This window comes from Embiotoca jacksoni, unplaced genomic scaffold (assembly GCF_022577435.1).
Source record: "Embiotoca jacksoni isolate LCO1_2020_lvr unplaced genomic scaffold, fEmbJac1.0.p SCAF_30, whole genome shotgun sequence".
Lineage (NCBI taxonomy): Eukaryota > Metazoa > Chordata > Actinopteri > Embiotocidae > Embiotoca > Embiotoca jacksoni.
Window position 1 is genome coordinate 3,329,959 of NW_027185382.1, and position 54,204 is coordinate 3,384,162.

At 42.4% G+C, this 54,204-nt stretch overlaps 9 protein-coding genes and 1 non-coding gene across 11 annotated transcripts; 6 read left to right on the forward strand and 4 right to left on the reverse strand.

The window, feature by feature from the left end:
• Window positions 1-8,319: 8,319 nt before the first annotated feature.
• On the reverse strand, window positions 8,320-11,781 carry LOC138207139 (coiled-coil domain-containing protein 122). The gene is made up of 6 exons (XM_069164175.1): window positions 11,696-11,781; window positions 11,309-11,406; window positions 10,650-11,048; window positions 10,440-10,556; window positions 10,117-10,190; window positions 8,320-10,016 (listed from the first exon to the last, which is right to left on the reverse strand). Exons 1-6 carry the CDS (start codon window positions 11,721-11,723, stop codon window positions 9,920-9,922), a joined length of 813 nt encoding a protein of 270 aa, XP_069020276.1. The 5' UTR covers window positions 11,724-11,781; the 3' UTR covers window positions 8,320-9,919.
• Window positions 11,782-11,966: 185 nt separating this feature from the next.
• Window positions 11,967-14,557, forward strand: mtrf1 (mitochondrial translational release factor 1). Its single transcript, XM_069164174.1, has 9 exons — window positions 11,967-12,415; window positions 12,499-12,596; window positions 12,684-12,765; window positions 12,845-12,952; window positions 13,115-13,287; window positions 13,366-13,483; window positions 13,619-13,755; window positions 13,832-13,930; window positions 14,022-14,557. The coding sequence occupies exons 1-9, from the start codon at window positions 12,085-12,087 to the stop codon at window positions 14,157-14,159; spliced, it is 1,284 nt and encodes a 427-aa protein (XP_069020275.1). The 5' UTR covers window positions 11,967-12,084; the 3' UTR covers window positions 14,160-14,557.
• A 20-nt stretch (window positions 14,558-14,577) lies between these two features.
• wbp4 (WW domain binding protein 4) lies at window positions 14,578-18,153 on the reverse strand. Its single transcript, XM_069164173.1, has 10 exons — window positions 18,059-18,153; window positions 17,795-17,867; window positions 17,625-17,687; window positions 17,047-17,173; window positions 16,748-16,948; window positions 16,587-16,657; window positions 16,414-16,489; window positions 16,022-16,287; window positions 15,673-15,911; window positions 14,578-15,576 (listed from the first exon to the last, which is right to left on the reverse strand). Coding segments are annotated over exons 1-10 (1,320 nt in total). The 5' UTR covers window positions 18,061-18,153; the 3' UTR covers window positions 14,578-15,374.
• Window positions 18,154-18,414: 261 nt separating this feature from the next.
• Window positions 18,415-18,486, forward strand: trnae-uuc (transfer RNA glutamic acid (anticodon UUC)). The gene has a single exon. It is a non-coding gene; the product is annotated as a tRNA-Glu (tRNA).
• Window positions 18,487-18,693: 207 nt separating this feature from the next.
• On the forward strand, window positions 18,694-24,787 carry LOC138207141 (glycerol kinase). Of its 2 annotated transcripts, none has more exons than XM_069164177.1 (21): window positions 18,694-18,875; window positions 19,252-19,325; window positions 19,424-19,530; window positions 19,628-19,705; window positions 19,782-19,861; window positions 19,948-20,085; window positions 20,181-20,290; window positions 20,393-20,459; window positions 20,708-20,725; window positions 21,703-21,738; window positions 21,824-21,891; window positions 21,973-22,015; window positions 22,097-22,177; window positions 22,299-22,377; window positions 22,531-22,627; window positions 22,708-22,792; window positions 22,933-23,053; window positions 23,320-23,463; window positions 23,554-23,643; window positions 23,871-23,957; window positions 24,111-24,787. In XM_069164177.1, the coding sequence occupies exons 1-21, from the start codon at window positions 18,783-18,785 to the stop codon at window positions 24,122-24,124; spliced, it is 1,710 nt and encodes a 569-aa protein (XP_069020278.1). In that variant the 5' UTR covers window positions 18,694-18,782; the 3' UTR covers window positions 24,125-24,787. The 2 variants fall into 2 exon arrangements, with proteins under 2 accessions (XP_069020278.1, XP_069020280.1); XM_069164179.1 differs by having other exon boundaries at window positions 23,557-23,643.
• Window positions 24,788-25,936: 1,149 nt separating this feature from the next.
• On the reverse strand, window positions 25,937-30,527 carry LOC138207140 (insulin receptor substrate 2-like). The gene is made up of 7 exons (XM_069164176.1): window positions 30,438-30,527; window positions 29,627-29,704; window positions 28,364-28,871; window positions 27,682-27,931; window positions 27,300-27,549; window positions 26,628-27,201; window positions 25,937-26,537 (listed from the first exon to the last, which is right to left on the reverse strand). Exons 3-7 carry the CDS (start codon window positions 28,846-28,848, stop codon window positions 26,141-26,143), a joined length of 1,956 nt encoding a protein of 651 aa, XP_069020277.1. The 5' UTR covers window positions 28,849-28,871; window positions 29,627-29,704; window positions 30,438-30,527; the 3' UTR covers window positions 25,937-26,140.
• cyp4f3 (cytochrome P450, family 4, subfamily F, polypeptide 3) lies at window positions 30,478-34,531 on the forward strand. The gene is made up of 13 exons (XM_069164180.1): window positions 30,478-30,681; window positions 30,886-31,030; window positions 31,123-31,176; window positions 31,339-31,466; window positions 31,856-31,977; window positions 32,049-32,195; window positions 32,515-32,626; window positions 32,791-32,857; window positions 33,158-33,287; window positions 33,448-33,581; window positions 33,674-33,738; window positions 33,829-33,911; window positions 33,989-34,531. The coding sequence occupies exons 1-13, from the start codon at window positions 30,478-30,480 to the stop codon at window positions 34,194-34,196; spliced, it is 1,599 nt and encodes a 532-aa protein (XP_069020281.1). The 3' UTR covers window positions 34,197-34,531.
• A 430-nt stretch (window positions 34,532-34,961) lies between these two features.
• LOC138207143 (lymphocyte function-associated antigen 3-like) lies at window positions 34,962-39,981 on the forward strand. Its single transcript, XM_069164181.1, has 11 exons — window positions 34,962-35,215; window positions 36,074-36,223; window positions 36,309-36,434; window positions 36,520-36,686; window positions 36,990-37,089; window positions 37,171-37,272; window positions 37,453-37,473; window positions 37,787-37,807; window positions 37,952-37,978; window positions 38,055-38,105; window positions 38,209-39,981. The coding sequence occupies exons 1-11, from the start codon at window positions 35,137-35,139 to the stop codon at window positions 38,226-38,228; spliced, it is 864 nt and encodes a 287-aa protein (XP_069020282.1). The 5' UTR covers window positions 34,962-35,136; the 3' UTR covers window positions 38,229-39,981.
• Window positions 39,982-40,740: 759 nt separating this feature from the next.
• slc19a1 (solute carrier family 19 member 1) lies at window positions 40,741-47,408 on the forward strand. The gene is made up of 6 exons (XM_069164097.1): window positions 40,741-40,782; window positions 41,809-42,366; window positions 43,057-43,840; window positions 45,068-45,260; window positions 45,659-45,800; window positions 46,087-47,408. The coding sequence occupies exons 2-6, from the start codon at window positions 42,085-42,087 to the stop codon at window positions 46,285-46,287; spliced, it is 1,602 nt and encodes a 533-aa protein (XP_069020198.1). The 5' UTR covers window positions 40,741-40,782; window positions 41,809-42,084; the 3' UTR covers window positions 46,288-47,408.
• A 1,507-nt stretch (window positions 47,409-48,915) lies between these two features.
• Window positions 48,916-50,508, reverse strand: LOC138207025 (C-X-C chemokine receptor type 2-like). Its single transcript, XM_069164006.1, has one exon. It carries the CDS (start codon window positions 50,463-50,465, stop codon window positions 49,404-49,406), a length of 1,062 nt encoding a protein of 353 aa, XP_069020107.1. The 5' UTR covers window positions 50,466-50,508; the 3' UTR covers window positions 48,916-49,403.
• Between the last annotated feature and the right edge of the window lie 3,696 nt (window positions 50,509-54,204).

Genomic DNA, 54,204 nt, shown 5'->3' on the forward strand with positions numbered 1-54,204 from the left:
TTCAAAACAAGCCGCAGACGGAAGCTCGGAGGAAAGCGGCACGTAGCTCACCGGGGGAGAGAAGGGGATTATGGGGGATTAGGGCCCTCTGTTATCCTCCACTTTTCCTCCCCTCAGCACCTTCCCCGGCTCCTTTTGAAGTTGTCAAAACAGGAAAAGTTTGTGTCCTGAAATCTCTGTCCCCATTGCTGCGACCCGGTGATGTGTTAACTTTATTTCCTTTGGAAATACAATTTTAGACACACAGCATGAGTGAATTTGATTTCCAGTAAACAGGTAACGGCATTTCCTCACTCAGCTGTCTGTCTGAAATATTTCTAATATGTTGATCTGGTTCGACTGGTTTCCTACATGTCTGCATCATTATTTTTTTAAGCCGTTTCCCTGTGAGAAAGCAGCTGTATTCCTGCTGTGAGTGTTAAGCATCTGATTTGTCCAAAAAAATCACCACACACAGGCTTTGTTTGGATTACAAAATGTCATAAACAGAGATTTATGCCTGGATTTATGGGGGTTTTTTTGGCCTTCGGATTTGTTATTTCAAACTTTTTTTTTAAACAAAAGGAAGATGTGTGGTTAATTGATGTCTGCTTTACTAAACTAGACAGACAGCAGCAAATGTGCTGCAGCTCTAAATGACACTTGGTTTCTCCTTAAGTGCACTTTGCTTACATCATGTGTTTGTTTTGGTTGATGTACTCGGAGAGTTGTGTGTCGTGTGCATGCAGCCAGACAGTCATTAGAGCAGGAGAGACAACAACACACCCAATAATACTACATTCACTTAAAGAGCTTCCCTCCTAATCAGGCTGTTTATGGCGCACACTGCTCCCGTTTCATCAGAAGGACGTTTGAAGGACTTTTAGTTCGGGGGGCCGTGAAGCAGCGTGTTGAGAATCAAGTGTCCAGTGTGTTCACTTGCATCAAAACAAGTAGTTTAAAAAAAATTATAAACGTGTTTGCCACAAAAATTTGATATACTGCAATCATATAATGAATCAGAGACTCAGTAGCACATCAGTCACCCTTAAAAACACAATTCAACAACCATAACATCCCATTGGTGTCAGAACTGTGTCTGACCTACTTTGGTCTCCAAAGACGTCACAAAACCTAAAACCCTACGTCAGCGACCCCTCCATGTGGATATATTTCAATAATAGGTCTGACGGTTTCTTTGATACTGCAGCACATTGGCAGGTTTTTATTCGTCAATTTTTCTGACGACCACAATTCTTCTCTTCGCTGCCAATTTATAAAAGCTATTCGAATCAGGCACGGCCGGCTCATCACGCTTCGACGCTTTGCAAATGTAAAAGAGGTGAAATCAGAGCGGCAGTTCACAAACCGACGGATGACGTCAGTGTTACTTGGAGGATGCTGACTGAGCCTCGGACCTGTTCACTTTATCTTTAGTCTTTTAGCACAAAAACATGTATGTAGTCATGAAGTGCTTATGAAGGAATCTTTTACATCTGATGTACAGCCTTACAAACACACTGTGATGTTATTGATAATTGCTCCACACTGTGGTATCAATAGCAATTGATTTCCAGCCTTGTGCAGACTGACATCAACTGTTTGATGAAGTGCAGACGTTCTGCCCTCCGGCCGCTGAAGTGCTGAGCTGCCACAATTAGAGGGCACGCACGGCTGTCACGATGCCAGCGTGAGCATTAAACGTGTCCTTCCTCGGCCTCCACACGGACACTCGGCACTCAGACTTCAGACCACAGGAAACCCAAGACTCGACCTCCTGTGACACAGCGGCGACCTACAACCACAGCAATCTCAAAAATAGCTGCGACACCGAGCCGGAGTCGATGATGATTCTCGCTCAAAGCCACCAAGTGAATATTATCGTGTGTGCTCGACTTTTTTCCTCCATGCAAATTCCCCGCCGTGGGTGTGTTTGGGCAGGTGTGCGCCAAATGGTGAACAAAGCCTGGGGCCTCTTAACGAACCTGGAGCACAGATCCGGTTAAAACAACGCAGACCTGACCCCAGATCAGCCTAGGTAATATGGAAGCTCTGAGCAAATGGGAAAACAAGAAGCTGCAGGCATCATCTGGTTGATATCGGCCTGCAAGAACGTGCCCTTCACAGGAAATCCTACGTTCTGTTTGTACAGCGAGGGCGTGATCAGACGGCAGGCAAAGTGACTTTCCCCAAAAGCATATTTGTTCTGAGATCGTCTTTCAATAGAGCTTCCTTTGCATCTAGTTTTATGGTTGTAGCACTTTCATAGGGTAATATCCCCCCCCCACCCACCCACCCACACACACTCCTGCAGCTCCTCTTTAAACAGCAGTTAAACTGAGATAGATGCAGCTGATGTGGGTCAGTCAGTCAGTCACGCAAGCACAGAAACCGCCTGCATTCGTTTTCAGGCTGTCTGACGCTCCATTTCCGTGCATCCTGCATGTCCTCAAAACCCTCATTCAGCCCGTGTCTGGTACAAAGTGTTCAACCGCACACGCACACACCCTCGACATGAAGACACAGTCTGAGGTCAGCTTCTATCACTGCACCACTTCCTGCTTGCTTGCTTCCTCATTTTGAAGACAGGAAGAGAAATCAGCAGCCCCCTCTTTCTTCCTCACGCCATCCTTCACTTCTCACCTCACACCATTTCCATATCCATCTTCTGTTGTTTTTAAAGAGCCTTTGGGACAGACATGCGATATCTCTTCTCCACACTAATACTAATCCAATCTTTATTCTTCTCTCAAGCTCAATTAGAAAGTTAAATCCTGTTAGTTTCATTATGTCACTCGCTGTATTGTAGGGCCTATTTGACGGCGTCTAAATAGATAATGTATTTTTAAATTGTTCCCTCCTTAAATGTGCGTCCCTGTCACGTTTTCAGAGCGGCTGCGGGCAGCGGCGGGTGACACGTGGAGCTGACATCAGCAGGAAGAAAATACAAGCCGAGGCAAGAAAGGAGGCGAGCACTAAACACAGTGGAGAGGAGAGGGAGAGGCATGCTGTCCAAGTAGGGATGACAGTAAGCACAAATTATTTCTGTTCATACACACTCACTGCTGCACTGGAGAACCGTGTGTCCTGACAGTCAGACATATAACACCGCCACGTTTTAAATTATACAACATGATTGAACGATGATGACGATGGCAGCTAGCTGGAAGACAAATCAAGGTCTGATCCGGACGAGGGAAAAAGTACGTCGTCGTCTCGATGTTTGTTGGAGGAGTTTACATCTTCCCTGTTTAAAGAAATAGAAGCAAAATGCATTAAGTTCGTCAACTCAATTAAACTTGGAGGGAAGGAAACAACGAGTCAGAGAGGCACTGATCGTGGTTTTGTGAAAGAACAAATTAGATCTGTGATTACAAATCTATACAAGAGATATAATAGACACACACAGTATATACTGAGTTTATATATCGGTCAGCTCTGCTGTGGCCAGTGTGCTATAGTGACCCCCCCCCACCACCACACACATCACGACCATCATCCCTCCTCCTTTTAGCTGAGGGTTTTTTAGGCTTTGAGAAGTACAGGGTGTTCCAGCACAGTCTGTACATGCAGTATACAGCAAACCAGCTCGTATCCACACACACACACACACACATATGCATCCACCTGCTCAGCCTGTGTGCACACGGACAAACCAACATTTCCATTCTTTGCATTGTTTTTAATATTTCCATCCAGACTGCAGAACATCGTGTCCTCCTCCGAAAGAACAGGTGCAGAGTTGCATTAAATATGAGCGTCTGGCACGGGACACGAACGCCCGCAGCACGATGCATACACAACATACACAGTGTCATATGGTGTGAGTTAAAGGTGAAATACAGGTCAGAAGTTGGGAAGTTTGTGGGGAAACTTTGGGGATAAGGTTTTCTAGGATTTATGAGTCATCGTGTATCTGATTCCATCTTTACTTTTCAATCATAAAACCATTTCTGGAAGAAAAAGCTAATTTATTAAATAATTCAAAACTAATTATAAGGAAAATAGAGATAAATACTTGAACATAAATTGAATAAGGACAGTATGTTCCAATGCACCGGTGTGTATTGTCATTTGTTGTCATTGATTTAATGTGGAGCAGCCTGCAGTTTATATCTCATCGCCTGCATCTTCAAAATCTTCTCACAACATATCTTCTTTCGCTCCTTCATCCAAAACTCACACTAACTCTGTATTTGTAACTTTAGAAATGTGGGAATTGAAGCTCGGTGCAACTCACACAAACTCGGCCAAATGAAGGTGCACAAAGTAACACACACACTCACGCGCTGTCAGCGGCAAGTGAAAGCAGAGGAAGGGTCAGTGTTTCAGCTAAAGTCACGAAGCAGGCAGCAGAGCGTGGGCCGGTGTGTGAAATACTGCACATCTCGAGAGCTTCCAACAACAAACTCTGCCTTTTTCAGGCCTTCACCTCCTCACGATTGTCTGTTTCGCAGCTGAGTGTAATTTGTCATTTTTACAACGTTGAAGTGTTAAAGCTCACAAAGGCGGCTCGAATAAAAAGCTTTGACAGTGAAGCTTGTAATACAACATGTTCCAAAGGATTATTTCCCAACGGAGTCCCCCTGCAGGTGCAAAGCGATCGGCATGAAGCAAAGCCTGATGTAATACCACATTACAATAATGACAACATTCAAAATTCTTGACAACACGAGGGCTGTGTTTCTTCATGCAAGAGCCACGCACACCGCCGATTCTCCCTCTGAATGTAATAGCAGCAGGAGAAGGGCAAATATTGGTGTCTAAACACCCCCACACACACCTGGTGCACAGCACTGAGTGGTAAACAAGCAGCCTCTTCACAGGCAGGAGTTGAAAAGGCTGCTGGGTTTGTTTGCATGATGTGTTTATCTCAGTCTGGAGCCTCTTTTTAAAATGTAAAAAGGAGAAGTCGGAGTGATCTCCACTCGCCTGCAGCAGGAGAGATTCTGTAAATGTCCTACATTTAAGCTGTTTCTAGTGTTTATTAGGTGTTTGTGGGAGATAAAGTCGAGCCCTTTAACATATTGCTTTTGTAGCAGCATGAATAAGGCAGAATAAGAACCATCCTTATTCACATGTCAAGTTTTTTAGTGCTGTTACATTACACCAGTACTACTAGATTGATCTGTGAATCCAGATTTCTTTCTAATATCTGTCCTCATGCAGAGGAATCTGAAATGTGAGTGAACAATACCCTATATGGGGTTTTGTTTTGTGGTTGTTCTCATCCATATAGGAAGATTATAGGAACAGAACAGGGTGAAGGGAAGGCCGTTGTTCGTGTTTCTCATTGGCGATGCTGAATGCCCACTGAAAAGAAAAAAAAAAAAATCACTGCAGAGTGCTAAAGCTGCAGCTGTGGTTTCTGTGTGAGCGGGAATGAATAGGGAACAGTTCGTACGGGGCAGCGCGGAGCTTTCCCAGCGCCACATGTGAGAGAGGAAGAGGAGCTGTGGAGAGGAGAGACACTTGAGTTGGTTCCTCCCCACCCGTGCTGCCGTCTCGGTTTCATTCATAATTTACTGCCCCACTGCTCCGTCTGCAATTAGGATACAGAGAGGAAACAAGCTAAGGCAAGCCTCCCTCCTCCTGCTTGCACGCACACTTGCTTCCTGTGATGTAATGGGCGACCCGGGACTCCCTGCTGCTCCCCCTAGCTGCCCTACTTTCTGCCTGTGGAGGAGCAAAATCAGCCTCCTTATCTCTTGTGCTGCTGTTTAACGACAGGCCGTAGCTTTTTATGGTGTATGTGATGGTGTAAAGCACGTAGTGCCCTTGACGACACTGTTTATTTACCATGCTATATATAAGTAGTGTGCTGGAGGCGTGCTGCTAGTTGGTAAGGATCAAATCTGGTGAAGATCACGTTCTCAAATTTAGCCGATCTTTGAGAAGATGCATGTGTATCAGGCTAGTTTCTAATCTGGGTCACCGTGTACTTTTTACAGAAGCAGGTCAGATTAAAACAGAAGGAAGATTAACAGCGTAATGATACTGAGCGCTGGACACGTGCATTATAAGAATCTGGAGATTAAATCATCAGCTTTGCTTATATTTCACACAAACTAGATGCATCCAAAAGACACTGAGACAAAAATTGTCAGAACATTTTGAAGGGAGACGGGAGGGATATAAATAATAGATAGTCAGGAGTCTGTTCACATTCAACAACACAGTGTACAATACTGCTGCTGTGTGATGCAGAACATGCACACATTAATCAACACCTTCAGCAGATACAAGGACATGTTAAACTTCTTAATGGGTTTGGAGTCTGGATAGCAGGGCGTTAATGTGTGTGTTTGCTTGCGTTGCTCAGGTCAACAGCAAAGTGGAGCTCCGTTTAAGGCTCGCTTTGTGGGTTAAACGTTTCTTTTATTACGTCTATTTTGGGCCTGGGCTATTTTGTCTAGTTAAGAGACGACCTTCTTCAGCCACGTCATGCTCCCAGGTTCACTCATCCCACTTTCCCGTCACTAAGTCACAGCCAACTGCGGACTATGTCCTGTCTGTGCAACTCATTACATTCCTCAGACTAATACCGGGCCGCGCCTTCACTTCACCTGGTTTCTGTGTCGAGGTGATGCCAAGAAAAAGGGCATAGCAACCTCTTGAAACTAGAAATGTTCAATAAAAAAACGCCTACATGACTCACCAGGAGGGTCTTTTTTTGTTTGTTTTTAAAGCTAAAAGAAGAAAAGGAAAACCTTAGTCACCAATGAATCACTTGCTGACAACTATTAAGGCTTATCTGAGCGTATAAAGGCAACAAGAACAGGCAGGCTGTTTAAAGTTTGCTGAAAAGTCAGCAGGTGTTGTCGGTAAACTGGCAGGCCGGTGACATGCTGTTTAGTCTAACGAGGACCGATGGGAGCAATTAGAGGCCGGCAGAGTCCCAGTGGTTTCTCTGAAGGGTTTCCCCTCCTCGATCCTTTTCAATTCTGCTTACCCACGCGTTTATTTTCCCTACGTCGACACAGACGGGTTCCCATGAATCTTACTGGATAACTTTACACAGACGGTAATTACTTGAACAAACAAAAGAAGGTAAATAAACTACCAGGTCTCAGGAAGTAAATCCCCACTCAGGCTGACCGTAAGCAGCAAAGCCCCAGTTACTGGCAGCAGTGAAATATACACATGTTCGTCTGGGAAATGACACTCTTTAACTGTAACTGTTCATCCTTATGAGACGAGCTACAATCCTGAAATCTCCCCGTGACAATAGGGAGGAGGGAGGACGGTCATTTGGGACATATTTCAAATGTTTTTCTTGGCAGCTCAGCTACAGCTACAGGTGCACATGTGCACATTTTAGAGACCATGTAAGAGTCTCATGCCGTTTAAAACACACCACACAACCATCCAAATAAAAACGTACTCCCATGGTGCATCAGGCTGGTTTGTTTTTAGCTGCGTTGGCCACTCTGTCAATCTCAGCAGTCAACGTCAACCGACAGGAGCAGGAGTCCAAGAATTTACTAGAGAAATCCACACAACTATCTCTCTGCCTCCACGCAGCAAAAACACGGGCAGCTGGCCAGAGGAGGCACAAGCAGCTGTAAATGTGCCACACACACACACACACACATAATCATCCAGGAGATGCAGTAAAAGTGGTGGTGTGCAGAGATGCAACTCTTTTATATGCAGCTTTTATAACAAATCCCCTCAAGATAAAAAAAAAAATGATAGCCTGACATTAACAGTGGAAGAAAAACAAATATATCTCTATTATGTGATCATACAATCATGATGTCTGCTACTGTGCAGTGGGACAACAGCTACGATCCAGGGCCCAAAACTACCTATAGTCAAATTAACTGTTAAAGGACGGTAGATTAATAAGAAATTATCATATAATTAAATTACAAACAGCTTCAGAAGTTATAAAAGACTCAAGTTGTGCTGACAGACTTCCTTTGTTGATGTATTATATTCCAGCTCATTGTGTTGCGCAATCAGTGCTAGTATTTAATACATGGTAGCTCAACACCGACTTTAACTGTACTGAGTTATTGCACTCTATTGTTGTTATTTCCACTATTTTCTGTTGGGAGCCAGTTTTGTTGGAGAAGCAGAATTCATGCAGTAAGAAGCGCATCGCATCAACCGATGATGATTATGTTGCACGGAGAAATAAATGAGCTCAGACGTTCAGCAGAAAGCCTCTCAGTCGGTGTGGAAACACGTTTCATTGGCACATTAATTAATTAACAGGTCAGGTCAAGGTGAACACAAGGTCAGAGAGATGGTTCTTGTAAGGAGATGGAAGTTTTTTAAAGATTTTTATTAACAGATTGCTTTGTTAATGGTGAAAAAAAAGATTCATGGATTCGTTTTTCATCTTTTAACATGAGGAGAACGCAAAACTATTTATTAATCATGTAAAAACAGCCTTTGAGGAAGATATACTTTATTAAAACGGGTTGTTTCGTGTCTTTTAGAAGAAAATAAATTGAATCGACTTCTCCATGCAGATTTAATTTCCCTCTTGCTGGTAAATCCCTTAACTCCTCTTCTATTCATCAGCCGAGGATATTTATAAATGTCGCTTGATGCCAAAGTGGAGTAGACTAATGTGTCACAGCCAAAGGAAAAGAAAAAAAACAGCATGTGGTAGAAAGCTGGTGTTAAATTCATTCCCTCATTACCTCGGTTTAATTAGCTCGGAGTGGCGGCATATGAAGGCATTTATTTTTAAGTATCTTATGAAGGAACTGACTGCAAGTCGTAGTAGAAGCCATTCGTTATGTAACAGCGTGCCTGACTATGGATAACTTGCATTACTGTGGTCGAAACACAACAAAGGACAGCGAGTTTTGGCTTAACAGTACTGGAACATCATGTTCATCTTCATCACGAGAGTAAAGTTTATTGAATCATAACTAAAAACAGAAATGTTTTTGCCCGAAGGCTGGAAACTACTGTATCATCGCTGCAGTGTGTTTCTATTTATACAGCACTGTCCTTTCTCAGAGGATGTTTGGGTCAGTTTGAGTAGAGGAGGCTGGAGGCTGAGTAGATGCTAATGAGGTGAGTGAATATCAGCCACACAATCCGGACCGACACACTTCCCCCAGCGCACCTTGAAGGAAAATGGCCCACTAAACTACAATTCACGTAGCAGCTTTAGTTTACGAGACAAAGCTTTTAGGGTAGTTCATCACACCTCCCATACAGTCAGTTGAACTTTCTGATTGTAAATTAAAGCTGTAATTTAGTGGCTCACTGACTGTACAAGTCAAGTTATCTCTGGAAACCATCCGGAGACACAAACGCATCAAAATGTTATCAAAAAAAAAAGAAAGAAAGAAAAGGTTGTAGTTTTTTAGGCTGATTCATTGTGATGTGCAGGGATTTTGTGAAAAGGCAGTTTCACTTGTTTAATTAGTTTTGGAGTTCTGGTTGAAGTAGCACAGTCACGCCCTCGTTAGCCGGCAGTGGGACTGTCACCTCCAGAACATCAAGCAAACCGGTGAAGCGGAAGCTGGAACAGTGTGCACCAAAACAACACCGACCCGTCGACAGTTAGCGTGGACACTTGGCTTTTGTTTTTGCATGGGTCAGTGCCGCGGACGACTCGTTGTCACCGCCTGACCTACAAATCCCGTCCCACGCTCTGCTGATGCTGCAGCCGATCCACAGGACAAGTGAAGCACAGACAAAATCACACGGCTGTGATTAATAAACTGATATATCTTTATATCTGCGGTTTCTCTCCAACAAAACTTCGTAAGGAACACATTCAGCAAGAAAATATTAAAATCTGCTGTCAACCTGTTTGAACAAGAAACCAGAGTTAAACAGATAAAGTGACACATTTGATGGACAATGCTGCCCCCAGCTGGTCAACTTTAGTAACTGCAACAATCCCTAATTGAAATAACTCGTAATAAACGCAGGTTTCCATCAAACCTAATAAAAACTCTACAGTTTAACGACCACCGACCGCTGAGTCCTGCGACGACCGCTGCTGCCTCTTGAGCTCGGCCAGCTGTCTCCTCATGTGGTAGATGTCGTCAGACAGTTGCCTGAGTAAAGCAGAGACAGTTTATTTTGCTTTCTTCGCACGCAGATATTAATATCACATCACGGTGTCATGTCGGCGGATGCGTTTGCATTGGGTTTCACCTGTGGTCGGCCTTGGCTCTGCTCAGCTGGCAGCGGAGCCGCTTGATGATGGCTTCGTAGCGCCTGTTCTGGATCTACAGCAACAGAAACACACCAAAAAGTTTTTAATGACGCTGAAACATCATTTATGTCATTTTCAGATTTCTAACTTGGTCATTTAGCTGTTTTTTAGATGTATTTGTATCCAAGAAATTTGCATTTTTCACTGTTTTTAGATGGTTTTTAATAGATTTGAATTAAATCTGTAGATTAACTGATGAAGACACAGTTACTGTATGCCGCTGTAACTGTTCAATGAATGCACAACGACCTCTTTGCCCTACCTCGATGTCTTTCTTTATCTGGGCGTGAAGCTCAAACTCTTTTTGCAGCTGCTCTCTCCTCTCAGCGTTGCTCGCCCTCTTCACAGAGATCTCCGCCTTCAGAGCATCAATCGCTTTCTGCAGAGAAAAGCAAATACAAACAAAGAAAGTAGTTAAAGAGCAGAAAAAAAAAAAGGATAATTCAAGATCATTCAGGTCATTTTTTCTCACCTTTGCCATCTGTACTGTTTTTCCATTCGGATTCTCCAAATCTTCCCTCAGCTCCTCTTTCTTCCGAGTCAGCATCCGGACGAGCACCTTCTTCTCCTCCAGCTCTTTACGGGCCTCCGTCCGACTCGCCGCCTGTAAAACAGCTGCCCTGTGACCCTCCATCTTGCGCCGGTAGGTGTTGAACCCCGCCGCCGCCACCAGAGCAGCCTCCTCCTGCTCGTTGATGAGAATCTGGATCTCTGCGTTGTCCCCGCTGACGGATGCACAGCGATCGTGCAGGACTTTCGTCTGCCGCTCCAGCTGCTCCACCTCTCCTTCCAGGATCAGCAGCTCCCTCACTTTAGATCTCAGCTGCTGCTTTGCTGCCTCACCTTTCTTCTCCACGTCTGAAAGTGTCGCCTGGAAAAGGAGGGCGAACAAAAAGCCTCAACGAGGCAAACTTATCGATGATATGGAAAAAGGACCACAATCATTTTGCAGACAATTTTAGGGCCGGGGTTGCATGTAGATATTCAAGATCCAAGTTTGGTGGAGGGGTTTGGAAGTCCTCCCCCAAAAAATGTTTGATCAAAGATATGCAATTTGTTTTAAGTGCACAATGGAGAGAAAACGTCAGTTAATCAGTGTAAGTTTGTGCCATTAGTGAATTAAAGATAAACCTGCAGGGAGCTGAGTGTCCTCTGTTTCTCCTGCAGGGCTTCAGTCTGGGCAAAGCCGTGCTCGCTGACGTCCTCCACCGCCCTGGTTAAAGAAAACCCTGCATGTTCCCGAGATCCTGAGTTAAATAATAATAATAATAATAATAATAATAATAATAATAATACTAAAAACGTTAGAAACCACATCTTCGTTGTTCTTTTCAAGTGTGCAGCCAATAAGTTATTTCGTGTCAGCAATATTTCCAAATGTCATCTTTTGATTTTGACAAGCCGGTGACATTCACATTAATACTCAGCAGCTGAAACATTGAACCATTAATTTGATGCACGTGACAATAAACATTAAACTACTAATACAGCTAATAATAATAGCTAATAGCGTCTCACCAGAGTCACGGTCGCCAAAGTTTTCCATTTGGTAACAACGCTGATATTCACTAAATACGCTTTTCTAAAGATAAATAAAGTTTGCGTTTAAGCAACTGAAGGTCGAATGAAAAAAAAAAACGTATTATTAATTATAGTTTTTGGACTCTGGTCGTTATTGTACCGTAGCTGGAAGTCACACTCCGGTCCACTAGGGGGCGCTACCGCAACCGTAGCTGGAAGCCACACTCCGGTCCACTAGGGGGCGCTACCGCACCCGTAGCTGGAAGCCACACGCCTTAAAACAAAACAACAACAAAAGAAAGGAAGAAACCACAGCAGCCATGCCCTGCTTGTAAAGACTTTATTTTACTCCATTTGTTGTTCGTTAACAAATGAATTAAAGCGAGATGCTCGTCGGTCGCTGGTTCCGGCTGCGCTCCTCGCGTGGTGTAGTTTGCGTCAGCGGCAGATTAAAAGGAGGGCGGAGGTCGGCGGATCGTGCGGTCGTCCCGGAGCGCCTCTCTCACGGTGACCACACCGAGTCCGTGCAGAGGTATCTGCGGCAGCTCGTGGAGGAGCACGGGCACCTCAGCGAGAAGTTGGAGCGCGCACACGTCCCCGAGTCGGACAGAAAAGAGCTCCTGAAGAGACGCGCGGAGCTGCTGCCTCTGGCGGATGCGTACGGGAAGCTGGAGGAAGCCCAGCAGGACCTGGAGGAAGTCCTGTCACTTCTGCACAGTGAGTGTGGCTTTTAAAATCCTGCGTTTCTCTCAGTGAGACGTGTCATTGCAGATTTTCTGCTTTTCATCTCCCGACTGCAGGTTGTGCCGGCACCGGAGATGAAGATGCACATCTGACGCGGCTGCTGAAGGAGGAGGATGCGCAGATCTCCGGCAAGATTGTGGCCTTAAGAAAAGACGTAAGACCACAAAGAGGTGGTTCATTATTTGTGTTATTATGAATGTGTGTCACAATGAGGATGTCTCCTGCTGCGTTTGATCTGCAGCTGATCAAAGCTCTCGTCCCCACCGACCCTCTGGACTCCAGTGATGTTCTGCTGGAGGTCGCATCAGGACGGACGACGGGAGGTACGAAGGAACACGTGATTTACATGATTGTATGTTGGTTTTTTTTCCACTTTCTAATGTCTGTTTATCTGGTTTTCAGGTGACATCTGTCAGCAGTTCACCAGAGAAATGTTTGACATGTACCAGGGCTTCGCCTGCTACAAAAACTGGGACTTCGAGGTTTTTAACTTCACACCTGCAGAGTACGGTGAGTCATATTTCTGTCTGTATTTCCAAAGGGTCGTGACTCTTGCTGCTTCCTCCTCCGGCCCACGCCGAGACACTTCCACCGAGTTTTTATGAAAATGGAGTTGATCGTTTTTCTGTAATCCAGCTCACGAAACAGGAACTGTAACACTGTGTGTTGCAGGTGGTTTGCACCACGCAGCAGTGAGAGTAGCCGGGGAGGACGTGTACAGACATCTGAAGCATGAAGGAGGAACGCACCGGGTGCAGAGGATCCCCGAGGTCGGCCTCTCCTCCAGGATGCAGCGCATCCACACGGGAACCATGACTGTCATCATCCTGCCTCAGCCGGTGGAGGTACAACTCTCGTTCTCTGTATTTATCTCTCTTGTTATCCCGGTTTTATTTTTTGTCTCGTGTGTCCTGCGTTCACAGTGTGACGTCCACATCGATCCGAAGGATCTTCGCGTCGACACGTTCAGGTCTCGAGGTGCTGGCGGCCAAAGTGTGAACACAACAGACAGCGCGGTGCGCGTCGTTCATCTCCCCACCGGTGAAACACCACAAGAGTGGTTTTTTGTTTGTTTTTTAAGCTTCTCCAGACTCGTAGTTTTTTTGTTTTCTTTGGAAACATGAATGAAAATGTCCCAGAAACATGTTTTCGTGGTTATCTCACCCTTCCCAACAGGTGTTTCTGCTGAGTGTCAGCAGACCCGCTCCCAGCTGCAGAACAGAGACACGGCCATGCGTGTGCTGAGGGTCCGACTCTACCAGAGCATGATGGGAAAAGAGACGGAGCAGAGGCACACAGCCAGAAAGCAGCAGGTGAGAGAGCCTGGAAAGTGTGTGTGTGTGTGTGTGTCTGATATCATTCGTCCTGTTTGACCTTCGTTCACTGCAGGTGGGCACACGCTCCCAGTCAGAGAGGATTCGAACCTACAACTTCAGCCAGGATCGTGTCACAGATCACCGCACCGGATACGTCACTCGAGATATTAAGGTTAGACACGAACGAAAGGCAAGCGTCAGCGCGTCTCCACCGGTCTTTGTCAGCGCATTTTAAAGTCGACGTCATGTGTGTCTGTGTTCAGGAGTTCATTAGAGGAGGGGAGGCGCTCGACCACCTGATCGCCGACGTCCTGGAACACGCGGAGAAGGAGGCTCTGCTGGAGGTGGTGGAGGGCAGCAGCCGGCTGAAACCACCGGAGGCCGGACGGTCCGCAGACTGACGCCCGCCGCACCTCACCGCTCACACGGCACGGCAACGCAACGGAGGCATTTCTCAGAAACATCTTGCAGCACTGCGGCTGCCCATCAGGACATATTTGATGTTAATGGTGCAGTTTACTGTGTAATAGTCACGTTGCAAATGCTGCTACGGAAGACAAACTTCAGCTGCTACAAAGAGGTTGTTATTTTTCATAATGAAACTCAACTTATATGTTATGTGTCCTGGTATTTACCTAAATAATATTGCAGCTTTATAAATGAGTTCTATTTATTTTGAGAACTAAACATGACTATCTTTTAAGATGAGTTAGGTGCATTTATTTGTCAGTTTGCTTGTCAAGTTGAAAGCTGCATATATAAGTGAATATACAAGTAAATATTGCGCAATCTCAATCTACCTCGTTCTCTGGCCTTGAACTTCTAATACACACCAGCAATAACGTCATAAAATACCGTAAAGAGTCCATCGTGGTTCTCTGCCAATCAGGGTGTGGTGAAACCACCTATCAGCCTCACACACTCTCACACCCTGCATGTGTGCCAGCTGACCAGCGACCTCCAATATGATTCCTGTCGTCACTTTAGCTCTTAATTTGCAGTAAATTCATGTTTTTTTTTCACCACGACAGCCGGATGAATCCTAACTGTTGGCTTATTTTTGATCAGTCTTTACTCAGGTGGGATTGAAAAGCTTCAATTTCCAAAATACTTTCATTTATTAAGATCATATCTTCCCATCTTTAATCACTTCCATCCAAATGACAAACATTGCAACGCTGTTTCCACAACGATGATTTACTAGATTTAACCTACAAGGGTAAAAAAATACAGATATGGAAGTACAATAAGTTTTTGGAATTGCTTCTTGTATCTACGCTTACTAGACTTACTTACAAGGCTCACATTAATTATCAGAAAGATTAAAGATTATCATACTTTCTGCTGATTATACAACTACCATTATGACAGAAAAAAAATATACAAATTGTCCAGTGGGTAACATTTTTAGGATTAGAAAAATATTTAAGTTTTAAGAAACAGATTTGAGATTTTTTTTATATGTTTCTGTGAACAATTTGTCTTTAAAATATGGAAAAGAAAAAAAATACACTTCAAAAATCAAAACTGTACATCAAAACGTCAAACGTTCCTAGAAAAAGAGTTTTATTTGTGTAAAAGTCTCTTTCTGTTGCGTTCTGGCTTGAATTCTTGGTTCAGTCGTCATCGTCTCTCTGTCGGAAGCTCCTGGATTTGCCGTTCTGTGTCTTGTTTTTCCTGAACGAAGCCGGTCCGCCTTCCTCTCCCAGGGAGGTGATGATGCGCTCCTTGAACTTGGGCTTGGGCTCCGGCGGCAGGTCGGTGGGAGCGCTGACGGCGCTTCTCTCCACTTTTGGCAACTGTAAGTCCACTTTTGCACTGGAGAGAAAAAAGAAGAAGAAATACAGCGTCTTCAGTAGCTACTAGCACACGTATCCTATCGGGCTTCTAATTAAACAGGTTCTCGTCACTTACTATGGATCCTCCACTTGCTTGATCTTTTCCCAGACCCCATATGGATTGACACCTTTTGGCCGTTTGGCCCGTATCTTCCACATTGTTGCCGGTTCCTGTGTCTTCTGAGGCTCAGCTGTTGTGCTTTGGACCACCTCCTCCTCCTCTTTCTTTTTTTCTTTGTCATCCTCTTTTGGAAAATCATCAGTGGTTTTATCTTCTCCTTCTTTTTCCTCGGCGTCGGACTCTGCTTGTCTTTTCTAAAAAAAAAGAGGAAAACTGTCGAGGTTTTTTCTACACAGAATTGTGATGAGCGGAAGTTTAAAAATGATCCTTCTGAAGTCTCGTTGAGTGACGGGACTCGTCTCACCCTGAAGCTGATCTTTGGGACTTTGGGCTGCTGGTCTGTTTCCTCTGGGACTTCAGCCTCCTGAGATGCCGGCGCCCCGTTGGAGCTCTCCTCTCCTCCTCCTGAGAGCGGCTCCGGCTGAGGGGTCGAAGGCTCCTCCCGAGGGGTCGAAGGCTCCTCCTGAGGGGTCGAAGGCTCCTCCCGACTCTCCACCTCTTTGTTGGACTCGGAGCTGGATGCAGACACCTCAGTAGAGGCCACGTCTGCTGGGTTCTTCCAACTGGACTCTTGAGAGGTAAGAAAAAAGAATGTGATTACCAGGCATTATCTCCATAAAGAAAAGGAAATAAAATCCAGAAATGCAGCAGATTTAACAGTTAATTACAGTAAACTAGATTAAAAAGATGTTCCACCTCCAGTCACTGTGTTGTAGTAGTATGTGAAACCATCAGGACTGACAGCTTCCATCCAAGCACAGCCCGGAGAACTCTGAAGAGAAACACAATGTTGACATATAAATGCAAACCCCGTTTAAAATTAAATGAATATAAAAACTACAAGATGCTGCAGACTAGAAAATAATTACGTTAGTTTGTTCAGACTGTGCAGAGGCTGAACTCGCTCCGTGGAAAACCTCCGGTTGGCTCCATTGAGACTCTGTTGTTAAAATACAAAGACATGAATTAAAATGTGTGAGAATACTGTGGATATATGTTGGTTAACAAAGAGCAAGTGTGATTTCCTCACCTCCAGTTATTGTGTTGTAGAAGTATACGTGTCCGTCATCTGACCGCCCTTCAACCCAAACCTGCATGTTTCTTTGCTCTCTGGGCCTTTTGTTTACTTTCTGTTCTTTCTTCTGCCGTTTCTTGGGCTGTGGTTGTGCCTGAGGTTGCGGCCTCGGCTTTGGTTTTGTTGGTGCCGGTGCCGGTGTCGGAGAGCTTGATCCTAACACAAAGATACTTCATTTAAATATTATTAAAAGAGCAAAGACTCCTCTTGAGGAGCTCGCAGGTTGCATACAATTATTAATATCCAACATTTACCGTCTGCTTCCCTTTCTATCCTCTTCAAATCTTCCTGATATGCCTTCAGCGCAGCCTCCTCCATCGCCGCGAACTCTTTAGACATACGCTCCTCCTGTTTTGCCTTTTCGATGCTCTTCTTCTTAATCTGCAGACGGAAAGATAGTGCGAGGTGAGTGGCAGCAGCTAGTAGCCAATAAGAAGACAGCTTTACAGTCGTGGTAGGAAAGTCTGGACCTTATCTCTCCTGCCAGACATGTATTTATTAGCTGTTATTAGTCGTGTATGTGTGTTTCACTGAGGACCCTTAATGATAAATACTGTATGATATATGTGCAGTATAATCTATATATATATTTTTTTTTTTAAACTACATTTCTGAGAACGTAAAGAGATAATTTTGATATTTAATCTGAATGTAAAATTCAATTTAAACATAAACTTTACTCAGCGAAGGTACAAAATAAACTTCAACTGCAAACCAATCAACATTAAACAATATAATTATGCTTATTTATGAAGAAAATATGATGTAAACAGCCACAACTCCCTGCTTTAAAACCGATATATATATATATATAAAAAATACATGTTATTACCTCTGAAATTTTGGCAGCCACATTTTCTTTGTGGTTCTTCCCTCTTTCGTGGAACTCGACGCTCTGCAGAGCAAAAACAACAAACAACAAACAACAAACAACATCAGCGTAACGTGTCAATATATTTGTCCTCGTAAACAATAAAACTTGTTATCTGTAGACCGACTCACAGGTTTGTTGTCCGCAATCCAGCACTTACAGTACTGGCAGAACTTCCTTGGCTGGGACTTCCAGTAGTCAGCCCTGAAAATGCACCAAACTATTATTATTATTATTATTATTATTATTATTAACAACACGTGAAAGAGTCAAGATTGCCTTTAGCCTGCAGAGCTAACGTTGCTAACTGGTTGAATTCCTGGGCAGGGCAGAGTAATTAACAGTATGTGTTACACATCATAAATATATACATGTATATATCTCTCATTACTTACATTTTAAGCCTGTGTGGTCAAAACACAACGGCGAATTTACTTGGAATCAAATATAAAGGAAACCGCTTCACACATTTCAAGAATGACAACACTGTCCATTGGTGATGGCGTCATAAGCAGTCGCCGCACAAAGGAAAGCCGGGAAGATAAATTGGAAATAATGCAGGGAAAACGTCAGAATAAAAAAATACATATAAATTCATAAGTTTTCAAGCTTAATGAGCTACAGGGTTGCTAAGACCACCAAGGTTTATTAGGAGGTCAATAAAAAGTTACGCGGTGTGTTTTAATGAATAACGAACAAAAGACGGACGTATTCAGGACATATCGAGATTATTCGTAACAGTGTCGCATTGTCCCATATGGTCTAGCGGTTAGGATTCCTGGTTTTCACCCAGGCGGCCCGGGTTCGACTCCCGGTATGGGAACGTCTCTTTTTTTTTTTTTTTTTTTTTTTTTTTTTCTTCTAAAATGTAATATAACAGATGTTCAAACCCCGCAAGCAAAGACAACACGAGTTTTATGATTTTTTTTTTGATCATATTTGGGTAATGCATATTAATAACGACATGTTTTGTATTCGCAAACCCGCAGATGAGTGCGTCATCACTCAGGGCCAGAGTCGTTACGTTTGAATGCGGCGACTGACCCACCGTCTGAACGACCCGAGTTTGCGTGGAGCCCTGAGCCGCTTTGCCGGCGGGTGGTAATCGGTTTCCTGCCCATGAAAGGCACCATGGCTGCGTCCTCACACCGGATGATGCTCGGGCCGCTGGTTGCTGCCATCGACCAAGGCACAAGCTCGACTCGGTTTTTGGTAAGACGAACCGGGGCGGGACGGGACGGGACGGACTCCTCACCGGAGGTGTGACGTCGTCATGTCTGCATCATAAACGTGTTGGACCCGCAGGTGTCCTTGGGTGCATCGTGTCCAGCATATGTCTTAATAACTGAGATTAAAGTCTTGTAAATAGATTAAAAAAAAAAAAAAAAAAAAAATATTTTTCTGATTTAAAAAGTTCACTATTTCCTAATCTGCTTTCAATTTCTCTTTTTACAATTTTAATTGCAGTATAGTTTATTATCAAATTGGATTTTCTTTCAGCACCAACCGTGACTTCTTGCACAGATGTATTTTTAACTGGTGATAATTGTTGAGACTGTTGACACCGGCTGTTTTGGGCTGTTTGAAGGTGTTCAATTCAAAGACAGCAGAGCTCCTCAGCCATCACCAGGTGGAGATCAAGCAGAGCTTCCCCAAAGAAGGGTGAGTGAGTCTGAATCACTCTTCGGTACATACGTTCCCAAACAAATGCACCCTGAATGTAAAATGATTTCACCCTGTTTTTGTTTTTCCTTTTCCAGATGGGTGGAGGAGGACCCCAAAGAGATCCTGCAGTCGGTGTACGAGTGCATGGAGCGGACGTGTGAGAAGCTGATGCAGCTCAACATCGACATCTCAAACATCAAAGGTATTCGGAGGAGTTACCGTGAGCTGTTGAAGCAGCGCTTCGTCCACATATCAAATCTTTTGTGAATTGTTGCTCGATTGTTTTTTTTTTTCTTCAGCTGTCGGAGTGACAAACCAAAGAGAGACCACGCTGGTGTGGGACAAAGAGACGGGGGAGCCCCTCTACAACGCCATCGGTAATGCTGTGAATCTCTTTACTTTAGTGAACTTAAGATCGAACTGCTTCTGATTTGCGGGTGCTTGTTTGTTCAGTGTGGTTGGACCTGCGGACTCAGTCGACGGTGGAACGTCTCATCAACAAAACTCCTGGAAGGAATAAGAACCACTTGAAGGTGCAGGCTGTTATCTGATTGTTTTCAATTGCTATTATAACTTTGCCGTCTTGCAGCCTTTTTGACTTGTTTCTGTCGTCCTGCAGCATAAAACGGGGCTCCCCATCAGCACTTACTTCAGCGCGGTGAAACTCCGCTGGCTGATGGACAACGTGGACGAGGTCCAGGAAGCCGTGGAGTCGCACCGCGCCATGTTCGGCACCATCGACTCCTGGCTCATCTGGGTAATAATGAGCCGTTAAGTGAGACGCTCCTCCGTCGGGATGCCGAGGAACTCACCCGATGTGTGATGTGTGTGTTTGATGTCTGGCCTCACCAGTGTTTGACAGGAGGTAAATCCGGCGGCGTCCACTGCACAGACGTGACCAACGCCAGCAGAACCATGCTGTTCAACATCCACTCCATGGACTGGGACCCGGAACTGTGCAAGTACGACAGCTGACCTTCGATCTCGCCTGTCGGTTCTTTGAAAGCTTGTAAATAACAACGAGCCTCCGACACCCAAACCCCAAATCCTCCGCCTCCCCTCAGATATTTCGGTGTCCCCATGGAGATCCTGCCCCGGGTGAGGAGTTCGTCAGAAATATACGGCCTCATGGTGAGCAACGCCAAAATCCACTTAAGCCTACTTACAATTTCACTGTGAGCAGCGTTAATATGAACTATTAATCTTAATGATGTCACTGCTGTGTCCAGTGTTCAAAACAGCCCACTAATAAGATACGTGAGGTTTGTTTATTTGATGTTTTCGTGCTCTCACTCTGTTGAAGTGCATGAAGTTTGACTCAGAAATCCTTTTAGGCATCTTTTCTGTGTGTGCCATTGTCTCTCTTCTCTCACTGGTAGAAAATATGTTCTAGCCGGGTAAGTGACACTCGCCATCACTATTTACTCCTCCTCATGCAAAAAAAAATAACCCGTCCTGCTTCTCAACAACACGCCATCACGCAGTGCATTTCCAAATATCCAGGTGAAGGCTCATGTTATAAATCGTTTTATGTAGAAAGCAGTAGGTTTAATAAAAAAAAAATTTTTTTTTTAATTAAAAAGTCTGATGAAACGTCATAGAATTAATATTCGAATGCAGTATTTGAAGTGTAAATAACAACATGACATCGTACACACAGTACAGGCTCCTTTGGAAATGTACTGGATGGTCCCCCTCCATCCCTCATCGCTTCTGTGGTGGCACGCTACTCAGCCGGTTGTCATGACGCCCTCAGCTTTCTAATCAGGCCCTCGTCCTCCGCCACGTCCCAACACATCTTCTAAATCTCTTCACTCTTTGGCGGTTTTATTTCATCGACTTTCTCTTCTCTTTTAAAAAAATAAATAAATAAAATCTGTCCAAAGGGAAAGCTGCACGTAGGAGTGATGACATTTTAATTAAAGCAGGTTCACACTCACCATTTTTGTGTTCCCTCAGTGTTTTCACTTTGCTTTATTTATAAATCCTGTGGTAGAAATGAAAATAATTCAGTGTATTTCTGTTATTTGGCCTCGTAGTCAAATGACCAGTGTATTTTCAGTGTCAGGACGACGTTGTTGCTCATAGTGATGAAAAAAAGATGTTTTTTTTCATAGATTTTTGTGAACTTGCGTTTTTCTGTTGGTGGTATTTTAGCATCAAATATGCACGCAGGTGTTTGATTTTATATGTCTGATAATCGGTCCTGATAATATCAGCTTCTACTTAACATAACAGACAATTCACGTCTTTTTTAATTTTTAAGTAATAATCCATTGTCAAACATGTTACGACCAGAAGTAAATCAAGTTATAGCAGAAACAGAAAGTTCCCATTCACTGACTAAACATGGTTTTATGATCTTTTATGACAGAAATCAGGGGCTCTTTCAGGTATTCCCATTTCAGGGGTGAGTTAATCTCAGTTTTTTTACGTCACCAACATTGTCACGGTGCTTCATGTGCAATAAAATCTCTGTATTTTATTGTAAACAGTGTCTTGGGGATCAGTCAGCAGCTCTTGTCGGACAGATGTGTTTCCAGGACGGGCAAGCTAAAAACACGTACGTGACTTTTGAGCTTCTTCAGTTCATGGCTTCTCCTTTGTTAGAAATCCAGCTGAAAAGGTTTATCATCTGTTGCAGGTACGGGACCGGCTGCTTCCTCCTGAGAAACACTGGATCCAAGGTACTGGAGACTTGGAACGAAAATACTAACATCTGCACGCATTTGCATACAGTGACATTTTTCCTGTGTTGTGTTTTTCAGCCTGTGCTGTCAGATCACGGTCTTCTGACCACTGTGGCCTACAAACTGGGTCGGGACCAACCGGCCTGTTATGCACTAGAGGTACATTATAACATACTAATTATTCTTAATTAAAATGTGTAAACAGTCAAATAATAGTTCACATATTGGTACTAGTTTTCTGTGCGTCAACCCTTTTGTTTTTTCTGCATCTTTTCTGCAGGGCTCCGTGGCCATCGCAGGAGCTGTGGTCCGTTGGCTGCAGGACAATCTCGGGATCATTGGATCATCGGAGGAGCTCGGTACATCCTCCTCCTCCTCCTCCGCATATTCGGGGCTGTGGTGTCATGTCATGTCTCGATTATCTGTAAAAGATGCAACAAACAAGTGCAAGCATTTCAAGGAGCTATTATCAGTAACATCCCACTTCCTGTCCTGTTTCTGTCCCTGTACAGAGAAGTTGGCTGCATCAGTCGGCACGTCCTACGGTTGCTATTTCGTTCCTGCGTTTTCGGGTCTTTATGCGCCTTACTGGGAGCCGAGTGCGAGAGGGTACGACCACCAGCTGCTCCGTAGTGTGACCAACATCTCGCAGCGCATGCCCTCTTAACAACTCTCTCTCCGTGTCACAGGATCATTTGCGGGTTAACTCAGTTCACTAATAAGAATCATCTGGCGTTTGCGGCACTAGAAGCCGTCTGTTTCCAGACACGAGAGGTGAGAGCTTTCTCCTGCTCTGAATGGTCCTCAGAGAAATGTCCTGCACCAGCTTCATAAGTGTCTCGTCAGTGTTTTTTTTTTAAATTTGTTTCGATGCAGGTTTTTATACATTAATTGTAAGATCTGTTTGGCTGCAGATACTTGACGCCATGAACCAGGACAGCGGCATCCCGCTGACTCAGCTCCAGGTCGACGGAGGGATGACGTCCAACAGGTTGCTGATGCAGCTGCAGGCCGACATTCTCTGCATCCCTGTCGGTGAGACGTCCTTTCATTTCCTGTCTCACTTTATTACAGCAGAGCCACGTGGTTCCATATTAAACAAACTGGCCGTGACCAAACTGGTTCTTCCACTGGTGAGTTCTCCCTGGCACAAAATTGCCTCTAGATTCTTTCAGACCGTCTCCAGAATGCAACCCAAAACACAGCTCGGTGCTTTAGTGTTATTCTAACGAAGAAAAGTCTCCGTACTTCTACTGACTGTCGTTATCACCTGTAAATGTCGCGTTCATTGTTATTTCCAGTGAAGCCGTCGATGCCGGAGACGACGGCGCTCGGTGCAGCGATGGCAGCCGGATCAGCGGAGGGGGTGAGCGTGTGGAGTCTGAACCCGGAGGACCTGAGCGAAGTCACGTCGGAGAAGTTCGAGCCGCAGATCAACCCAGAAGGTAACGGCGTGCTGCCGACGGGACGACGACGACCATGCCCTGTGTGTCATCAATCGCTGCTGCTTTATACAAACTTCTCTCTGTGCTCAGCAGAAAGCGAGTTTCGGTACGCGAGGTGGAAAAAGGCGGTTCAGAAATCCATGAACTGGGAAACGACGGAACCTGTGTGTAATGGAAACGGTCAGATATTCACATTATTATCATTATAAACTTTATTCATGTACAAAATGTGCTTTACAAGACAAATAAATGCCCAAATATTAAAGGACAAGTTCACATATTTTATAGTCTATCTTAAAACACGCCCATATTTACATTTAAATCTACAATGCTGATCTTCAGTCCTCCGAGTCGTACCATAATAATTGTTTGAGCTTTGAAAATTGTTTCCGTGTCCAACTTTAAAGGTGAAACCAGTATCTTCAGCAGCGTCCCGCTGGGCTTCTACATCATGGGCAGCATGTTGATGTTAGTCGGTGCGAGATACATCGCAGGTCAGTGGCTCCTTCAGGATGTCTGTCATTTAACATGTAGGAAACAATATAAAAAGAAACGTAAGGTTAGAATAAACCATATTAGATTTGATGTCCTCAAAATAACACCTGCTCTTCTTCGCCATGTTTCTGTCCACATCGGGTCACAACCAGGCTCAGAGTCCTGAAGGCATTCAAGCAAGCAGAGAGGAGAGAGGAAACCTTCACTCTTCATGGTGGAACACTACTCTCGTTGCACTCTTTCCCAAAAACCATCCCAGAAGAAAAGTAGGAAATCTGGATGACTTTGAACGGTTTAATGGGGCTTTTTCATGATTCATCTCACTGTTTTTTTTTCCCTCTCTATGGTAGACAGGAATTTAAGCAAGAGTGTGCATGCAGTATTTCTGTTTTTTTACTGGGTTGATATGGTATGAATTTCCGAGCTTGTGTATGTAATCAATGGTAATTCAGATTGTTGTTGTTAATGTGTCCACAGCTGCGTGTCCTGAAGTACGCTTGTCTAATTTGCATTACTTCATTGTCGTGGTCCTTTAACAATCATCTTGTGATGTTTTGTTGTTAAAGATCTGCCATTTTGAGCAACAGGAGGGTTTTTTTCCGAGCACTTTATATTTTTCCGCTGTGCACTAACAAGTCTATATATATACAGTATATATATATATATTTTTGAAGAGGTTGGGATTTTGGCAAAGACCGTGAGTTAGTCTGTAGTTACAAAAAAAGAAGGATGTTGCTTTTAGTGTGAACTTCTACATGAATGTTTGTAAAAACTGTAAAATATGTTTTCTGTAATGGCAAACATGCAATTAAAGGCGAAGATGAATCGATTTCTGTGTTATCAGATGCTGCGGCTTTAATTCCTTACGTGGTTACGTGATGTTTGAAGTCAATCTGTGCCTCCTTTAATGTCTTCAACACAGGCTGGACATAACGGCGGCCGGATAATTAAATCAGGCGTGTTTGCATGTAAAAATCATAATTTGTTCGAGAAGTGTAGTGAAGTAAAAACATAAAGTAGCAGGAAGTGGACGTGCTCTTGCAGTACTTCTACAGTACAGTGGCGAGACACAAAATCTACAAATTTAAAAGGCATTCAACCAAAGTAAAGACTGAAATAGCCCCTCTACTTTAATAGCCTTCCAGCAGGTTGAGAATTTACTTTGCAGTTCACTCTCCCGACCAGCAGGCGGCAGTGTCGCATATTGTCTTGCAGGTGCAGCTCAGCTGGCCGGAAGAGAAAACGGAGGGAGGAGGTCCATGCGGGCACGTGTGTTTGTTTGGGAGGGTTCATCAAGGCTCGTTTTCCCATAACAACGAAGGTAAGCTGCATTTTCTGCCTCTGCAAAAGAGTAGACCTTTAGACTGACGTGTCTTTGTGTTGCATTCACTTAATTAGCGTTTATTTAACATTTAACAGCGCAAATAGATTCGACTTGAAAAAGTGGGATGGGTTTAAATATTGTGACGTCATGTCACTTCCGTAAACATCAATTAGTTCTTGACATATGTGAAATAAATATACAGTTTGCACATATCGCATTTAATATTGTCAGAGTTGCAGGTTAAATTCCTCAGAGCACGTGTCCTCTTTATTGCGCAATCCTGTTATTTATATATATATTTTGTATTTTTTGTATTTTTTTTTTAAGTGAAAACCACTTATCAACAAGAGTTTGTAATTTTGTATTTCTCAAATTAATTCAATCTTCCTGAATGTATTGTGAAAAATCCACGTGGTTGTCACAGGACAGTCACGCTAAAATTATGATGCATTACTGTACATTAAAGAGGATACAAAATAGTTCAAATCAGCAGTTAAATCTGGGCAGTTTTCAGTCTTAGCTTTGGATGTTTGACTTCAAAATTAGCTCATATGTCTGAGGTGTTTCTGGATCCCAAGTTGCTGTTTAACTGAAATATAATCAAACACTTTTTCAGACAAACAAAACTTTATTTTTCTCAAACATATACTCCAGTATGCAGTGCAAGACATTAAAGGTAAGTTTCTTTTTGCACGTGCACTTTCACATCAAGTGTGCAACATGCAAGTGTGATTAAGTGAAACAAGTGAAATATTCTCATTCATGAAGTTCAATACTTCATGGCCTGTGACAATAAAGTTATTTTCTGTGTCAGAATAAATAATCGGTTTCTGTTGAGACATAATTTAGTACAAACACTCAGGATCTATCTTTAGCTCGAAGGCATGATGGCAGACATGATGACAGCCAAGTTCTTCTAACGGCAAACTGATGCGGTACAACTATGAGTCGACTAAAGCGGCCTGGATGAGAATTCAGACTCTCCGCTCTCCGCTGTGGCCTCGTACAGTCCGGTCTGCTCGTGGTCATCAGGCCGCATCCATCAACACTCCTCCCAGGACCAGAACTGGCTCTGGTCTGTGCTGGTTGTTCCTGCTGCCTTGCGTCATCCTGTGCTCGAGCGGAGCAGCCAATGCTCATCTGTGATTGGTCAGCTTCTGTTCCTGACCGTTGGACTGACGTCACAAGCCAGCGTTGCGGACTGTGTTCGTCCGTCCGATGGCGTGACGGGTGCAGAGGGGAGTTCGCCGTGGAGCTAAAAGAACACAAGTTGTATTTATTGGTAACTTCATGGTAAATTTTGAGGCTTAAACTTGTCGTGTATCCTGCAAAGTGTCCTAAGCACCTGTTGAGAGATGTTTGAAGGGAAGAGGAGGAGATGGAGTGAGCCGGCCGGTTGGGTTTATGTGGGCTCACCATGGTCACATAATCATCCTGAGATAACACAGAAGTGCTGGGGCTGACCTGCGGGGACATGATCATGTAGCCGGGCACTTCCTCCTCCTCCTCTGGCTCCCTGCCCTGCACCTCACAGACTCTACCGCTGCACTGGTCTGTTTTCATTTCCATGTAGCTACCAGGTTCAGGCACAGCACTCTGCTGGGCTCTGGAGGGGCTGAGACGGGAGGTGAAGCTCAGGGTAGATTCAGGATTTGTGTGGTCTGGTTTGCAGGGCCTCAGGTCACACTGTGCTGGACTAGTCTGCATGTCATGGTTTCTGGGGAGCAGGGCCTGGGGACCAGGTGGTCTCACATTCACGGGCTTATCTCTGTATTTGGGTCTGCAGCGTTTTGAGGCCAGTAGGATGTGAGTATGACTGTGACTGGAGGTTGGTGAGCGGCTGAAGTCTGGAAGAGCTTGTAGTGTCCGGACCATCTCCCGAACCACCTCATGAATGTGCTGGGCCAGAGCTGGGTTTCCTGTGCATAGCAGGGATGAAAGGGATCAGTCTCACTCACATGTTGAGGCACATCACTGTAAAAAAATATACATCACTTTTAATTTTTTTTTAAATCACCGTGGTCTCTCGCTTCCATCCAGATCTCTCCAGGGCCGTTCGGTGCCGACCTGCCGAGCTCCAAGAAAAACAAGCCATCCGAGTGGCCGAAGCGCCGAACGCTCAACAAAGGTATCGAGACAGACGGCAAATCATTGCGTGCACAAACTCGGACCAAGATGAGAGACGTCGCAGTGAGGCAGAGCCGGCTCTCCCCTGTGAGGGACTTGGAACTGCCCAGACCTCTGGGCTTCACCGTGACGGGCCACACCTTTGACCAAAGTGAAAGGAGCAGAGGCAGCAAAAGCTTTATACCCAATAAAGAAGCGATCGTACTGAAAGAGGTCTTTTAGTTTATTTATGTCCACTGTATGTGACAAAAACAATAAACTTCTGGACCAACCTCTTTGAAGAAAGCCGAAGGGGACAGCGTGCAATACCCATCGTCCTCTTCATCTGCCCCGTCTCCATGCTCTTCATCCTTCTGCTCTTCCTCCATCAGTTTCTTTATGGCCAGGTACCAGTCTTCTTGTTCCCGCTGATCCTCCATCACCACCATCAGGGTCTGATCCTTGGCATACAGCGCCACCATGTGGCCTTTCCAGGAACTGCCAAGCCGACTGGCACCGAGGCAGCAGCGCAGGTAAACCACCCTGGGAAACAGGATATCATTATAGATTTGAACGTTCCTTTAGTTACCTTCCTTATGTTTCTGCCCAGAGTGACAGTTGATATCCGTCCCCGGGGAGATTTGTCATCAACATAAAGATACCCGACTCCAGAAAATCATTGGTCCTTATCAAGAAATACGTCATTTTTATGCTTCTCTTATGGTCTCTCCTTAGACCCTCATGGACCCAAGTTGGGGAATACTGTCAGCACACTGAAACTATGGTACTTAATACTATAAAAATGAGTCACTAATCAAATGACAGCAAAATGTTAAATAATGCACAGAGAGTGTTTTGGTTCCAGGGTTACCGAGCTGGTCATTAAGGCTGATTAAAATAGCTGATTTTATGAGTTCATGCATGCTGCCAAACCTCGTTTAAGCCCTTTGATGAGTTGTAGTTACTTTTACTAACCCTTGCTTGCTCGAGCTGAACATCGCAGCTTTACCAGCAGACTTCTCCGTCGCCGTGAACTTCTCCTGGTTCTTGTACCACTCCAGTCGGCTCGGCCCGGTGTGACTTCCTGCTCTCAGGACAAAATACCTCCTGTGGTTCCGATCCAGCTTCCCCAGGTAACCTTGTTTCACCACGTCGCTCTGAGGCCCGGAGGAGGTCATGAAGGTGCCAACGAGAGGAGCCAGAGGGCTGCAAGCTCGGCGGGTGCAGGAGAGTTCCTCGTAGGATTGAGGCGAAGGACATTCGCTCAACTGCATCCCGATGCGACGGTCTCTGCGTGCCTCATCCTGCCCCGTCAGAGGATCATCCCAGGGAGGCGGCACAGGAGACCCGACTGGCAGCCACGTCTGGGTGGAGCTGCAGGAGCGAGACGACAGAGGGGAGCAGGAAGCAGGTAGCGATCTCCTTTGGTTGGCACACCTGTCATCATGCCCTTCTGCCATTTCGTTTATGTCGAGCTGAAAACCTGCCGCATGTACACAGGAGGAAGAAGGAGTAACTACGGTCTGCTGTGACACTAGACTATCATTTTTTGAAAGTCTTGTGACTAGAAAAATCAGCTGGGTGGAAAAACTAAATACACATCAGACATAAAATCTTGAGCCAGACTTTAAGTTTACGTCACAGAGTCAGTGTGGCCACATCACTTTTAAAGAACGCAATATCTGCCAAATTACAAAACTATTTCCTGCTCTTCAAAAGCTTGTCTGAGACCCTGCAGAAAATAAGATCCATTTGTAAAAGAGTATTTCAGCACCTACAAAAATTTGTTGTCACTTAACCAATTTCAAAACAGCCCAAATAAGGTCTTATAATTATAATTATTATTTGTATTAACCTCTCTTATTTATATTATTCGGGTAACGCAATTGGACATTAAGATTTTCAAAGACAAGCAATTATATTAAAATCCAAATGTATAATTTGGAGTTTAGAGTAAAATAAAGATTCCATCTACATTTAAAATCATGGTTCATGCTGTTTTCTTCAAACATCAATACCCAATTATACAATTTTTTTTTTTTTTTTCATATTAATCAAACAATTTTTAATCTGACCAGATACTAGCCTATACAAGTTGTAGTGTTACTATTAAAAACATATCTGGAAAAACAAATGTTTATGGACAAATTCCAGCTCCTTCCGGAACTGTTGAAATATCGGTCGCTAACTAGTTAAACGTGCAAGTTAACAAGCCCTGTTTGGATAAATTAAACTTACATGAAACTGACAGGTGTAAACATTACACCTGGAAACGTGCACTGCGTCGCATGCTTTCAGCCTTTCGTTTCAGGATGCCTGCAAAAGCCAAGCAGAAATCACATTTTCAGTGACTTCCGGCTTCGTTTGACCGGCAGGTGAACCAGGTGTCAATCAGTGTGGCCTTCAGGAGCGACTTCGTAAAAGCAATCACTCAGGTAAGGAACAATTTAATAACTCGATATTTTAAATTCTCAAGTAAGAAACCTGCCAGCATATAAAAATCTAATTTTATGTTTCAATAAGCTATAAAATATATTTTGAAAACATCTAACTAATCTGTTGATGTACAGACCGATTGCTATTTTTAAAGGAACTTCTCACAAAGTTTACAAGAGAAAAAGACAATTAATATGTAAATGAAAATAAACAAAAATCATTTACATCCAAAGGGTGAAGAGATTAAGTTTCCTCATGACCTTAAATTAATTGCTAAAATTAAGAACTAATGATTGAAAACAAAGGGAGAGATGACAATAAAATCTTTAATTGAGACTTATGTTTTTTTTATTTTTGAGGTTTAAAGCTTCTACAAAGTTTGTTTAAAAAGTCACAGTTTATTTCTTGAGTTTATCTTCTCCTTTATGTCTCCATGTCATGTGATGATCTGGAAAAGACCTGATTATTTTTCCAAGCAACAAGGAAGTGATGTTTCACAATAATTACAGAAGTTGTTTCTGTTGAAATAATTGCAATAACCGCTGGATCGGTTTCTGCATGTTTCTACATAAACAGCTGTCACGCCCACAGCCACAGCAGGATAAATGCTCACCTGAAGCTCCGGGGATTACTTTCTGACCTTCTGCACCAGGATGGCTGTCCTCCACAGTGTCCTCTTTCAGGTCCTCAGCTGGACGGGCCTCTGCCTGGTCCTGAAGGCAGTCGGTACAGGACTTGTTGCTATGGTTGCGGTTTGGACTGCCAGGCTGCTGTTACGTCACGCCTGGTACACTCACAGGTTGTCCTGCTTCAGCAAGCCACCAGCACACTCATGGCTGATCGGCCACCTGGGTCAGGTAGGACACACTAACATTATCTACAATCTGGGCATGCTTGGTAAATAGTGACACAACGTGAACAGGAAAACCCGTGTGGGATGCTCTCTTTACAATAAAATGCTCTCTGAGAATCTAGCAACCCGCTCACCTTCACACTGTATGACTGCAGTCATCAGTGCACGTCTTTAAGATTGGTTTCAGGGTAAAACCTTTGTGCCTCAGATGCAGGGCACCGAAGAAGGCCTCCTGCAGGTGGACGACTTAGTGCGGACGTACAAACACTCGTGCAGCTGGTTCATCGGTCCTTTCTATCACCTGGTCAGACTCTTCCACCCTGACTACGTCAAACCTCTGCTGATGGCACCTGGTGGGGTAACAAACCACGGAAACAAACAGCGCAGCGACCTCAACGTTTACATCGCTTAATGTTCTTCTTCTCCTTCCATTTACGTCTTCAAGCCGGCATCACAGTGAAGGATGAGCTCATCTATGACCACCTGCGTCCGTGGCTGGGTGAGTCAAACACATGTTGCTCTGATCAACGTCCAGTCAGTTTGAATCACCGCTTGTTTCATGTTTCAGCACACTTTCGTGTAATAAAACTACAGCAATTGTATAGTCACATGACACTGTTCTCAACCACCAAGTGTTGTTCATCTATGTCTTGTGTCCCAGGAGAGAGTCTGTTGATAAGCAACGGGGAGGAGTGGGCTCGCAGGAGGCGACTGCTGACTCCAGCTTTTCATTTTGACATTCTGAAGAGCTACGTCATCCCATTTAACTCCTCAACTAAAACCATGCATGTAAGACACACACATGCACAGCACACACAACTGTGTCTTTGACATTTAATTTACACATCTGTAAAATGGCTGCAAAACCATTGGTGTCTGCATCAAAAACTGCACATAAAAGGATGATAGTGGCGAGCTCTACGTCATTGTTAAAACGTAAAGTCTGCCCATCTTTAAATCAGAAGAGTAATTGTGAATCATTGTAGTTAATTTGGCTTTGTACGATATAATTTATTATCCTGGCTTTGTGGTCATGATTTTATCAGAGTGATTTATTTTATGTGCACACGGCTACAGGCAGCATTCAAAATGCTGAAGTATAATTTAAATCTCGGTTAGTTTCTGTGCAGAAGCTGAAACTCGTGTCCTGCATCTCCCTCATTGTTTCTGTGTTTCAGGAGAAGTGGCGCCGCCTGGTGGCAGAAGGCAGCAACAACATAGAGATGTTTGACCATGTCACTCTGATGACACTGGACAGTTTACTGAAATGTGCCTTCAGCTACAACAGCAACTGTCAGGAGTGAGGAAACACAATTATTTCAACCCACATATCCTATACTGCACTGTACTGAAGAAAAATCCTCTCTGCAGGACGACCAGTGAGTACGTGTCAGCCATAGTGGAGCTCAGCGACCTGATCATAGACCGCCGGCAGAAGATTTTACACCACTGGGACTGGATTTACTGGAAATCACTGCAGGGCAAACGGTTCAGACAGGCCTTAAGCATTGTACACACGTAAGTGCACTGGTTTGACCTTTTGACCTCCCTGCAAGTGTGACGACACACTAATACTGCAAAATGGTGAAAACCAAGCAGCTACTGAAACATCTGTTACTGATTATCTTCTTTTTCTCATGAAATAATGTTTATAATCAGTTCTATTGAATTGTAATTTTCTAGGTCACCACCTTTTCATGTGCAGTATCACACAGTAACTCACAATATGCTATATTAATGCATAATAAATTATTTCTAATCTTCTTTGATAATATATTTAAAATCCGCTCTCGTCGTGTCTATTTTTGTTCGACTGTATTCTGTCCACGGTTTGCAGGTTCACCAGGAAAGTGGTTCAGAAGCGCCGTGCCCTGATTGACCAGCAGTCTAATCTCACCACAACACCACGGAGGAGGAAAGATTTTGTGGACATTATACTGCTGACAAAGGTGGGACAGAAGAAGACATGTAATTAATATAATCAAATATAATTTAAGCAGCATGATGGAAGCAGATGAGAAAAGGCTACCAATTAGATTATTTTAAAAGACCAAGGACTGTAATGTGAATCTGTATTACTGATAAATATTGTTTTAAAATGTGTGCATTGCAGGATGAGAACGGAAAAGGCCTCACCGATGAGGAGATACAGGCCGAGGCCAACACCTTCATGTTTGCAGGTGAGATGCAACATTTACTAAACATCGTACTCTGGTGACGAATGTCAATTACAGGAAAAGGATAGCGGCTAAAATATAGTTTAGCAGCAGCACAAGCAAAGAGTCATAACTAACATGACCGAGGTGGTGAACAGACAAAATAATATCATAGAAATAAAGAATGAATGTTGTCTTCCATCAGAAAGTTACGCAGTCTTACTTTAAAGCTGCAGTTTAAAGTTTGTTACCTTCGTCTTAGTTGACAGTACAAGTACCCGGACACTTTTAAAATAAGATGAAATGCTCCTACCTTTTCCACAGGTCACGACACAACAGCCAGTGCGATTTGCTGGACGTTCTACAATTTAGCGCGCCACACTCACGATCAGGAAAAGTGCAGGCAGGAAGTGATGGATCTGATGAAGGGACGAGATGAACATGAAATAGAGTGGTCAGAAAACACACACACACACACACACACACACACACACACACACACACACTCACTCCTTTATCCATCCATGAAACCAGATGAACAAATCAGTTAAATTCCTGTTAAAATGATAAAATACTTACAATATGTGTGCACTTCCTCGTCTCTTGATCTAAAGGGAGGATCTTACCAACCTTCCCTTCATCACCATGTGCATCAGAGAGAGCCTGAGGCTCCACTGTCCTGTGCAGGCCGTAACGAGGAAGTACACCCAGGACATGGCGCTGCCGGGGGACTGCACAGTACCAGCGGGTGACGAGCACACTTAAGAAGCTGTGTTTTGTCAGTTTGTGATCACCTTTCGACTCAAAATACTTATTTTTTTTCCTGTGAACTTTCCCAAGGTGCAATCTGTTTGGTCAGTATTTATGGAACACACCACAACCCTGCTGTCTGGAAAAACCCACATGTAAGAAGTTGATGAAATAATCTGAATTTGATTCCTACTTTGGGATAAATCTGTCATGTTAAATCTGTATGATCTCTACTTTCTAACCAGGAGTTTAATCCTCTGCGTTTTGACCTGACCAACGCAGAGCCCCGCAACGCTCACTCCTTCATCCCCTTCTCCTCAGGCCCCAGGTTGAGTTTTATCATTTAAGCGCCGACTATAAGTCAGGAGTGTATCGGTAGAGAAAATAACCCACGTCTGTTCACAGGAACTGTATCGGTCAGAAGTTTGCCCTGGCAGAGCTGCGAGTGGTCGTGGCGCTGACCCTGCTCAGGTTTCGTCTGACCCCGGGGGTGAACCCTGAGTTAGGCAGCAGCTCTGGTGGAGTTCGCCGTCTCCCTCAACTGGTCCTGCGTGCCGAGGGAGGCCTGTGGCTGCAGCTGGAGCCTCTGAACGTGGCCCAACCTGAAAGATGAATGATCCAACAAGATGACATGTTCACCTGTTTTATAATGAGACAACAAAAACACAGAGGCTCTGGATTTACAGCTTGAAGTTATTACAATGATTTTTATTCAGCTTCTAGCAGCATTTTTAACATTTATTTCCGACAAAGTACTTTGTTGGTCTTCTTTCTCTTGTTTTTTTTTTTTTTTTTTTTTTTTTTTTTTTTTTTTTTTATGTAAACGTAAGGTAATATGATAAATTGCATACTGCAATGTAAGCAATACACTGATGCAACTTTTTGTGCTTTATTTCACTGCTGGTACTGTTTTACTGTGTTAAATTTGGTTTAAATAAATCATGACTGAATAAATAAACGCATCTACAGAGTGATCTCTGGGTTTGGGTTGGTTTTAAAAAAGATTTGTCCCTGAATTGACTGATTCAGGACAAGTTTGGGCCCATACTTTACTCTATAAGAGACAAAATATAAAGTATTTATTACACTCCTATTTATCAGATTACACTGTGGTGTAATTACTATTTAAAGAAAGTTATTTTTCTGTCAAGTGTTGGCTGCAGTAAACCGACAGGGGGCGCAGATTTGCTGCTTTGAATCTGGAATTATTACTTTAATATTCTTTTAAAAAGTTTATTAAGCATCACATAAAGTTAGTTGCATTAGTATGAAAGCTTTTATTTTGAGGATCCAACAATATAAACAGTACAAAACAATCTTTGTAGATATTAGTATTTATGTAATGGTAATAAATAATACGGGGGGAGGCGGAGCCTGTTGAAGGTGGTTTCAGTTTAACTTTCACTTCCAGACCTGATTTCTCTCATCTCATTATATCGGTTAAAGCCAGGATGCTGAGACTATAGTGAGTTTAGCCGTTAACTAACGTTGTCTGACATGTTTCTTTGGTTTCTGTGGATTTCTCCTCGTTTCTGACTGTTTACCAGACGAAGATGAGCCCGTCTGTGACTTGCATGCTGGTGTGGGTCGGCTGGTTGGTTGTTATTTTAGCTGCTGGGACTGAAAAGGCCGGTGAGTTTACAATTCAAAGCTTTCTCTAAACCGAGTTGATTATGCATGATAAAAAAAAAGAAGTTTTTTTCCTGTTTGCTGTGGATTGTTTCTGGATTGTTTCTCGGTGCTCCAGTTTCCCAAATGTCAGACTCCACCCAAACCAGATCAGCGTGCAGAACCAGCTAGTTTACCACACTGCTGCAGCTCAAGACAACAACACACAGCACTGCAGTATAAAGTAGAATACTTTGAAGAATAGAATAGTTACAGAACAGTTAGTAATAGAATAGAATAGAATAGAATAGAATAGGGGCGAACAGATTGGATAGAAAAGAATAGGATAAGAAATGTAATAGAAAACTATTGACTTGAACATCAAATAGAGCATTAATTGTGATAAATTGTAACATAATTTAATAGGCTACTACAGAATTCAATAGAAACAAATAGAAGAGAAGAGTATAATTGAGGAGGATGAAAAAGAAATAAAAACCTGAGTGCAGTCCGCCACAGAATAATTAGGATTACATGCAGATTAGTCTCCTGGACTCTGTCACTGAACATGTTCTAACATTGAAAAGTAAAGTAAAGCTGCCTGCTTCAAGACGCAGCTTCATGTCAAAGACTGCTAAAACTAAAGGCGTAGTCGATGACACACCTGGCTTTCATTTTAGAAATACTGAGTTGAGCACTATTCGGAGTAAAACTTGAACCCTCATTATGAGACACTTGTGTAAAATGAGTCTAAAGATTACTGGCCAAAAGGAAACAGATTAACCTCCATTATCTAAAATCTGACTCCAGTCAATTGAAGGTCCATTTAAAGGATGTTTGGGTGATAAGAGCAGCCCACTGAGCTCTGTCTTGTCCGTGAAGTTAATACAGTCTACGGGAAACTGGGTGATGAAGTCGACCTCGTACCTGCCTCTGAAACGGGCATCATCACCAGCATCACATGGAAAGACAATCCTAACATCGCGATACTGTGGGATGGAACAGATATGACAAAATACCGTCATTTTAAAGGTAAACCGTGTCTTTTAATGTGGCCGTATTTTCAATAACGTGTGACTTTAGTTGTAAAGCCGACACTGTCCGTGTTTCTTTAAAGTTCGCGGCCGCCTGAACACATCAAACGGAGTGATGACAATCACAGCCCTAACTCACCACGACAACAAAATGTACACGCCAGAGATCAACAACGTCGTGGGCACGCCAATACGACTCATAGTCATCTGTAAGTGAGTCCGTTACACAGTTTGATTCATTAAGTGAAGCAACGTGGAGATTTAAAAAATAAAGTCTTTTTCCAATGACATCAGCTCCGGTCCCTTCACCTTCTGTCATCGCATCCTGTGATAAGGAGAAGATCACATGTAATCTGACCTGCGCTGCAAACACCAGCGGAGCTGAACCAGTCACCTACAGATGGGGGTCTGATGATAAGGAGATGTCAGTTTCATCTGACAACTGGCTTGTCATTGTTAAGGTACTGTTTATATAGTGGGAGGAGTTTTGGTCGGTATCTTTGTGGCTGTGCTGATTCGATTAATCAATGAATAGACTAAATTAATAAGTAATAAACTGAGAAAATAAACTTTATAAAGTAATGAAAATAAATATTGGTTCTTTTCTTTCTGTTCATGTGATTCAGCTCTTTTCCTATTATTTATTTGATTGGTTGTAAATCTAAACATGCTGAAGGCCCCCCCCCCCCAAAAAAAAAACAGTTTAAAAAGTGAATGTGTTCAATAAATAAATGGTAATATTTACTTTTTCACCGCTCTTCCAGGAGAATGATTCAAACATGACGGAGGTCAGCTGTGAGCTGCAGAATCCGATCAGTCAGGAGAGCAGTGAACACATCGCCAACCCTCTCATCAGCACCACTCGTGAGTTATCACTGTAAAACATCAAACTCTACAACAGAAGAGTGCTTCCATTAAAAATCACTCATCGCTGTCATTTTCCAGCCGCCGTCGTAGGGGATCTGAAGATCTACTCAGGACTCATAGTCTTCATCTGTCTGCTGAGCGCCGTGCTCCTGCTGGTTGTCTTTCACAGATTCAAAGCAGGTGACAAAGCAGAAGACTGTATTTAATCAGCATAATAACATTCAGCATCAGCAGTTAAGCTTTGATTTATACAAATAAAATCTGTTTCATTTGGATCATTTACCTGCACTTGTATCTCATTTCAGACTGATAAAGATGGATGTAATCTCAGATTGTAATCACTCTGTTGATTTCTTGCAGGGATGTGGTTCTTCGAAAAAGGTAAGAAAAAAAAAAAAAAAGATTTCCGAGTCAGAACAGTAAAAGTTGTTTTATACAGTTTTGGGTATTTTCGATTCAAACTGTGAGCTGCAGTTGCTCCACATCTAAAAATACACGACAGGTGCTGGTGACAGAAAAAAAACTCAAGAGGAAGCGACCTGTTAATATGTGTAACCCACCGGTCCAAACTGGAGCTTGTTAAATGAAAATATGAAAACATCAAGAAAAGTTTGTCAAATATCAAATTATTCTGACATCTTGTCTGCAGAATTAACCAACATATTAATTCTCTGTTGTATTTGTCTCCCTGCAGCTTCCATGCCATGGCAACCAGGTCAGTAACAACCAGAGCTGCTATTACTGCTCTCATGTCTTAAAAATCTTGTTTGTTGCTTTAGAAATAAGATCATCTTCTGGTTCTTCTGTGCTTGTACCTGCTGTTTACATCACTGCTCTTGTTTGTTTTCCACCTCTTCAGGCTTCTGGAAGAAAGACGAGAGGCAGCGTAAGTTAGTCAGTCAATGGTCTGTATTTATTTTAAGTTAAAAGTTAACATCTTTATGTTCATATTGTTACAACAGCAACAGAGTCTAACGGCGCCGCTGGTCCTTCACACAAGGGACAACAAGAGGGTAAGATGCATCCACTAACAGCTATCACTGTGGCAAAAGGTTTTGGTGTTATTAGCAGCAATGGGTGACTCATTTAATCTTATTTCCTTTTGTCGTCTGTCAGAGGAATACGAAATGCTATAGATGGCCAAACAACAACCTGTCAAGACCTGAAACGGAAATGTTCGAAGAAACAGCAAACAGAATTTCACTACAACAAAAAAACTGGAAATAGACCAGAGACTGGGATCAATGCAGTAACTAAAACATATTATTGAAACTTGAAAAAGGAGATTTTTGAGGGATCGTGTTACTTGATGAAGGTTTTTGAAGCCACAGAACTTGAGTGTCAAGATGTTTTCAAAAGGCAACACTATTTTAACTAGCTGTTACAACTTAAAGTCATTTTTAAAAGACACTACAAGGAAAAATGAAAAAAGGCAATTAGAATAGAAAAAAACAGGCCGATAAGCTCTCACTAAGGGGCAGATCTTCCTGAGCTTTATTTCAAGAGTCAGAGAGAATTTAAACAATACGAGGAAGCCCAGGAAAATGTGCCTTCTCGTAGCGGACATGCATACCTGACACGGACCGGCACCTCCAGCTCATTAAACCAGTGGGCGGGGGGGGTGGTTTGTGATTTGGTGGAGGACATTCATGCGACCTCGCATTGTTGGAGAACAGGTTTGTCTGTGTTGGGGAGGAGCTGAACTGACCCGACGTGGGAAAACAGAGGTCATTGTGTGGATCATCCAACAGGAAGAGCTTTGTCCAGTACTCCACCACTGACTCCTCAGCTGCACGCCAGTGTGTGTGTGTGTGTGTGTGGGGCAAATGCCCAAAATCAATCTTCCTGTTCTTATATTTTTTGGTCATTTAATTTCTATTATCATTTATGCAAACTTACACCTTGCAGAGGGCACTGATGTTTTTTTTGTGTTTTTTTTTTTTAGCTCTTTATCGTTTTTAACTGTGAAGTTAAAGTGTTTGAGTACTTATGCAGTAGATGTGTCTTTAAAATGGACAATGCGTTTGTTTTTCTACTTAAGTTTTCTCTCCATCTAATTTCAAAAGAAAAGTGAAAGGATGAAGACTTTTGGTTACGAGAGACTCATTCAAGATCAAACTGGCTTTAGTGTCAGATTATTCGTGTTATTAACACTACAAGCAGCACTACTTCATTAAACGACCGTTACTGGATTTTTGGAGCTGATACCGTTAATGGGAGAAAAAAAAATCAGACTTGCAATTATTCTTTAAATATATCCTGCATGTACATGTTTTAAACAACCTCAAATACTTGTGTAAACATGTGTAACAAAAATCTGAAGGCATTTACTTTATTTTCAAGTTTATTTCAATGAGAATTAAATTGCAGCGCTAGGAACACTACAGAATTTCTACATTTTAGACAAAAGGCACTGACAGATTTGTACCCTGGTATTTATTGTGGATTGTTGTTTGAGGATTTTTTTTTTATACGAGCTATAGTAAATAAAACCGACTCTCTTTTGACCTATTTTCACTAATAGTGAAAATAAACCACTATACTAAGTAACTAAATAGAATATGGAGCATTTGAAGCTGCACAATTAAAGTTTGGGGAGTCTTAAATTATGTGAATTGGCTGTAATTTTTAAAGCTTGAAAAATGTATATTGTGCATGCACCTTCTGTTTTCCCATCTTTTTTAGTGTAATTTTGTGATGGCTCTCACACTCATGACATTACATTACATTTCATTTCGCTGACGCTTTTATCCAAAGCGACTTACAACAAGTGCATTTCAACCATGAGGGTACACACTCCCGTTCTCTGCAGCATCATTGACCTGGGGATGGATCTTTGGAGACTTCCTGTGCAACTTCCTCAGCCTCATCATCGAAGCCAACTTCTACACCAGCATCATCTTCCTGGCTTGTATCAGCATCGACCGCTATCTTATGATTGTGCACGCCAGTGAGACATTTAGGACTCGGCAAAAGATGTGCAGCAGGTTCCTCTGTGCGGCAGTGTGGGTCCTCGGTGGGGGTCTTGCTCTGCCGGCACTGTTCAATGATGCAATCAAGATCGACTCTGACTTAGGTCAGGTGATAATTTGCTCTGAAACCTTTGACATCGGCAACCCATGCTTTTCAGGTTGTGTTCTATTGTGAATAAATAAAATAAAAAAAGTGAAAGGCTTTGCTATTTTCCAGTGATGAATTTGTTCCTCTCCTTTCATCACAGCGCCTCCTGCTGGTCATACGATTAAATTGGGCTATTGCAGACAGTCCTAAAATCTGTATTTTCGTAGACCCTCTCCAATTCACCTCCCATACAACAGGGGTATGATATGAAGACCCTGAACTACAATTGGAATTGAAAAGGTGGGCTGCATTATTATTATTATTATTATTATTATTATTATTATTATTAGAGGTAGTAGTAGTAGATACAAAAAAAACAAAAAACAAAAATATATATATTTATTTATTTTTTTAACTGTTTAGCCTTTAACTACCATCTCGGTAAACATCATTTTATTACGTATTTTAAAAATCTGGGGGGGAAATTGCTGTTATCCCAGTTTTTGTGATCCAGGCCGTACAACTACATTACCCAGAAGTCCGTGCGTCTGCTGAAACATGTACGTCACACACACAGGCTGCACAGCACGTAATTCAGAGCAGCAGCAGCTTCATATAAGAGCACACGAGGTAGGTCATGTTTACTGAATTTTTGTGCAGCCTAACAACGCAACACAAATAAATTACACTTTGATAATGGGAAGCCAGCTCGGTGTCCAGTTAACAGGTTGTCCGTTTTTTTTGTTTTTTTTTCCATTAAACGCTGTGTTGTGCGAACAAAAGCAAGAAGGATGTCTTCTCATTGCATATTGTTAGCCAGTTAGCTCGCCATAACTTCGCACCTGCTGTTGTTTTGGTGTGTGGAGCCTCTTGCATGTTAAAACACTGCGCTGGCCGGTCAGGTGATTGTGCAAGTTGTTTGCGTTGCTCCTTCAAATGTTGACACGAGGCTAAAGAGTTCAGTCGCCTGGTTGTTGCTCTCATGCAATCTTTGAGAAAACTATATCGGTCTGGTCTTGTTTTACTCCAGAGCTGAAACAATTATTTGAATATATTGTTAATATTCACAGAAAATGAATGGACAACAATTTTGATAGAAGTGAAGAGTCTAAAAAACAAAAATCCACAGGCTCACCTTTCTTTAATTGGAAAAATCTGCTGGTTTTTTATTTTTTTATGTTGTCATATTGTGATATTAAAACAGAACCTGGCTACACAAAATATTTTCTGTGGGTGGAGAGAATCGATACGGTGTAGTATTTATTGGGACATACATCTTGCCTGGCTATATTATATTATATTTATATATATATATATGTATGGAAAGTTTTGATTTTTTTAAATTGCCATATACAAGTTGGGATCAAACCGTCCAGAGACTGCTCCCTGTTGCGCATGAATGGAGCTGTTATGTGCACAGAGACAGGGAAAGCTATAAACTTTGCTGCACTTCATTCTCTATGTACCCGTGTATATCCTGACGTATTTCCTAAGTTAAACAGCAAATGAAGTCCAGAAACTTTGCCAACACGTATTCTTACCGAACAAAATGACGTTTGCGGTCTGTTCGTCATTGCAAACCATCATCGTTTTCCAGAGCTGTGAGCTGCAGTGTCAGAGCAGTCTGACTAACTGACAATATTGTTGTGTTTACAGTTTAACAATGACACCGGACTCAGCCGCTGGGTAGCGTGCTGTCAGACAATGTCACTGCGTGGACTGGAGCAAAGGTCAACATTTTCTCTTGCATGCCAACGACAGCATGTAGCATTTTAACTACCCGGTCACTGCCCTGTTAAATGGCTCGTCGTCACCAGAGGCAGAAGAGTTGAGAGGAACTCACATCAAAACAAATCCTCACGTGGTGAGTTGTCAGAACGAAAGAAAAAGTTGCATTTTGCAGAACAGAGTGGCCTCGAAGCAGCTGGCAGGATGGTCGCTGATGACTCGGCAGGGAGCGGGGACAGGTCAGACGGGAAGACGGAGATGGATCTGGAAGTGCCTGCGTCCAAAGACGCCGAAGCTGTAGAGATGGCTGCTTCGGAGGTCCAGTCTCCCTCCAAAGATCCCCCGGAGGAAGCCGAGGATCCCACGAAGTGGAAGTGGGCCGTGATATTCTTGTGTTTCTACGGGTTCATGGGATCGATAAAACCCGGGGAGCCGTTCATTACACCGTATCTGCTGAGCCCCGAGAAGAACTTCACCAGGGAGGAGGTGAGTGACGCCCTCAGACGGATACGTGTCTCGTCTTTCTTTGTTATAAAAGAACAGCGGTGCAACCTCATTTGGAATATATATCGACGCAGTGAAAGTTAGTGTGAAACATGGAGGAGATGTCGAGTTCAACCGTTGCACCGGTGGGCAGTTCAGACTTCGTAGAAATAAATCTGTGCAGAAAGTTAACCTCTCAGAGCATTTAACCGGTTTGCCTCCATGCAGTTACTGAACAGGAGAATTAATGAGTTCCCTGTGGGAGTTTACTGATCCATTTACTGTGGCCAAAGTTCACATTCCTCCAAACTGGGTCAGTGTGATAGGTTTGTGAAGGTTGATAGAGATTTGTAGAATCACTCTTTTTTATTTGTTTTTGTAATCTCTCTTGACCTCGTACCAAGAGCTATTTTCCAATCAGCCGGGAACAGAGTGTCGACAAACACTCTTTGCAAGGTGCAGGTTTTATCACAGGCTGTTTATATCTCCCATAATTCCTTAAATGTTTCCTGATTAGTGCAGCTGATCTAAAGCTGGTGTTTGTGAAAACAAAGTCAGTCTGCCAGAGACATTTCAGACTTCAACTAACCCAATGCCATGAAATCAGAGGTTACAGAAATCAAATAAACAATTTAAAACGTGACTTTTGGAGGTGTCTCACGACACTCACTGACTGGCTTCATTATTTTCCAGGTGACCAATGAGATCACTCCTATCCTGACGTACTCCTACATGGTCATGCTGGTGCCGGCCTTCCTGCTGACGGATTTCCTGCGCTACAAGCCGGTCCTGGTCATCCAAGGTGTCAGTCAGGTGGTCATCTGGGTCATCCTGCTCCTGTGCAGCACGCTCCTCCAGATGCAGTTCATGGAGTTCTTCTACGGCGTCAACATGGCCTGCCGCGTGGCCTACTCCTCTTACATCTTCTCCTTAGTCAACCCGGTCCTCTACCAACGCGTGGCGGGCTACTCGCGCTCCTCGGTCCTACTGGGGGTTTTCACCAGCTCCGTGCTGGGACAGCTATGCATGTCTTTCGGCAACATCAGCTACTACACCCTCAACGCCATCTCTTTGGGATTCGTCAGCTTCAGTCTGCTGCTGTCACTGTGTCTGCCGTGGCCTAAACGCTCCCTGTTCTTCAACCAGACCAAGAACCAGGAGCAAAGGGAGCTGGCAGCCGCAGCATCCAAATCAGAACTGGACAAAATGAACCCCAAAGAAGGGGGCTTGTCCTCTGCCACCCCGTTGTGCTCTGTATCCCGCTGGAAGGACTCTGTTTTTCTACAGATGTTGCTGGAGTTGAGGAACGTGTTGAAGAGGCCCAACCTGAGGCTCTGGTCCCTGTGGTGGGTGTTTAACTCCACGGGGTATTACCTGGTGTTGTTCTATGTCCACATCCTGTGGAACAAAGTCTACCCGGCCACCGAGTCCAAGCACGTTTACAACGGGGCGGTGGAAGCAGCTTCGACATTACTCAGTGAGACACTTCTGGATATTCAAAGTCTAGTTTTTACAGAAGTAACAGTGTTTTATGTCTAATTATTATTATAATTAGTATTATAATGTTATGCTCAGTTGGGCGTCATCTTCACCGCTCTCTAACATAGGGGGTTTCCACAAGGCCATGCAGATCCAGCTTGCTAAATTTAGATATAAAAAAGGGGACAACTGTGTGCACGAGAAGAAAATATGAGAAGCTCTCCAGTTGGAGGCCAACAGGAAGCTTTGCATTAATAGTAGCATCAAAGAGTTGCTGTGATAACACACAAATAATTCTTCATTTAGGATTGTTTGCGCAGGACTTTAAAATACAGGTGTGATAACAGATTGGTTTCCCAGAGAGTTGTCACACCAGAGCCAAAGAGTCACATCATTTTGTTCCTTTTACACTGAAGTGTAATGTCCCAGAAGACCTTGCTGAGTTGTCTAACTAATGTCAGTAATTACTGCTGGAACGGAGCCATCGTTAGTGGGATTTGTTCCACCCGTGGCGTCCCAACTTCTCCACTTTAACTGCTGCCTTTTTCCTCAGCCTCATTTTAAGGAAGAACGACACAGAAGCCACATTTACTTGAAGCCTGTTTAAAAACGGTTTAAAAGCTCTCAAACAATAAAAATGCTCCATTTTACCAGTTCAGTTAGAATATACAGTCCCAAACCCATTACAATTTCAGCCCATTGCAAACGGTTCAATTAACCCTTTTCATAAACTCACCAATAGAATAATTGCACCATGTAAACGGTGAAACGGTTTACTTCTTGGCCGCCTTCGTTCTGCTCTTCGTCTTCATGTAAAAATCTGGACGAATGTTTCTCACTTCCAAAAAAATGCCGACATCCAAGTGTGAAATTAACCACAGCACAGATTTAGTTTTTGATACAAACTGTTAAAGAACTGAACATTATTGGACGCTTAGAAATCTTGAATCAAAATGAAAAGTGTATTTAACCGCAGCTACTGACGGACAATTACTTTCACTTATAAATCTGATGGTAATTCGTTTTTAAGATGAACAGTTATTAGAGTTCGGGACAACTAGATGTTTAGTTCTGATCAAAACAAATAGGAATAAAAAAAAAAAAGTCCAATATTAACACCAAACATTTGGTCTGGAAATGCTGCAGATTTGAACATGAACAACGTGCTGTCATGAAAAGGTGATGGTATTTAAGGAGCGGTGATAATTTCTTTTTGTTTCTGCAGGTGCGATGGCTTCCTTCATGGCGGGTTTTGTTAAAATCCGGTGGAACGTGTGGTCGGAGCTGGTGATTGGCATCATTACAGCAGTGCAGGCGGGTCTGCTGCTCCTCATGAGGACGACAGACAACATCTGGCTCTGCTACTTGGCCTACGTCCTCTTCAGAGGCTTCTACCAGTTCCTGGTGCCTATTGCCACGTGAGTGTTAAATAAGGTCTGCCGCTTACCGTCTTAATAAGAAACTCACCGATGCACCGACAGCACTTTCCTCATCCTGAGTTTAAACTGCGGCGCAGCAGGAAGTTGGTCGCCGAGCAGCGGCGCAAAGATGATAGAAATTATCCTGAGATTACAACATCAACAGGTCAGAGGATTCAGCGTGATAAATATTGAAAATGCAGATTTGCATACTTGTTATGCGCTGACACGCATAATGAGTGAAATTTAAAGCAAAAGTTGAGGAAATAAAGATGGTGAGAACCTGCTGAACGTGATTGTGAGTCAGCTGTGATGAAGAGAAAGAGGTCTGACTCCTTCAGCGGAGTGACGCCGCAATCAGCCGTCCGCTCTGTCACCATGTTGTCGTCTCTTCGTAGTTTCCAGATCGCCTCGTCTCTCACCAAGGAGCTCTGCGCCCTGGTGTTTGGCATTAACACGTTCTTCGGGACGATACTGAAGAGCATCATCAATCTGATATTTTCCGATAAGAGGGGCCTGGCGTTGGACGTGCACTCCCAGGTGAGTCTGCCCAGCGATGTGTCACACCATTATTATTTATTGAATTTGTGCAAGTTTGTGTGTTCATCAAAGGATTTGCATTGTAAGAAAATAATTTAAAAAAAGAGACTGATAAATAATTTTGATCTCAGTTCTCTCTACATTCAGATGAATACCTTGTAAACGTGCAGAAATGTTTCCTTGTACCTCCTACAGTGATCGTGAACACAGCGTCATCTCAGTCAGTAGTTCATGATATCAGCTGTCATCCGGACATTAATTATTTTACTTCTGTTTCCTCCTACAGTTCTTGGTGTACTTCATTTACTTCGCAATTCTCACCATCATCTATTTTGTCTGCGCCGCTGTTGTCATCACCCGTCACTACAGAAACCAGCCCAGGTCAGGAGGCGGGGCCAGTGAACAGGCCACGCCCATAGAGCTCAGCCCTGTGGCAATAAATTCAGAAACTCAGCCTCTTTCTAACGGCAAAAGTGCTATAGCATAATCACAAGGAATGCGTCTCTTGCCTTAAACATGTTTCCATCTTTTATTACCTGGATTCCATTTTATTTCCAATAAGCTCCTCAGACTCAGAGGCATCAATAATTTTTTTTACCCTCTGATGATGTTGGGGAGCTGTTTAGTGTTCAAAGTGCCTCTTCTGCTGTGTCAGTCACACAAGCTGGCGTCTTTTGTATTTGTGTGTGACGATCAACTTTTAAAGCACAATTTAAAGCACTTAGTGACACTGCTTTTACACAACACTGAATATCAGGACCAGTTTTATGTTTTGTATTTCATAAAGTCCTCCACAGACATTCAGTCGTGTAACACTCCTCCTGTTTACTTAATGTTGCATTTATTGTAAGTGCCAGTTGGGAAAAAAAGTGACCACATTAGAACAGTAGTGCTTTCGTTATTCATAGTGACATTTCAACCTCAGTGTTATAAATCAGATTACGAATATTATGTTTTTCCACTGCCTCTGTATCAGCCCATTATGTGAAATATTATGGGGTTGTGGTTTATACAATGCAATTTAATTTTTGAATGATTTTATTTGTAATGCTCTTTGTTTTGTAGAAGCAGCACCAGAAAAAAATTATTTGAATCTCTATCAGGTACTTTTTAACACCGTGGAGGCTTTTTTAAAAAAAAAAAATTATAGAAAGTTTTACAAATCAATGCTTTTAGTTTTCAGTCTTGCTGCTTGTGAGTTTGTCTGATTGTCATTTTGGCAAAAAACAAACCACAGAGAAGAACCCCTGAAGTCCGTTGTTCTTGATTTTGGATGGCCTGTTTTTACATTTACGGGCGCTGAGTTGGTCCTGTAGATACGTAGGAATGCAGTGTTACTTGATTCAACGCAAGCTACAGTGGAAACCTTCAGCAGGTTTTTAGTTACTTAAAAAGCAGATGAGTGGAGGTGCCGAGGAAACAGTAGTTTGTGTTTGTCATGACTTTTGAGTGGATTTATACTTAACATTCAGAATGTGTCGATCTATTTGTTTTTATTTTGATTGAGATAATGGCTGAAAAATGACTGTGAACCTGTCTAAATGCTGTAAAAAGGAAATCAGATGTTTCTTTTTTATTCACAAATAAATTACGTTTGGTGGATAAGAAGAGCCTCCATCAATTTGTTGACTTTGTAGTCAACCAAACTTTTTTTTATTCACACAATTCTACAGTTAAGTCGGTTTCGGTAGTTTATATGATAATAATAGTATGTTTAAAGGATGGATTCTTGAATTTGATTTGTTTGGTCAGTTGCAGTTTCTGCTCACAGCAGGAAGACCAAGAGTTCTCTGATCCGTACTTGTTTTCCTGCATTTCTCTGCAGGAAGCCAGTTATTTGTTTTTTAAAATCTTGTTTCTACAGCTGAACCCGTCGCTGTGCTGAACCTCCACTGGAAGAAACACTCGTTTTAACTGGAGAATTAGCTTTTTTGGAAAACTAGCTGTGATTTAAAATCTACAGATCTAATAACCGGTGATGGAAAAGACACGGGAGTCTCTCTAAAAAAAAAAGTGCTGAGGGTACTTTATGTTCATATTTTTAGAATATAAATGTGCACATAAAAGTTCATTTAGAGTAAAAACATTTACACAGATAAAATAATACCAACAAAAAGGCTTCGCAATGAATCTTCGACATTTAGCAGTATGTATATTATCAGAAAAACATAAATATTAATGTGAAAAGCAGCAACAAACAAGTGTTCAAACCTTCAGGTCATGACTAATCAGTGACACTGCCGTGTTGACTTGCTGCTCTCTAGTGGTTAATTTGGGGATTTTATTGATTCACAGAAATGTCCAATTTATTCCATTATTTTACTTTTGGTAAGAATAAAAGATTTGCAAAGTGACCAAATGTTTGGTGTTAATATTGGTCTTTTTTTTAATTCCTATTTGTTTTGATCAGAACTAAACATCTAGTTGTCCCGAACTCTAATAACTGTTCATCTTAAAAACGAATTACCATCAGATTTATAAGTGAAAGTAATTGTCCGTCAGTAGCTGCGGTTAAATACACTTTTCATTTTGATTCAAGATTTCTAAGCGTCCAATAATGTTCAGTTCTTTAACAGTTTGTATCAAAAACTAAATCTGTGCTGTGGTTAATTTCACACTTGGATGTCGGCATTTTTTTGGAAGTGAGAAACATTCGTCCAGACTTTTACATGAAGACGAAGAGCAGAACGAAGGCGGCCAAGAAGTAAACCGTTTCACCATTTTTTTTTGTATCTACTACTACTACCTCTAATAATAATAATAATAATAATAATAATAATAATAATAATGCAGCCCACCTTTTCAATTCCAATTGTAGTTCAGGGTCTTCATATCATACCCCTGTTGCATGGGAGGTGAATTGGAGAGGGTCTACGAAAATATAGATTTTAGGACTGTCTACAATAGCCCAATTTAATCGTATGACCAGCAGGAGGCGCTGTGATGAAAGGAGAATCCATCGCGAGGAACAAATTCATCACTGGAAAATAGCAAAGCCTTTCACTTTTTTATTTTATTTATTCACAATAGAACACAACCTGAAAAGCATTTAGGGCATTTCCATATTTTTACAGAAAAATATCAATATTTATAGTTTATACAAACAACATGACAATCAAAATAAATGTATGAAATATATAAACACTGAAACATTATGTACATCAGCTGCTAAAAGCTTTGTCAGAGTGAAGGCTTGAATTTATTTTGGTGCATCATTTAGCTACATATGTAAAATACATGCACTTCAAGAGCGTTTGGTTTGAAACACCTAAACGGTAACAGATCCACGTTACCTCTGATGCACAAATTTAAAGCTGCTTCCGTTTTGAGCAATAAAAATGAACATGGACTCGAGTTTCACCAGAGTAAGACCAATAGAGGACAGCAGTATAACACATAACACAAAGGTCGAATATGAGAAAGAACGTGCAGATGTACTGAAATATCCTTCATCAGGCAAAAAAAAAAAAAAAAAGTGAGAAAAAAAGATGATTAAAACGATGATTCATTGAAGTAAACTATTATATTTCCTGATTGGTTTGGTTTGTGAACTGGTTCATTTTATAATGTGTACTACATGTAGAAAAAAAGTCTACCAAGCGTTCAGAAAACAGTTCTGGATCCTTCTGAGGTCTGAGATGTTGACCGGCTGAACTTTGACCCTGAAATCCTTTCCTGTCTGCGTTTCCTCTGAAAAAGAAGCACCATTTTATTCCTGAACTTCTTTCCTACAAATGCGTAGAGGAAAGGGTTAATGCAGCTGTGGAGCAGAGCCAGGCTGTTGGTTAAAACTATTGACTTGGTCACTCTGCTCCTCATAGCACAATCAAACTGTATCAGCTTGGCCCTCATCAGCGTGTCGATCATTATGGTTAAGTGGTACGGTGTCCAGCACAGCAGAAATGCAATCAACACTGCTATGATCAACCGCATGGCCCGGTGCTTCTGGAAACCACGCGTTTGCAGCAGCCTTGCAACAGTGATGCTGTAGCAGGCTACCATGACAACAAGTGGGACCAAAAAACCAAAGATATGGCGGAAGCCACGAATGGCGAGCCTCCATCCGGTTGGGTTGCCGATGTCAAAGGTTTCAGAGCAAATTATCACCTGACCTAAGTCAGAGTCGATCTTGATTGCATCATTGAACAGTGCCGGCAGAGCAAGACCCCCACCGAGGACCCACACTGCCGTACAGAGGAACCTGCTGCACATCTTTTGCCGAGTCCTAAATGTCTCACTGGCGTGCACAATCATAAGATAGCGGTCGATGCTGATACAAGCCAGGAAGATGATGCTGGTGTAGAAGTTGGCTTCGATGATGAGGCTGAGGAACTTGCACAGGAAGTCTCCAAAGATCCATCCCCAGGTCAATGATGCTGCAGAGAACGGGAGTGTGAGAGCCATCAGACCGTCTGCTATTGTCAGATGAAACAAGTACACATCCGATGGAGTCAGAGCCTGTCTGCTGGTGCCGATCACCCAAACCACCAGCAGATTCCCTGGTATTGCCAGTAAAAAGATGGCAATGAGGAGGACAGACATAATCACAGCTGTTGGAAGCTTCAGTGATTCTAGATCGCATGAAAGTGTTTTTGGATTCAGGATGAGTGGGACAGACTCATTCAGGTCAAAGTAATTCTCCTCAAAGACATAGGTCAAGGACATGGCTATGGATGGAAAACAGTGATATTAGTACACCATCATCGCAATACAAAAACCTCAGATTTAGCCTTAGCCACAAAACTGGACAAAATTACTCAGAAACTCACCTTCTGTGTTGTCTTGACTGCTTGATGACCACAGCTTGGCACCTAAATGAGTCCATCTTAAAGAGCATCTCTTTAAATGTTATACAATATTGGGTGTTTCTATGGGGAGCTGACCCAATATCCAGCTTCCTTCCCCATCTAGTGTGTTGCTGCACACACTAGTCTTTCTCCTATAAGATATGTTGACATGTAAAGCACAGGTGGAAATGATCAAACAAACACTGTCATAGCTCACAGGGACATTTTACTGCAACAACACTTCCATTAATAACATTAATAACGTTGTACTGTTCATTTCATTTCATTTCATAGCACCTGACACTTTTCCATTTGTTCTAAATGTACATTGTGAAATAACTATGTCAAACTATGATGCTGACTTGTGCTTGATGACCTTGACTCTGTTGCAGGAGGTTGTTGGGTAATAAAGGGCTGGGGCACTTTCTGGAAATGAAATATTGAAACTTGTCACTCTTGCTGATGCAAAAGTCTGGTCTAATGCCACTGCTTTGTTCTCACACTGTCTATAACATACTGTGAAACAATAATTAGCGAGCAGGTATGCAAGCGGAGAACGCAGTTATTTCTTTTATTTTGGTGAGAACCTTTTGGGGCACAAACATCAGTGAGCATGTAGAGAAAAATGATACCCAAACGTCTGTAATGACAGGGGACCGTGCTGCCTCCCTGAGAGACCCTCCTCCTCTTCCTCCTCCTCCTCCTCCTTCTCCTCTTGCTCTTTAAGTAAAACAAATGTGTATGAAGACACACAACAAACCCCTCCACCTCCCTTTTGTCTCCATAAATCACCTCAATCAGGTGTTGAGAGGTGGGACGCGCATTAATCAACGTGTTGCGTTGCAGCCGTTGTTCATGGTGACATAAAGACCTTATGACTGTATTGTCACTGCCAGGACTGTCCCCTAACGAGAAGGGCCTGTTTTTAGTTTCTTGTTACTTTGGCAAACACTTTCTGGGTCAACAGTATATCCGTGTGTGTTGTCACACCTGGAGACCAGTTTCATACTAAAACTGAGCAAGTGTCTGAATCTGTAATACTTGTTTTTAGCTTATAAGGTAAAAAAAAATGTTTTAATGAAGAATAATTGAACAAAGAAGTCAGCATTTCTCCTCAACATACATGTACAGTATATCTTCTATCTGTTCAAATATTGTATATTTTTGATAATATTATCCATATTACAAATACAAAAACAACATTTGGAAAATGAGAAGACTAAAAAAATAAACTGAAATGTAAATATAAAGTCGTAAAAAAGTGTTCGGCCAAAACCCATAATGTTATAACTATTATTTGCAATGCAATGCAATGTGAAACAGCAGATATTTTCCCCTTCTTTAGAAAATTTCCAACTAAACTGGAATAAAAGATTTTTTGTGCCAGCTGTCACTCATACTTATTTTGCACTGCTGTTTTTTTTACAAATAAATAAACAATAGAGCTGAACTTGGCACGGACATGAACCTTCTTTGGAAAGTTTTTATGTTGTTCCAGAGAAAATGTTTGTTTTGTACCAGACAGATTTTCATCTTTGTTCCTTAAAGTGCTTAGGCCACGAACATCGTACACAATGCCAGCATCTTGTCAGCATGTTTGTATTTTAAGTTCAGGCAGAAACTGGACCCTGCTGAATTTATGATTGTAATCATAAACTATGCTTGGAATGTTCTTTCTGTTTGTGTTTGTCCGTTTTTTTTCTTTTAACAAGTTTCACTGTTACAAGCATCAACATGCTACATCACTTTGCTGTCACTGACATCCTACTTTGTTTTCTATAACTTAGGATATATATTTACCGATTCCAAAAACACTATAAATGATGGATCATAGCCTGCAGAGGAGCCTCTTCTTAATGAAGTAAAATAATGAATAAAACATCGACAAAAAAGTATTCAATTTAAGTAAAAGAAAACATAATTATATGACTTCGAAAATCCACTTTTTAGAGTCCACTTCAATGTTCAGAACTGTCAAAATAACATAAAAACATCATGTTTCCTTGACATGAACACAGATCTCATGTAAACTTAACATAATTCCCTGTCAACTCAAAGATTTTTGAGTTTTTAATTCATATATAATGTAATAAACATTAACACAGAATTATGTTGAGTTAGTCACTGGTAAAATAAGTATGCGCGCTGGATGACCATTTAAAGGGTCATTCCGCCCTCTGTTTATTCCTCAGTCACTCCTATAGTGTAACACACACAGGTGCAGATACAGTGGTTTCTGTTTTCTGTGCAGAGGCTTTGGGATATCTGTCTGGAATTGTGTTTGTATTGCTGAAAGCATTTTTACACTATATAGCTAAGTGTTATCTTATATACACACTGTAGACAGGCGCAAAGGAAGATGTGAAAGAAAAGGTTAAATTCCTCAAACAATAGGAACAAAATTCAGATTTTATTGTGATCAGGGACTATTTTTTCTTCTAAAGCAGTTCCAATAAAAACGCTCAACCACATTTCTGTGAACTGTCCCTTTAGACTGCTTCGACGAGCCTGAGGAACTTATACAGGAAGTCTCCAAAGATCCATCCCCAGGTCAATGACACTGCAGAGAACGGGAGTGTGTACCCTCATGGTTGAAATGCACTTGTTGTAAGTCGCTTTGGATAAAAGCGTCAGCTAAATGAAATGTAATGTAATGTAATGAGTGTGAGAGCCAACACAAAATTACACTAAAAAAGATGGGAAAACAGAAGGTGCATGCACAATATACATTTTTCAAGCTTTAAAAATTACAGCCAATTCTCATAATTTAAGACTCCCCAAACTTTAATTGCGCAGCTTCAAATGCTCCATATTCTATTTAGTTATTTAGTATAGTGGTTTATTTACTATTCCGCAACTGTGCCGTTTAGACGAGCTGTTTGGGCTTTCTTAAGTTTGTGATGTCAGCCGAGCCGAGCAAAAGTTCATTGATTTCAATGTGGCTTAAAGGCATAGACACAAAAGAGCCTGTTCCAAGAGCTCCAAAGAGAAGTAAAACTATATTTCGAATGGTTTTTAGTATGTAAAACCACGAAAATATTTTCATATCAAGACTACAAATAAAACATTGAAACAGTGTAAGATATGGGACCTTTAAAGTGAGCCTTTGCTTAACAGCCACCCAAACTGTAAGTACAAGTGAGAGATTCAGGATAAAAGTAAATCTCAATCTGCAGAAGAGCAGCACATGTAGGGAAAAGTCATACAGAAAGTAAGCCGACTCAGTAATTTCAATTAAAAACAAATATCTACTCAGAGGTTTCTAACATCTGCTAAACATTAGCTTTAACAAGAAATTGGTCACACCAGACCAAACAAGGTGTGAAGTGACTCGAAACATCCCTCTCTAGTTGTCACCTGTAAGAAAATAATGGAGTTCAGCCTTCTGTGTTGTCTTGACCGCTTGATGACCACAGCTTGGCACCTAAATGAGTCCATCTTAAAGAGCATCTCTTTAAATGTTATACAATATTGGGTGTTTCTGTGGGGAGCTGACCCAATATCCAGCTTCCTTCCCCATCTAGTGTGTTGCTGCACACACTAGTCTTTCTCCTATAAGATATGTTGACATGTAAAGCACAGGTGGAAAAGATCAAACAAACACTGTCATAGCTCAC

Coding starts and splice junctions, on each gene's coding strand:
- LOC138207139 (XM_069164175.1), bottom strand. CDS start 11,723: ATGGAAAACTTTGGCGACCGTGACTCTG. Junction 11,407..11,695: donor CTTTGGCGACCGTGACTCTG/GTGAGACGCTAT, acceptor GGGAACATGCAG/GGTTTTCTTTAACCAGGGCG. Junction 10,191..10,439: donor AGATAAAGAAAGACATCGAG/GTAGGGCAAAGA, acceptor CTGTTGCTGTAG/ATCCAGAACAGGCGCTACGA.
- mtrf1 (XM_069164174.1), top strand. CDS start 12,085: ATGCTCGTCGGTCGCTGGTTCCGGCTGCGCTCCTCGCGTGGTGTAGTT. Junction 12,766..12,844: donor ATCAGGACGGACGACGGGAG/GTACGAAGGAAC, acceptor TCTGGTTTTCAG/GTGACATCTGTCAGCAGTTC. Junction 12,953..13,114: donor CTTCACACCTGCAGAGTACG/GTGAGTCATATT, acceptor TGTGTGTTGCAG/GTGGTTTGCACCACGCAGCA.
- wbp4 (XM_069164173.1), bottom strand. Junction 17,688..17,794: donor GGATTGCGGACAACAAACCT/GTGAGTCGGTCT, acceptor TTTGCTCTGCAG/AGCGTCGAGTTCCACGAAAG. Junction 17,174..17,624: donor TGGCTGCCAAAATTTCAGAG/GTAATAACATGT, acceptor TTCCGTCTGCAG/ATTAAGAAGAAGAGCATCGA.
- LOC138207141 (XM_069164177.1), top strand. CDS start 18,783: ATGAAAGGCACCATGGCTGCGTCCTCACACCGGATGATGCTCGGGCCG. Junction 20,086..20,180: donor TCGACTCCTGGCTCATCTGG/GTAATAATGAGC, acceptor TGGCCTCACCAG/TGTTTGACAGGAGGTAAATC. Junction 23,464..23,553: donor GCCGCAGATCAACCCAGAAG/GTAACGGCGTGC, acceptor CTCTGTGCTCAG/CAGAAAGCGAGTTTCGGTAC.
- LOC138207140 (XM_069164176.1), bottom strand. CDS start 28,848: ATGGCAGAAGGGCATGATGACAGGTGTGCCAACCAAAGGAGATCGCTA. Junction 27,550..27,681: donor CTTCGGCTTTCTTCAAAGAG/GTTGGTCCAGAA, acceptor CTTTGGTCAAAG/GTGTGGCCCGTCACGGTGAA. Junction 27,202..27,299: donor GATGGAAGCGAGAGACCACG/GTGATTTAAAAA, acceptor TGCTATGCACAG/GAAACCCAGCTCTGGCCCAG.
- cyp4f3 (XM_069164180.1), top strand. CDS start 30,478: ATGGCTGTCCTCCACAGTGTCCTCTTTCAGGTCCTCAGCTGGACGGGC. Junction 31,467..31,855: donor CCTCAACTAAAACCATGCAT/GTAAGACACACA, acceptor TCTGTGTTTCAG/GAGAAGTGGCGCCGCCTGGT. Junction 32,196..32,514: donor GCCTTAAGCATTGTACACAC/GTAAGTGCACTG, acceptor CACGGTTTGCAG/GTTCACCAGGAAAGTGGTTC.
- LOC138207143 (XM_069164181.1), top strand. CDS start 35,137: ATGAGCCCGTCTGTGACTTGCATGCTGGTGTGGGTCGGCTGGTTGGTT. Junction 36,435..36,519: donor AATACGACTCATAGTCATCT/GTAAGTGAGTCC, acceptor CAATGACATCAG/CTCCGGTCCCTTCACCTTCT. Junction 38,106..38,208: donor ACACAAGGGACAACAAGAGG/GTAAGATGCATC, acceptor GTCGTCTGTCAG/AGGAATACGAAATGCTATAG.
- slc19a1 (XM_069164097.1), top strand. CDS start 42,085: ATGGTCGCTGATGACTCGGCAGGGAGCGGGGACAGGTCAGACGGGAAG. Junction 43,841..45,067: donor AGCAGCTTCGACATTACTCA/GTGAGACACTTC, acceptor TTGTTTCTGCAG/GTGCGATGGCTTCCTTCATG. Junction 45,801..46,086: donor CGTTGGACGTGCACTCCCAG/GTGAGTCTGCCC, acceptor TTCCTCCTACAG/TTCTTGGTGTACTTCATTTA.
- LOC138207025 (XM_069164006.1), bottom strand. CDS start 50,465: ATGTCCTTGACCTATGTCTTTGAGGAGAATTACTTTGACCTGAATGAG.